We start from the raw sequence: 72,089 nt of genomic DNA, 5'->3' as shown, positions 1-72,089 counted from the left end.
TCGAATCCTGCCTCGGGCATGGATGTGTGTGATGTCTTTAGGTTAATTAGGTTTAAGTAGTTCTAGGGGACTTATGACCATAGCAGTTGAGTCCCATAGCGCTCAGAGCCATTTTACCTCCTTCCTGGTGGAATGACTGGAACTAATCTGCAGTCGCCCCCCCCCCCTCCCCCCGTCTAATAGGCGCTTGTCATGCATCATTGTTTACAGCTAGGGCGGGTTTAGTGACATCTTTGAACAGTCAAAGGGACTGTGTCTGTGATACAATATCCACAGTCAATTTCTGTCTTCAGGAGTTCCGGGAACCAGGGTGATCAAAACTATTTTTGATGTGTGTATATCTTCCCCAATTCGACGTTTTAGTCGACTGAATCATGAAGCCAACAACTGCAGGTCTGGAAGACGGGGGACGGTCACCGACCTCAACACGCCAGAAATGTAACGCCTGCTGTTCAAACGACAGGCTATGCAAATCAGAGGTGATCGTGCTGTGTAGCCAACCGCGCTATGTGGTAGCCCTTATCAGGTTGCCAGGCGCAATCTGGCAACGATCTGTCTGCTCGGAGCCTTCACAGATGATGCGTCTATAGCAGTGGTGTACGCAGATCCGGGACTCTTCTGCGAAGGTGACCCGGTGCACTCCTGTGTGCAGTGTTGTTGCTGGACGCAGCGCTGTCGACTCGCCCCTCTCTGCTGCCGCGTCAAGTGAAGCCACAACGGTCGCCGTGCTGATACTCCGCGATGCTGCAGGAGTCCGCGCACTGCCAGTGTGCGCTACCGGTCTTGCTGTAAAAAACTCATTGCTTCACGCAAAATACCTGATGTGACTCTACCATTGTGCACGGCCGAGGAAATCATATGTACGAGAGACGTTCAGTAAGTAATTCTACACTTTTGTTTCTGCACCCAGGTTGGTTTTATTCAGTATTCCAATACGCCATATTAATCCCCACTCTTTTGGCTACAAAACCCTATTATTCAACATAATCACCATCCAATGTGACTTCATTACTCCGCCTTACTGGGAGGGCCTCTATGCCCGCTTAGTACCACTCTAATGCACGACGTCAGAGCCAACGTCTTTCTGCACCAGTAAGCTCCAGATCACCCACGTACTGCTTCCCGCGGAGTGCATCCTTCGTTGGGCCAAACAGATGGAATTCCGAAGATGCGGGATTTTCGCTATAGGGTGGACGAGGAAAAGCAGTACAATGAAATTTTGTGAGCTCCCCTCGGGTGCGCAGACTTGCGTGAGGCAAGCCTTGTCGTGCGTAAAGAGAAGTACGTTTGTATTTTTGTGGCGACGAACACGTTCAAGTCGTTTCTTCAATTTACTGATGGTAGCACAACACACTTCAGAGTTGATCTTTGCACCGTGAGGGAGGATATGGAACAGAATTACCCCTTCAGAGTCCCAGAAGACCTTCGCCATGACTTTAACCGGCTGAGAGTGCAGGTTTGAACTTCGTTGTGATAAGAGAGGTGGTGTGGCGCCGCTCCACGGACTGCCGATCCGTTTCCGGCTGGGAGTTATGAACCCCTAACACATTGTTCTGATGGAACGTTCCCACTTGCTTAGTGTAGTCTCATATGTCCTTCCAGTATGTGGCGGTACGCCACGTAACGTGAAAAAATAATATTGAAGAACTTAGCAAATATAACAAAAAGACATCGTAATGAAATATATATTATCGCAGAAAAGGTTATGTAATCAACTATTATGATCTGTGATTGTTATTGTAATCTCTGTTCCTTTTGATAAAGGATCGCACACACTTTCCTTTTGTTTCTTGGCAGTGTAAGAAGCCATTTTGTGACGAGGCACGAAAACGTGTAAGTTTCATGTAGTATTTAGACTAAATATAATCAAATATTATTTAAAAGTGTCGCTAATGTTTTACTGTAACAACTCCTATATTTATGAAGTGATATATATTAACGATTTATGCAAATTTTGTAAGGGAACACTGGCGAGAAGGTCAAGGCCAATGTTCTAAGATGATAACGGCCTTCAGTCGTAATTAATACACTCCTGGAAATTGAAATAAGAACACCGTGAATTCATTGTCCCAGGAAGGGGAAACTTTATTGACACATTCCTGGGGTCAGATACATCACATGATCACACTGACAGAACCACAGGCACATAGACACAGGCAACAGAGCATGCACAATGTCGGCACTAGTACAGTGTATATCCACCTTTCGCAGCAATGCAGGCTGCTATTCTCCCATGGAGACGATCGTAGAGATGCTGGATGTAGTCCTGTGGAACGGCTTGCCATGCCATTTCCACCTGGCGCCTCAGTTGGACCAGCGTTCGTGCTGGACGTGCAGACCGCGTGAGACGACGCTTCATCCAGTCCCAAACATGCTCAATGGGGGACAGATCCGGAGATCTTGCTGGCCAGGGTAGTTGACTTACACCTTCTAGAGCACGTTGGGTGGCACGGGATACATGCGGACGTGCATTGTCCTGTTGGAACAGCAAGTTCCCTTGCCGGTCTGGGAATGGTAGAACGATGGGTTCGATGACGGTTTGGATGTACCGTGCACTATTCAGTGTCCCCTCGACGATCACCAGTGGTGTACGGCCAGTGTAGGAGATCGCTCCCCACACCATGATGCCGGGTGTTGGCCCTGTGTGCCTCGGTCGTATGCAGTCCTGATTGTGGCGCTCACCTGCACGGCGCCAAACACGCATACGACCATCATTGGCACCAAGGCAGAAGCGACTCTCATCGCTGAAGACGACACGTCTCCATTCGTCCCTTCATTCACGCCTGTCGCGACACCACTGGAGGCGGGCTGCACGATGTTGGGGCGTGAGCGGAAGACGGCCTAACGGTGTGCGGGACCGTAGCCCAGCTTCATGGAGACGGTTGCGAATGGTCCTCGCCGATACCCCAGGAGCAACAGTGTCCCTAATTTGCTGGGAAGTGGCGGTGCGGTCCCCTACGGCACTGCGTAGGATCCTACGGTCTTGGCGTGCATCCGTGCGTCGCTGCGGTCCGGTCCCAGGTCGACGGGCACGTGCACCTTCCGCCGACCACTGGCGACAACATCGATGTACTGTGGAGACCTCACGCCCCACGTGTTGAGCAATTCGGCGGTAAGTCCACCCGGCCTCCCGCATGCCCACTATACGCCCTCGCTCAAAGTCCGTCAGCTGCACATACTGTTCACGTCCACGCTGTCGCGGCATCCTACCAGTGTTAAAGACTGCGATGGAGCTCCGTATGCCACGGCAAACTGGCTGACACTGAAGGCGGCGGTGCACAAATGCTGCGCAGCTAGCGCCATTCGACGGCCAACACCGCGGTTCCTGGTGTGTCCGCTGTGCCGTGCGTGTGATCATTGCTTGTACAGCCCTCTCGCAGTGTCCGGAGCAAGTATGGTGGGTCTGACACACCGGTGTCAATGTGTTCTTTTTTCATTTCCAGGAGTGTATTTTAATATTTGATAGTTGTGACAAAACGTGATTTCAGCAAATTTATTTGATCCCCGCTTAACGGAAACTGCGAGAAACTCCTCTTGTTGGGAAAACTAACTGCGAGAAGTACCATAACAGAGTCAATAACGTAAATAATTTCTCAGTTGTGAAGCAGGCAGAATAATACTAACTCTAACTTTACATAACAAACAGATACCAACAAAACCAATACACATACGTAAAAAGAACCACCACAAGTATTTGAAACCTACACTTTCTACGATGTCTTATCTCCACCTTCAAGTGGATGTACCTCCCTTGGTACGCATTTCTGGCAATATGTCCATGTATCCTTTTTTTGTGCTCCTTATCCTGCCATGCGTCGTTTTCTATAGTTTGTCCTTATTTAGGAATATGGTTCAAATGGTTCAAATGGCTCTGAGCACTATGGGACTTAACATCTGTGGTCATCAGTCACCTAGAGCTTAGAACTACTTAAACTTAACTAACCTATAACCAACATCACACACATACATGCCCGAGGCAGGATTCGAACCTGCGACCGTAGCGGTCACGCGGTTCCAGACTGAAGCGCCTAGAACCGCACGGCCACACCGGCCGGCCTTAGGAATATGGCCCTGAATAAATTGCGGAACGTTTAAGGAAAAAGAATATATTGCACGAGTTGGCTGCAGTGTTAAAATTTCAGTTGACAAAAGTGTCATATCGGCGAGGATATTAATACAGGGTGGGTGAGAAGTCGCTCCCTAGTTTTAAATATCAATAATTTTTTATTAATGAGTATTGGCACATGCAACAAGTTGTAGTCGGTTCTCAAGACCATAAAGATATGTGTACTACACTAAAATTCCGAATATGCTCCTTTGTTGTCGATCAAACGACAAAATGTAAAGGAATAACATCAATTAATTTCTGCAAGAAAGTCACTGGTAAATTTCTGAAGACAAATTTGATCCTCTCCTCTGATTCGTCCAAAGTGCATGGATTTCTTCAGTAAGTCTCTTCTTTGGCCCAACCACTCAAGACGAAGTCAAATCGGGAATTCTGGGAGGCCATTCATGGGATCCTCGTCGTCCCATCCAACGCCCTGGAAAGTGTTCGTGCAGCCAGTCATGAACGATGCAGACTAAATGAGGTGGTTCTCCGTCTTAATGAAAAGGAATATCCGCCACATTGTCCCATTGCGATATCAGTGGCCACACAAGTTCATTCAGATGTGGCAATACCAGTCATTCGTCATGGTGTTTTACCACTTGGCCAATGAGACCAGCCGGCCACGGTGGCCGACCGGTTCTAGGCGCTTCAGTCCGGAACCGCACGACCGCTACGGTCGCAGGTTCAAATCCTGCCTCGGGCATGGATGTGCGTGATGTCCTTAGGTTGGTTAGGTTTAAGTAGTTCTAAGTTCTAGGGGACTGATGACCTCAGTTGTTAAGTCCCATAGTGCTCAGAGCCAATGAGACCATCTGTGGTTATACCACACCAGACTGCCAATTTTGTTCGACTCTGTGATGTTTCAGTTGTCATTCTCGGATCTGTTTCTATCCAATAATGGCTGCTGTTGAACAAATCCGGCCTGTCGTTATGCCATGACAGCGTAATTTCCACCGTGTTGTACCCGCCTGTCACAATCCTCCAACGATAACTCCTGCATATGATGGGACTTCCAGGGCTTCCAAATCAGGTCCTTCTTTAACCAAACATGCGGCGTCTGCCTCCTGTTTTCACTCTCTCGAACTGCCTGGCGTGTCGACGTAGCAGGAATGCAGTGAAGATGTCCCTCACTGCCGCTCCATATTCTGGAGACCTTGCCACCGACCGCCGTCCTCCTCGTGCTTTATTCACAACTGACCCACTTCTCATTAGCTTGGTGGCTTTGGCATCAAGTGTGGCGTGAGGGCGATAAACACCCCGCCACCATCGCTGAACATGGGCTGCAGGTCGCTCCTCTTCAAACATCGAAGCGATCTGGGCGCGTTTTTGTCCCTTTCCCTGCCATTTGGTCGTTCATCGCAAGAAGATACTACTTACGGTCAAGGTAGTCTCAGGGATCATCGTCATCTCCTTCCAACGATTAGCTGTAGTAATCATCTGTTCCTGTCTCTGTCATCTGTCCATCCATCTCTTGCGAGGTCTCCCTAGTTCTCTCTTTCCAGTAGGCTGGTGATTCATTATCTTTTTGGCAATATATATTCTGTCTTTCTATTAGCATGAGCCTTCCATTATATTCTCTTCTTTCTTACCATTAACTGAAAAGATTTTAAAACCTGATCTTATTGTTTCATTCCTTATTTTGTCCATTTTAGTACAGCCTCTTGCATATCTCACTAACTTCGTCTCTGCTGCTTGTATAATTGACTTATCTTTTTTTGCTACTGTCCATGAATCGGTACCATGTACAAGAGTATTTACAGCCATAACTTTATAGAATTTCATTTGTGTATCTTCCCTTATTTTTCTTCCGAAGGCCCTTCCAGTTGTTCCGATGATATTTATTAACCTTCTTCTCGATATCTTTACATAGCTGAAACTAATATCTTACGTTAGATAATTGAAGTGAGATACTTGTTCTAAAATTTCTCGATTATTATCATTATTTTCGATCTGACTGGATTTTTCCTTTGAAAGTTATTCCTTTCTTTTTTTGCAGATATAGTTAAGTTGTAATATATTGCATGTTGGCTCAATCTGTATAGTGCTCTTTGTAAACTGTCTTCTGTTTCCTGCATAGTTATCTGGTCATCAGCATATAACAGAGTATTTAATAGTACGCTACATTCTGTTCTAATTCCCAAGTGTCTTTCGGCTACCCACTTCAAAACTAGATCATGAATATGCAAATTAAATAAAGAGGATGATAGACTGAACCCTTTTCGAACATCTTGATTTATTCAAAAATTAAGCTGACGTTTTCGAACCCGAACGTACTCCTATTCTTGTATTTACGTATAGACTCTTTATGTGATTAATAAGATTGGAAAGCCTTCCATCTCCAATATTCTCAACGTAAGGCTTCCATTTACCTGTCAAAGGCTTTCTCAGAAGCAATAAACGCTAAATGCGCTATTAAGACAAATTCGCGACGTTTGTCAATGCCTTATTATAAATACATTGTCGTTGCACGAAAGTTCTTTCTCAGATATCCTATAACAAAACACAATCTCGTTCATTAATAAACATCACAACAGTTACGGACAATTAAAACTAGGAGGTGACTTCTTACTCACCCTGTATATTACTCCAACTGAAAGCTATATAAAAAGTGGGTGGCTGGTGTATTTGTTCAAGTAAGTAACAGTCGTCTGTGACGTCCGGCCAAGAGCGGTGGAATAATATAAATCGGTTTCTGCGTCTTTTACAGCACATTAAAGTGAACTGTCCGTGATACGAGAGGTTTTTTGTCGCCGTCGTCAAATTTATTCGGGGGGCCTATTTCTCATTGAAGCCTTTTGAATATGGTAAAAACACATCAGTTTGTCCGCCACACGAGACGGAGATTAATGGCGGCGCCTTTTTGCCCGGCGCGGCGCGCCTCGCCTCGCTGCCTCCAGCTCGGTCGCCCTGGAGGCTGAGAGGGCTTCCAGCCGTCTGAGGGCCTCCAGCCGGCCGGGGCTGCCGTGCGGAGCGCCCGCTTTGTCCGCAGTCCGGCGGCCGCGCTGAATGTCGCAGAGACACTCCCATTAGCATTTTAAAGCCATTAATCTGGCGCGCCGCACTTCATTAGGCAGCATTGCGGCGGCCACCCAGTGTGGAGAGCTGCTCGCCTCCTCGGCGGCCGGGCGCCTCATCCATCTGCGACGGCGACGCCCGACACCCGACGCGCGGAGACGCCATGCCGCGCCGCGCCGCTCTGTGCAGAGCCGCGAGGTCCAGCGGTGCTGGGGCCAAACTCAGAGCCACCTACGAGGCAGAGGACTCCACGCTAAGGGCACGCCTGGAGACATCTGTGTGTAAAGACTATACTGTTCAGGCTCTCAGAATCGCGTCAGAAAGCCTACTTGAAAGGAGGGCTGTAACCACAGGGGTTAAGCTCTCACAAGGGTAACCTCAGCGTGCAGATAGGAGCACTTGTCAGCATAAGTTTGGGAAGTTACACTCAGGTGACAAAAGTCAAGGTTCAAATGGCTCTGAGCACTATGGGACTCAACTGCTGTGGTCATAAGTCCCCTAGAACTTAGAACTACTTAAACCTAACTAACCTAAGGACAGCACACAACACCCAGCCATCACGAGGCAGAGAAAATCCCTGACCCCGCCGGGAATCGAACCCGGGAACCCGGGCGTGGGAAGCGAGAACGCTACCGCACGACCACGAGATGCGGGCAAAAGTCAAGGATACCGTCTAACGTCGTGTAGGATCTCCAGGCGTAGTGCAACGGCTAGACATGGCATGGACTCAACTAGTCACTGAAAATCCCCTGCAGAAGTATTGACTGATCCATGCTGTCTCTATAGTCGTTCGTAATTGCGGAAGCGTCCTCAGTTCACGATTTTGCGCACGAACTGACCTCTCGATTGTTGTTGTTGTGGTCTTCAGTCCTGAGACTGGTTTGATGCAGCTCTCCATGCTACTCTATCCTGTGCTAGGTTCTTCATCTCCCAGTACCTACTGCAGACAACATCCTTCTGAATCTCCTTAGTGTATTCATCTCTTGGTCTCCCTCTACGACTTTTACCCTCCACGCTGCCCTCCAATACTAAATTGGTGATCCCTTTATGCCTCAGAATATGCCCTACCAACCGATCCCTTCTTCTAGTCAAGTTGTGCCACAAACTCCTCTTCTCTCCATTTCTATTCAATACCTCCTCATTAGTTATGTGATCTACCCATCTAATCTTCAGCATTATTCTGTAGCACCACATTTCGAAAGCTTCTATTCTCTTCTTGTCCAAACTATTTATCGTCCATGTTTCACTTCCATACATGGCCACACTCCATACAAATACTTTCAGAAACGACATCCTGACACTTAAATCAATACTCGATGTTAACAAATTTCTCTTCTTCAGAAACGATTTCCTTGCCATTGTCAGTCTGCCTCTCGATTATGTCCCATAAATGTCCGATGGGATTCACGTCGAGCTACATTGGTGGCCGCATCATTCGCTCGAATTGGACAGAATGTTCTACCAACCAGTCGGGAACATTTGCGGGCGCATTGTCATCCATAGACAGTCCATCATTCGAGAATGAAATTTTCAGTCTGCAGAGGAGTGTGCGCTGGCAGATTAAAACTGTGTGCCGGACCGAGACTCGAACTAGGGACATTTGCCTTTCGCGAGCAAGTGTTCCACCAGAAGTAGAAGAGCTTCTGTGAAGTTTGGAAGGTAGGAGACGAGGTACTGGCAGAATTGAAGCTGTGAGGGCGGGTCATGAGGCGTGCTTGGGTAACTCAGATGGTAGAGCACTTGCCAGCAAAAGGCAAAGGTCCTGAGTTCAAGTCACAGTCCGGCACACAGTTTTAATCTGCCAGGAAGTTTCAGTACATCGTTGTTTGGCAACATGCCGTCCACGAACGGCTACAAACGGTCTCCAAGTAGCCAAGCATAACAACTGCCAGACATTGACCGGTTCAGTTGGACCAGAGGATGCACTCTGTTCGATTTATTATGGAGCCACCACCAGCTTGCACAGTGCCTTGTTGACAACTTGGATCCATCGCTTCGTGGGGTCTGTGCCACACTGGAATCTGGAATTGCATCTCATCTGACCAGGCCTCGGTTTTCCAGTGGTCTAGGGTCCAACCGAAATGGTCACGAGTGCTGCAGGCACTCTGTTCGATTCATTATGGAGCCACCACCAGCTTGCACAGTGCCTTCTTGACAACATGGATCCATGGCTTCATGGGGTCCGTGCCACACTGGAATCTGGAATTGCACCTCAACTATCCAGGCCGCTGTTTTCCAGTGGTCTAGGGTCCAACCGATATGGTCACGAGCGCCGCAGGCGATGTCGTGCTGTTGTCAAAGTCACCCGCGTCGGTCGTCTGCTGCCATAGCCCATTAACGCCAGATATCGCCGTACTGTCCTAACGGATATGTTCGTGGTACGTCCTACATTGATTTTTGCGGTTGTTTCACACAGTGTTGCTTGTCTGTTATCACAGACAACAATACGCAAACGCCGCTGCTCTCGGTCGTTACGTGACAGCCGTCGACCACTGCCTCATTCGTGGTGAGAGGTAATGAATGATGTTCGGTATCCTTGGCCCGCTCTTGACACTGTGGAACTTGGTGTTTTGAATTGCCTAACGATTTCTGAAATGGAATGTCCCTTGCGTCTAGCTCCAACTACCATTCAAAGTCTATTACATCCCGTCGTGCGGACATAATCACGTCGGAAACCTTTTCACATGACTCCCTTGAGAAAAATGCACAGCCGTTTTATATCTCGTGTCAGCGATACTACTGCCAGGTGCAATTCCTGTCCAATGACTTTTGTCTGCTCAGGGTATTTGCGCATAGTACTAAGGCACTTACAAAATATTCAGCCATTCTGGACACACAGTTGTAGTTGTTGACTGACAGTCACTTTAGTTAGTCGATGCGCGTATTTTTGTGACAAAATAGATCATCTAACTGTCACTAGATATTTGTTTTTGAAAGGCAATACACCCACGCAATATAAACAGAAGTTGGACGGCGTTTAAGTTTACTCTTCACCATCATTTACCACCGTGAAATTTTGGTCAGTTGAATTTAAGTATGGCCGTACCAGTTTGGGTGTCGATGAGCTTTCGTCACAGCCAAAGACGGCAGTCACTACCCATAACATTGCACAGGTTCGCCAAATGGTGCTATAGAACCGTCGAATTAAGGAGAGAGAGAGATAGAAGAGGCCATGAGCGTATCCAAAGAACGTGTTTGTCACATATTTATTGAAAATTTAAGGATGAGAAAGCTGACAGCATGCTTTAACGATTGCCTGCTCTGTCCTGTCTCAGCGATTAGTATGGCGAATATCCATGAATAGACGTGTCAGTTGCTTGACCACTATCCTTACTCACCAGATCTAGCCCCTTGAGATTTCCTTTTAATCCCTCCGCTAAAAGTTGCTCTCGGAGGCCAGAAATTTTCGTCGAATGAAGAGGCCTTCACCTTCGTAAACAATTATTTTGTACAGAAAGATAGTAATATTTGAACGAATTGAAGAAATGAGAGCGTCACTGGGAGAAATTTGTAGACTTACAAGGAAATTATTTTGTAAAATAAACGTAAATCTTAAGAAAAAATGTTTTATTTCTTTGATAGATCGGGAAATTTTCAGACTGCCCTAGTATAGAGACTTGGAGTGATACGACCTTGGTTCACTGCCAGGCCATCTGGAGCGCAGCAGGTTTAACAATTCATCATCTCCTTTTCATATTGAATGATTTGAAGTCCTCCATATTTGTTTTGGTTCGTTCAAAACGATGCTAGGTTCATAGCGTTGTGTTTGTGAATACGACTTTGTGTGCGTACTACTCTTTTGAATACCGTTGTGGATATGTTGCTAGTATTCTGCGTTATGTTTGCTCGTATCCGAAGTACTGGGTGGAGTAATTAAGACCATACTTGTTTTTGTGTCATATAAAACAGAAGATGGTTTCGTCGCATGGTGTTCTGGTGAGTTATGTATATTTGTTACTGCTTAAGAAACTGAGTGTGAAATGCTAGATTTAAATTCTTTGTAAGTATACTGCTTTTTTTAAAATCCGTTTTCTGTGCCATTTCGCATTGAATAGGGATCTCCATGTTAGCAGCTTTCGTCAGAGTCAGTGTTCAACTTTATTACACCTCTTCATAGGATGAGTATGTAATTTTTCTTTGAATGTTGATGCTTCTTGCCACCAAGTGCCATGATTTCACAGTGGTTTGCAAAGTGTGGATGAAGACGTAGATGAGCAGGCTTTGTAGCCATACTGACCAGGGCATTCTTCCTTGCAAAAGCTATGAATACAACAGTAGTTACGCATGTGTTCACACGTTGTTAACGGGTACTATATGCGAGATAAATTTAAAGAAACCAGTGTACTAGAATCATCTTCTCCAATGAAGATTTCACAGGCCTCCAACACATGCGAGAAGGTACGAACAACGGACAACGCAGAGTGTGAGCAATATATTTACAATGCATGTCAATTGCGTAGTTCTCACACTGATTTGTAATCGGTAACAGACATGAGTCCACAAAATAGCATGCGATGAAACCATCTTCTGTTTTACATGAAGCAAAAACAAATATCAAATCATTAACCCCACGCAACAGTATTGGTGCGAGCAAAAATGAGCAGACCACGAACAACACATTTATAACGCAGTTCAGAGAGAGGAATACAACGAGAAGGTCGTAATAAGGAACACACTGAGATGAAATCAGCTTCTGTTTAATGTGATGTCAAATAATTTTCCGGTTTTGACATCTGCTAATGATAATGGTCGAAAGTGAGTCTTACGAAAAAATGATTTTACCTTGGAAAAGTGACCACGATGTCGTTTGCAAAATTTTGAATGAGTGTGATCCCCAGATAACAGAAGTTTATCTTAGTTTTTTTTATCGAGTATGGTACTTTGAAAAGCAACAAAAACGTTTATCGGTACACACTTTACCACCAGACAACCAGGTTCAGCAATAAAGTATAAGTGAAAATTGTTATCAATTAATACTCGTTTATCGCAAAGCATGAATACCGACTTTCGCGCTATATTTTCCGCTATTCGAAGTTATCTGCCAGGTCACTAGTAGCACCACTGTCGTTTCCTATTTCAGTATCGCACCATGGAGTTTGCACTTCCTATAATTTTGTGGCTGCCAACCGCCAGAGAGACCACAGCCACATCTGCAGGCGGTACTATTCTGAGTCGAAAGTTCTTGTTGCGTGGAACTGGTCTTAGGCACATTGTGACTTTGTGGCCTGTTTCGTGAAGTGCGACATCTCAGTTCTTCATCAGTGAATAAAGTGCCAAGATAATTACTCTCTTCTGCACATCGTTCAAGTTTCGTTACCTTTGATCTTTTGGTGGTTTTCTCACTCAGCAGCAGTTAGTATACTATTTTGTCAGGGGTGATCTTGCTCACTCTTGAGGATGAAACTGCAGAATTACCTTTAATATCTTTAATCGTTTCCGGACTTGTCGCCAATTGCGTTTCATGTCCGAACCGTCGAATAAATTACTGCATTTCTCTATTCATGATGATGTTATGTTCGATAAATTGTTTTCTTATTTGTGTTGTCTGTTCTGAGAATGGATCGTTTTCGAAGAGTTGGTCATACCTCTTAAGAACAGCCTTTAAATCTTTGTCAATTCCAGGTAAGTACACTGTTCTATAGTCTCTTGGGATCTGTTTATGGAAGATACACTTTACTTCCTCCACAAAATCTTCATCATGTTTCTAGATCAGGCCTGATTTTTATAACTTCTTCGCCAATTCCGTGAGAAAAATGATTCCACAGAGCTGTTCCGATGTTGAACTGTCTTCCGAATACAACTTTTTCTGATTTAACAACTGCTTCTACTGAAATATACGATCTCGGGAACAGGTCTTCAGTATACTTCTTGGTGAATAATATGATCGGTGGCAAAAATGTTATAAGAGTTGTAGCTCCTCTTGCATCGGCCACAGTTAAATGATTAGTGTAACATTGGGTCGTGTAATAATTTTAAACCCTTGCATTCGGCCCAGTCTTCTAACTTTTTGTCACTTGTGTCTCTTTCCTTGAAGTGCCAGTAAGTACCATGAAAACCAGTCACCTTTAACCAGCTTTGTTGGCTGCGAAGCAAAATTGCAAATTTCTGTAAATTTGTGTTCGTTATTTGGTGGCTTGTAGACAGATGTAACAGTGCAAGACTCTTTCTCAACTGTTACGATTTCGATGTGATCTACACAGTTCGCATCTGTAGACATTATGTCAGTGCCCTGTTTTGTGAGCGTTGAACTCCCATACGGCTCATTAGCTCTCTCCATAGCAAGCTTAATTCCTTTCATCAGAAGTCGACGGGCCTTTGGTTCTCTGCGTGTTTCTCGGACCAGTAATACATTCATGTTCAGGAAAAACAGAACGCCCTGAACGGCTAAAGATAGGAGGTTCTTATTCACAGAATATATACATTATTATAGTCTGTAGAAACGATTAGCATTTCTGTCATATCGGTTCAGCATCTGTCCTGTTGCCTAGCAGACACAGGGTCCGCCATGGGCCATGATAACTTTTTCCATGCGTGGTGGCATGGGCGCGAATAAGGATCGAAGGGCGTGCTGTGGTATAGGCATTCATGCTGCATTCACATTGTTCCACAGTCCATCCGTCATGGTTGGCAATGGGTCACAGCGCTGCACCCGACATTTCACCATATCCCACACATTTTCAAATGCGGACAAGTGTGGTGGGATCACCAGATTTTTCGCGAGCCGGGGCAAAAGGCTGACATACTGTGACAGCAAGAAGGCAAGCGTTCGTGCAGCAACGCAACGTGTGATCGTGCATTGTTTTGTTGAAAAATGGCGTTTGGGGCGTTGTGCAGAAAGTATGTGGGTCGCAGGATGTCATTCACATAGGTCACGCTGGTCACCCTTGACACGAACCAACTGTGATTTGTGGTTGTAACCAGTAGCACCCCACACCATAAGGCCTCGGCGTTGTACGTCTTGTGCGAATGTAGTCACTGTTATGCCGCTCCCCTTGTGTGTGGCGAACCAAAATGCGGCCATAGTTTTCAAATAAACAGAACCTAAATTCGTCCGAGAACACTGTCTGATGCCATTCCTTTCCCCAGTGACGTCGTCCCGTACACCCCTGCCGTCTAGCATGTTTCTGCACATTCATCACGACGCGCGCGTAAGCCATGCTGTAATAAACGGCGACGGAGTGTTACCCCTGGTAGTGTACGATTTATTACCCTGTTTCACTGTTGCGCCAGAGGAGAGGAGGAGGTAGATCTGTCTCGCGGTGCCATTCGGATGAGATGTCATTCTTCTCGGGTGGTGGTCTGGGTGGTGGTCTGGGTGGTGAGACCTGACTCATCTCCTCATACTCCACGGTCTTTCGTGAACCATTCTGCACACACCCGTCGCGCTGCCTAAAGGCTTCGTCCCACAAGCGCAGGAATTTCCTGGATGGATGCATCGCATTCTCTCATGCCAATAATGCGCTCTTCTTCAAACTCACTGATTCGACGGCACGATCCGCGCATACGTCGGCGAGGCATCTAGCACCTCTGCTCAAGTCACACTGATGCATTACCTTCGGCTTATAGCGACAACGAGAACCGCAAGCACATTTTACCAGTAGGGTGTGTTGCGTCGCGATGTCGATGCTGACCTTGAACCAGCAGGTCGACACGATTCAAGTGCTAATGATTTCTTCAGGGCATACTAATGTACGTGTCCTGTGAATACGAACGTCCTATCTGTAGTCAATCAAGGCGTTCTGTTTTTTCTGCCAATGAGTATATATTACAATTATGTTTCATGCAAATGTCGGACATTAGTATTTCCTTCTCTGCAGAAATCCCTACAAAATTAATGAAAATTCTTACTACTGGCAAATTCCGTTTTAAGTGCACCGCTGTAGTGTCTTTGACAGTTGAAGATTCAGCCGTGGTTGCTATCTTGCAACCCAGTCAGTGCGGATTACAGAACTGGGAACATCTACATAATTTCCGACTGCTGATGTTCGCATGTCAGCAATTCCTTATTTTAGAATAAATGTTTGTGAAACATTTCGCGAAGTATAACATGTTTCTGAAGATATTTATTTCACATGTTTACAAGTACAAAATGGTTCAAATGGCTCTGAGCACTATGGGACTCAACTGCTGAGGTCATTAGTCCCCTAGAACTTAGAACTAGTTAAACCTAACCTAAGGACATCACAAACATCCATTCCCGAGGCAGGATTCGAACCTGCGACCGTAGCGGTCTTGCGGTTCCAGACTGCAGCGCCTTTAACCGCACGGCCACTTCGGCCGGCTTACAAGTACAGTTACAGGTTGACCAAGTATAGTCAACAGTCGTGTAGGCCAAGTGGCCAGGTTCAAAAATGGGTCAAATGGCTCTGAGCGCTATGGGACTTAACATCTGGGGTCATCAGTCCCCTAGACTTAGAACTACTTAATCCTAACTAACGTCAGAACATGACACACATCCATGCCCGAGGCAGGATTCGAACCTGCGATCGTAGCGGTCGCGCGGATCAGCGCCTAGAACCGCTCAGCCACCCAGGCTGACAAATGTGAGGTTCTAGGTTACTTGCAACCCCTGTAATACCAGCCGTTGTGCTGATTTGTACTGTCAATATAAGGAAATAAAATCAATTTACACTGAAGCGCCAAGTAAACTCCTACAGGCATGCGCATTCAAATACAGAGATATGTAAACAGCCAGAACACGTCGCTGTGATCGGCAACGCCTTTATAACACAAGTGTCTGGCGCAGTTGTTAGGTCGGTTACTGCTGCTACAATGGCAGGTTATCAAGATTTAAGTGAGTTTCAACGAGGTGTTATAGTCGGCGCATGAGCGATGGGACACAGCAACTCTGAGGCAGCGATGAAGTGCAGATTTTCCCGTACGACCACTTCACGAGTGTATCGTGAATATCAGAAATCCGGTAAAACATTGAATCTCCAACATCGCTGCCGCCGGAAAAAGATCCTGCAAGAACGGGACCAACGATGACTGATGAGAATCGTTGAATGTGACAGAAGTACAACCCTGCCGCAAATTGCTGTAGAGTTCAACGCTGGGCCATCAACAAGTGTCAGCGTGCGAACCACTCAATGAAACGTCATCAGTATGGGATTTCGGACTGCACGACATAAAGCTTTACGCCTCGCCTGGACCCGTCAATATCGACATAGGACTGTTGATGACTGGAAACATGGTGCCTTGCCGGAGGAGTTTCGTTTCAAATTACATCGAGCGGATGGACGTATACCTCATGGATCCATGGACCCTGCATGTCAGCGGGGGACTGTTAAAGCTACTGCAAGTTCGGGAATGGTGTGGGGCGTGTGCAGCTGGAGTGATATTGGACCCCTGATACGTCTCGATACGACTGTGACAGGTGACACGTACGTAAGCATCCTGTCTGATCACCTGCATCCATTCGTGTCCATTGTGCATTCCGATGGACTTGAACAATTCCAGCAGAAGAGTACGACACTCTAGAGGTCCAAAATTTCTGCAGAGTGGCTCCAAGAACACTCCTCTGACTTTAACCACTTCCGCTGGCCACCAAACTCCCCAGACATGAACATTATTGAGCATCTCTGGGATGCCTTGCAACGTGCTGTTCAGAAGAGATCTCGACCCCCTCGTACCCTTATGGATTTATGGACAGCCGTGCGGGAGTCATAGTGTCAATTCCCTCTTGCACTACTTCAGACATTAGTAGAGTCCACGCGCCACTTCTCCGTGTTCGCGGGGGCCCTACACGATATTAGGCAGGTGTACCAGTTTCTTTGGCCCTTCAGTGTATTATTACCATGGGAGAAATGGGGTACATAAAAATTTGAAAATTACTGGAACAAAGAGAGAGAAGAATTTCAAAATGTATCTAACGCACTAACTTGCTAACGTATTTCTACGTCCCACATCATAAACTGTAATAGTGCTAATTTTCTGTCAGAGGAACATGAAATTAAAGCAACTTAAGCTAAAATTGCTAATGAACAGCCTCCTGGTAGAATTTACAACAGCAGCCAAGAAAGATTGAAAGTATAACGCCAGCTTCGTCAAGCCCCATCTACACCCATTCTCTGAAAACCACTGAGACGTGCGTGGCAGGGGATACTTCCCACTGCACTACATATTAAATTTTCTTCCCGCTCCTCTCAAGCTGGGAGAGTGGGAAGTATTGTGTAATCAGTCTGAAACGTCCCCTTTGGAAAAATTTATGAATTACTGTGCTGGTAAACCTCTTACGTTATTTGATTTTCAAACAGCTGAACAAAACTGAACGTACTCAGACATTTCTCTCTTTACTTATTCTGATCATCACTAAACCGACACGCAATGTTTTGCGCAACGCAGTCTGACTTTCAATAATCTCTACAAAAGAATGTCCGTGACTAACAATAACTTATACATTTCATGAATCACTTACCTCACAAAAATCTTCGTTACTCGAACTACTGCAATACAGCGATCGCCAATACTGCCAACTAAATAAAAGATTCAAACTACTGAAGGCACTAACACTGATTGGCATAGTTAGCAAATGAAAGATTTTGATAGAGAACTAACAATGTATTTACCTTAATAGTGTTCAAAAGTCATATTATATATATCAGTTCATGACATCCAGTATTACAAATTTCCTTTTTCTGACGGACACATGTCCAGATCGTCCGCTCTCAAAAATATGCCATTTCTCTCCCCTCATCCACCACTGCTGGCGGCTCACTTCCAACTGCGCAACGCTACCCGCTGTTCGCATCCGACTGCCCAACACTACAACAGCAAATATTACAACAATGCAAACCAGCCACAGACTGCACACAGCACAGTCAGGGATTTTCATACAGAGCGCTACCTGGCGTTACCAACATAAAAACCTAAACAGCCTACTTACAAGTCTAATCACATCTTCACGGTCCCTGCGGAGTCAATAAGTAGGGTGCTGAACTATATTTCTTCATTGCTTACTTAACACTAGTTCTCTAAACTTCTGAGACAGTTGACGTCTGCTCTGGCTGTTCAAATTTTTCAGCGTTGCCGAGAACTCTCCCATTGGCCAAACAAAATTGTGACCATTAGTGCTGTTCTTTTTTGAGCGTTCCAAAAGATTTTGCAACTTTCGTGCTTTTATTTTCTGAACAAAACTAACTTATTGACAGTAGATATTACCTGTAGCACTATGTGTAACCCGTAACATATATGCATCAGCAGTTCTACTTAAAGCCTTGGAATCGTAGCCATGGAAATACTCAACAGTTAGTTACATAACTGAATCCCCCAGTGCATACGTACCGCTTCACGCAGATACGTTCAGCGACGAACTTACGTCTTATGATGAAAGAAACAACATTTATTTACCAGATCTCTGTAGCGGTAAATAACAGTAGTTCAGTCTTCCACAAAACGGCAAAATCATGATAATGGAAAGGAATAGTCCGAGGAATACGGAATTATCAACTGGACGTGTGTCAACAGTAATCTTAATTTTTGAATTAACGTATGCTGAAACGAACACAAACGCAGTGGAGATTCGAATCACAATGTAAAAGTGGCCGAAAATTTAAGGCAAACAAACCGTGACCAAGTGTTGCTGAAATGAAAGTCCTGCCGACTCTTACAACGATTATAAGAACTTAAAGACATTGGAATTCGTATTGTGAGCTGGTATTAGAAAATACAGGAACAAATAGTGGTAGCTAGGAAGTCCATGTGAACCAGAGACTATGTCTATGTACCGACTGTCATTAAAGGTATTTCGAGACTTCCCATGTACCAGGTCTCTGCAGCAGTACATAATAGTAGTTCAATCTTACACAGAACGGCAGAATTATGATAACTGGAGGAATAGCTAAAAATCGCGAAAACCAACTAATCGTAACTCTGCGTCAATATTACATTCACAGTGTGGCTTCTTTATTAACAGGGGTAATCGGAATGATCAAAAGCATTTTGCAAAAAATGTGTAAGGATAATGGAGATATTTTAATCCACAGTTTGCAGCGCTGCTTATGTAGAGTACGTCCTCTAGACCTCACATCACTCTGAAAACTGCCCGTTCCATAAAAATTGAAACCTGCGTTTCCGAGCAGCCCGAAATCAATACTATAAACTCTGCACACCGTAAACAACGCGAACGTGTTTTGGTGCCCAAAGAATTTCCTGCTTCAGGCATATGAGGTATATGAGTACTGCAACTGCATCCCTGTTCCAGCAGATACTTCTTAAAGTGAAAGCTTGCAAGGCACAAGAAGATCAATGAAAGTTACCACGTTTAATATTTGTTGCCCATACAGCAACTTTCAAACTGAATAATAGGCCTACTCTTGGACGGATGACACGAGTGTTACGTAAGCATTTTGCAGCCTCACTGCATTTTTCCAGTACCCTAACAATGAACGGAAGTGAGCCACCTCCTTCACCTACTGCTGAGCCTGTGTGATCTTCTATTACATTTCCAAACATATTGTTACAGACAAGTATTTCTTAAAGTTTCAGTTTTCACTGATAATGCAATTACAGGATACTGCCTATCTTGGGGTATTCTCGAAGTGCACTCTGATTTCAAAGTAAATTAAACACTCAAAAACGCTGTCTGACTGTAAATGGGCACCTGTGACTAACTGTAAAAGCAGTGGGGGAGCAGCTAATTCAATCCAACGTGAAACTCAGACATGAATCTGAAGAAAATACATCGAACAGACTGCAAGTGAAATGAAGACATTTAGCAAATGCAAGTGTGAATCTGAATTCTAAACTGGAACAAGTGAAGCTTACAGAGCATTGCAAATCATGTAAAATTGCCTACGAACTAAATGCTTCTGGTTCGGTCTCTCAATATTACACTACTGGCCGTTAAAATTGCTACACCAAGAAGAAGTGCAGATGATAAACGGGTATTCATTGGACAAATATATTGTACTAGAACTGACATGTGATTACGTTTTCACGCATTTTGGGTGCATAGATCCTAAGATATCAGTACCCAGAACAACCACCTCTGGCCGTAATAACGGCCCTGATACGCCTGGGCATTGGGTCAAACAGAGCTTGGATGGTGTGTACATGTACAGCTGCCCATGCAGCTTCAACACGATACCACAATTCATCAAGAGCAGTGACTGGCGTATTGTGACGAACCAGTAGCTCGGCCACCATGACCAGAAGTTTTCAATCGGTGAGAGATCTGGAGAATGTGCTGGCCAGGGCAGCAGTCGAACATTTTCTGTATCCAGAAAGGGCCGTACAGAACCAGCAACATGCGGTCGTGCATTACCCTGCTGAAATGTAGGGTTTCGAAGGGATCGAATGAAGGGAAGAGCCACGGGTCGTAAGAAATCTGAAATGTAACGTCCACTCTTCAAAGTGCCGTCAATGCGAACAAGAGGTGACCGAGACGTGTAACCAGTGGCACCCCATACTATCACGCCGGGCGATACGCCAGTATGGCGATTAAGAATACACGCTTCCTATGTGCGTTCACCGCGATGTCGCCAAACACGGATGCGACCATTATGATGCTGTAAACAGGACATAGTTTCATCCGAAAAAATTACGTTTTGCCATTCGTGCACCCAGGTTTGTCGTTTAGCACACCATCGCAGGCGTTGCTGTCTGTGATGCAGCGTCAAGGGTAACCCCAGCCATGGTCTCCGAGTTGATAGTCCACGCTGCTGCAAAGTCGTCGAACTGTTAGTGCAGATGGTTGTTGTCTTGCAAACGTCCCCATCTGGTGACTCAGGGATCGAGACGTGGCTGCACGATCCGTTACAGCTATGCGGATAACATGCCTGTCATCTCGACTGCTAGTGATACGAGGCCGTTGGGATCCAGCACGGCGTTCCGCATTACCCTCCTGAACCCCCGATTCCATATCCTGCTAACAGTGATTGGATCTCGACCAAAGCGAGCAGCAATATCGCGATACGATAAACCGCAATCGCGATAGGCTACAATCCGACCTTTATCAAAGTCGGAAACGCGATGGTACGCATTTCTGCTCCTTACACGAGGCATCACAACAACATTTCACCAGGCAACGCCGGTAAACTGGTCTTTGTGTATGAGAAATCGGTTGGAAACTTCCTTCATGTCAGGACGTTGTAGTTGTCGCTATCGGCGCCAACCTTGTGTAAATGCTCTGAAAAGCTAATCATTTACATATCACAGCATCGTCTTCCTGTCGGTTAAATTTCGCGTCTGTAGCATGTAATCTTCGTGGTGTAGCAATTTTAATGACCAGTAGTGTATCTGTTGAGATGCCGAAGTGTGAGATGGCTACAGGTTGTGAAGTATTACGCCGCCTGGTGCGAACTTATAATCTCGCGAGGGCTGTATTGGATCACGGCGGTAGACAGCTGAGGCACGCGCCGCGGAACAGCACGTCTCGGAAGAGGTCAGCAACAGCAGTCTTACTCGAAGGCAGCAGCGAGACTCATTTCTAAAGTTATGAGCTTCACCTTTTCGGTTCGGTTCAAGGTTGCGAACTGCCTCTGAAGTTGGGTGTGGTGGACTTTAATGAATCAGAATTGTTTGTAACACCATAGCTCTACTGCTCTACTGATTTATTTTGCCCTTTTGTTTTACTTTATTTTGCCCTTTTGTTTTATTTAATATTACATCACTGAGTTTCTGTAAATGTTGTTGGATTGAATCCATACCACTGGACTGTTTATTCTTTTCTTTGTTATAAACTTGATGTCTTTTGGGATGTGGGAAGTTTGACCTATGTAATAAATACGATATGAGCAAATGATATGTTTGTCTTTGTCACTTAATGTCTTTGGTTATCTTTGAGATTGAATAATTTTGTTTAAATAAATTTTTGTAGAAATACCAATATGTGTAAATGTTCTGTTTTAATTAATATGTTTGGCTGTTGTTATGTAATTGCTGATCCTCACTTAGGGTTGTTAGTTATGTCATATGTAAAAGGTGTTGTGGTTCCCCTAGGGAACGGAACTAAGTAGTGCGCGCAAATTGTAGTTGGCCTAGGAAGAAAAGGTGGAACCAATAGTCACTCGGGGACGAGCTACCAAACTGTGAACTGCCCACGCAAAAGTTGTATATTGTGCTGGTGCCGAGAGAGGCTTTCCGTGCCCCTTTCCAATGCCTCGGATGGATGGATAAGGAGCTGGAACTATTCTGGAATTTATGTCTATCATCGCCACCAAGAAATGACAGAGTCTGGCAATTCTACCTGCAAATCCACCTACCAACATGCAATCGCCACCACATTGCGCAATCACTGTAACGGAACGCTACAATAAAGTACAGCGAAGGATCAACTTGTTGGATGGGTTGGTGAGCTCAAATATAAGGTAATTTATAACTGAATTTATGTACCTACCTCGATTGTTTTCCTTATCATAACAACTCTCAGGTTCCTCTCCATTTGAACTATGATTACCGAGTTTCCGTACTGAAAGAACATTAAAGCCCAGTGCTTTGCTAATAAATACCTCTTGAACATAGTAAAAAGAAAGTTAAAGTTAATGTGACAAGAGAGTGAGTTAAAGTAAATGATGCTTGCTGAAAATAATTTGTCTATTAAAACTGCTTATTAATATGTTGATGCCAACTTCAAAATTAAAAGTTCTTAAAACTGAGGCTTATAAAGTTTTGCTTAGTAAATGATCACATTGCTGCCTGTTCTATATCTCAAAAGGTGAGTCAGTATCTTTCAAATACACTCCTGGAAATGGAAAAAAGAACACATTGACACCGGTGTGTCAGACCCACCATACTTGCTCCGGACACTGCGAGAGGGCTGTACAAGCAATGATCACACGCACGGCACAGCGGACACACCAGGAACCGCGGTGTTGGCCGTCGAATGGCGCTGGCTGCGCAGCATTTGTGCACCGCCGCCGTCAGTGTCAGCCAGTTTGCCGTGGCATACGGAGCTCCATCGCAGTCTTTAACACTGGTAGCATGCCGCGACAGCGTGGACGTGAACCGTATGTGCAGTTGACGGACTTTGAGCGAGGGCGTATAGTGGGCATGCGGGAGGCCGGGTGGACGTACCGCCGAATTGCTCAACACGTGGGGCGTGAGGTCTCCACAGTACATCGATGTTGTCGCCAGTGGTCGGCGGAAGGTGCACGTGCCCGTCGACCTGGGACCGGACCGCAGCGACGCACGGATGCACGCCAAGACCGTAGGATCCTACGCAGTGCCGTAGGGGACCGCACCGCCACTTCCCAGCAAATTAGGGACACTGTTGCTCCTGGGGTATCGGCGAGGACCATTCGCAACGGTCTCCATGAAGCTGGGCTACGGTCCCGCACACCGTTAGGCCGTCTTCCGCTCACGCCCCAACATCGTGCAGTCCGCCTCCAGTGGTGTCGCGACAGGCGTGAATGGAGGGACGAATGGAGACGTGTCGTCTTCAGCGATGAGAGTCGCTTCTGCCTTGGTGCCAATGATGGTCGTATGCGTGTTTGGCGCCGTGCAGGTGAGCGCCACAATCAGGACTGCATACGACCGAGGCACACAGGGCCAACACCCGGCATCATGGTGTGGGGAGCGATCTCCTACACTGGCCGTACACCACTGGTGACCGTCGAGGGGACACTGAATAGTGCACGGTACATCCAAACCGTCATCGAACCCATCGTTCTACCATTCCTAGACCGGCAAGGGAACTTGCTGTTCCAACAGAACAATGCACGTCCGCATGTATCCCGTGCCACCCAACGTGCTCTAGAAGGTGTAAGTCAACTACCCTGGCCAGCAAGATCTCCGGATCTGTCCCCCATTGAGCATGTTTGGGACTGGATGAAGCGTCGTCTCACACGGTCTGCACGTCCAGCACGAACGCTGGTCCAACTGAGGCACCAGGTGGAAATGGCATGGCAAGCCGTTCCACAGGACTACATCCAGCATCTCTACGATCGTCTCCATGGGAGAATGGCAGCCTGCATTGCTGCGAAAGGTGGATATACACTGTACTAGTGCCGACATTGTGCATGCTCTGTTGCCTGTGTCTATGTGCCTGTGGTTCTGTCAGTGTGATCATGTGATGTATCTGACCCCAGGAAAGTGTCAATAAAGTTTCCCCTTCCTGGGACAATGAATTCACAGTGTTCTTATTTCAATTTCCAGGAGTGTATGTTAATTTTGTGTCTCACTGTAGTAAAAGTGGAAAACTGCAATAGTGGAAAGTTATATACTCATGCTTGCTAAGCACTTGTTTCTTTTGGGTATTGAAAGTGCCTATTAACAGTGTAATAGGATCCACAGGTTATTCTTTATGCTTATGATAAATAACAATTAATAGAAAGACCACTATTTATGAAAACAATAATTTCTTTATTCAAAAGACAGTGAGAAATAACCTGTTAGTGAATTCCAATTAACTTTCATTCTAAATAGAATAGTATTTAGTTGAGAGAGACTTAACTTGTGATCAGTTCATAATTTTGCAGTGAAGTACATTTACAATTTTATGTCAGCTAGGAAAATGTGTGAAAAGTAATACTGAACATATGTCCAGTTTATGATTCTACAGTGAATATTAATAGTAATGTTATAAAGACTATTCGGTTTGAATAAGCCCTGAAGGTAGTATGTGTATTGTGTATTGTTATCTGTTATATTTATGCAAATAGTTTGTTCTGATCTGTCAGCTCCAATCTTACCGTAGACATATGCAGGTGTCAGAGTTCATTGCACTCGCGTGTGGCAAAGCATAGGTTTTGTTCGTCCATTAAAGTTACTTACACTTATATTCCTGAACAAGAATGTCAATCATTCTCTTGTCTAATTAGGCTGGCGAGCGTTTTCCTTATTCTTTGAACCGTGTAGATTGGTAAAATATTGTTTGTTACTGTTTAAATATTTACGTAATTCTGACTTTCACTTCCGATAAGCCACCTCCGTTAGGTACAACACGGTCTACATAGCAAAACTACTCTCAGAGGGTAACACTGCTCTGCTTCTTCATACTATAATTACTTGAATAAAAATAATTTCACTATACGAACTGCCTTCAGCTTTAAGGTTATGGTATAGTAGTGGCGGACGGAATTGTTATATGTTGTTACTTTTATAAACTTATCTTTCTTATAGTTTGGAAACATGAAAACTGATGCAAAATTGAAAGCTGGAGTCTTCTTTGGACCGGAAAAACGAAAGTTGATTTGAGAATCACAGTTGAGATTGGAGCTCACGGAACGATAACTAGCAGCTTGGGACGCATTTTTGCTGGTCACGCAAAACTTCCTAGGGAACCGCAGAGCAGACAACTGTAAAGAAACTGTGTACAACCCGCTGACAGCCTGCCAGTATCTCGGTTGTCGAATGTCACTGAAGCTGCATTTGTTGCATTCGCATCTCGCCTTCTTTCCGTTAAATATGGGGGCCGTGAGTGACGAGCACGGTGAAAAATTCCACCAGGAGATGCTCACCAGGAAAACAAGATATCAAGGCCGCTTCAGTCCGAAAATTATGGGAGATAACTATTGGTTTTTGCAGAGAGCAACAGAAGATGTTCACAGGCGAAAAGCAAGAAGCTCTACACACTTTTACACAAAGCCATCGTCAGTCTTATTGTAACTAAGGGTCCTTGACTCATTTCAGAGGTAAATAAACATTTATAATTAACTTCTCAATTATAATATTTAGTGTTTTCATCCCAAAGTACGTTAATTTCCCTAATATTTGTCATATTCGCAGTTCAATGTAGTTAATAGCATTATCCTTGATAGCCTTTACATGTACATCAGATTTTTTCCTGGCGTGCCAGAGCAAATGCAACTGCAGTTCTGTATTACGTTTATGAATCACTATAAGGGACGTATTTTCAACCCAGGTGCAGGGAAGAAATTTTATTTTGTTGCGTAATGTTTTAGACCTTCCGGTTGTAAAGCTTAACCTTGTCTCGCGGGCTAAAGCGAGGCTGGCGGTCCTTATTTAATCAGTGTGGATAGTGTGGCACGTGTTGTTGTCTTCAGTCCTGAGACTGGTTTGATGCAGCTCTCCATGCTACTCTATCCTATGCAATATTCTTCATCTCCCAGTACTTACTGCAACCTACATCCTTCTGAATCTGCTTAGTGAATTCATCTCTTGGTCTCCCTATACGATTTTTACCCTCCACGCTGCCCTCCATTGCTAAATTTGGGATCCCTTGATGCCTCAGAACATGTCCTACAACCGGTGCCTTCTTCTTGTCAAGTTGTGCCACAAACTCCTCTTCTCCCCAATTCCATTCAATACCTCCTCATTAGTTATGTGATCTACCCATCTAATCTTCAGCATTCTTCTGTAGCACCACATTTCGAAAGCTTCTATTCTCTTCTTGTCTAAACTATTTATCGTCGATGTTTCACTTCCATACATGGCTACACTCCATACAAATACTTTCAGAAACGACTTCCTGACACTTACATCTATACTCGATGTTAACAATTTCTCTTCTTCAGAAATGCTTTCCTTTCCATTGCCAGTCTACATTTTATATCCTCTCTACTTCGACCATCATCAGTTATGTTGCTCCGCAAATAGCAAAACTCCTTTACTACTTTAAGTGTCTCATTTCCTAATCTAATTCCCTCAGCATTACCCGACTTAAACTAGACCGTTATTCCGGGTTAACCAAAAACGTTTCCGATTTAGCCCGCGTAGCAGTATTTCGCGTCATTGGTCTCGCACGCCGGTCATCGCCAAGAGCGTGTAGATTCTTCCCGCCCTCACCAATGGGACTTCGCATGCCGCCACGGAAACTTTGCGACATCTACATCTACATCTACATACATACTTCGCAATCCACCATACGGTGCGTGGCGGAGGGTACCACGTACCACAACTAACATCTTCTCTCCCTGTTCCACTCCCAAACAGAACGAGGGAAAAATGACTGCCTATATGCCTCTGTACGAGCCCTTATCTCTCTTATCTTAGTGGTCTTTCCGCGAAATATAAGTTGGCGGCAGTAAAATTGTACTGCAGTCAGCCTCAAATGCTGGTTCTCTAAATTTCCTCAGTAGCGATTCACGAAAAGAACGCCTCCTTTCCTGCAGCCCGCCTCTGAATTGCTTGTATGTCCTCCCTCAATCCGACCTGATACGGATCCCAAACGCTCGAGCATTACTCAAGAATAGGTCGTATTAGTGTTTTATAAGCGGTCTCCTTTACAGATGAACCACATCTTCCCAAAATTCTACCAATGAACTGAAGACAACTATCCGCCTTCCCCACAACTGCCATTACACGCTTGTCACACTTCATATCGCGACCAGATGAAGGGAATGTTTCACCGTTCCTTGTACCATATATCAGCGGTCGCAGAAGTGAACCGCGTCGCGCCGAACCAGAGCGAGCGACAAGTGGACCGCAGCGTCGTCCCTTGACGAAGGCAGGGCCACGCACGTGGAATGCGGGTGGCGCCCGGTGCGAGATGACCATTTAATGCGTCGGCCGGCGGTCATCGAACCCCGCGCCTGGAAAGGCTCCGTCCGCCCTTTGTCGGCCGGCGGCGGCAGCCGTCATTATTTATGTGTTGTCAGCGCACAAAGCGGCCACCGGCGCGTAGGCAGCCGCCGGGGCGCGCCGACTGTCGCCGGCCGCGAAACACTGGCCGCCGAAACTCGACTTTGATTGCGGTGAATGATGGCCGCCGCTATCCGTCTCGCGCGGCCTACTTAGGCGGCGGGCGCGTGGTGTGGGGCTTACAGTGTCGGAATTCCTTTGTAAGTGCGAGCGCGACACCAACAACACGAGCTCAGCTACTGAACGGCACTCCAAGGCAGGAAAATGAAAAAAGTACCGGTGGTTAATGACGGAAGCTTTTGAGATTCATTTAAAGCAGCGAGTTACTGAATAAGCGTATGAGATCCCTTACTGCATACCGATCGTGCACCTTAATACTTGCTGATTATTTATTTCTTTATTTAACGTACTGTAATAAATACAAAAAGATAACAAAACAACTATATGTAAACATTTAAACACCTCTCTTCAGCATACAGTAAAGCAAATGGCAACAGCTATATATCGGTATCAAGATCTTGTATGTATTTTATCACGATACTCGTTGCCGACAGGAAATCTTCGAAAGCACGTTAGGAGGTACGTGCGGGACATGTTGATACACTCTTGGCCATTAAAATTGCTACACCAAGAAGAAATGCAGATGATAAACGGGTACTCATTGGACAAATATATTACACTAGAACTGACAAGTGATTACATATTCACGCAATTTGAGTGCATCGATCCTCAGAAATCAATACCCAGAACAATCACCTCTGGCCTTAATAACGGCCTTGATACGCCTGCACATTGAGCCAAACAGAGCTTGGACGGCGTGTACAGATACAGCTGCCCATGCAGCTTCAACACGATAACACAGTTCATCAAGAGTAGTGACTGGCGTACTGTGACGAGCCTGTCGCTCGGCCACCATTGACCAGACGTTTTCAGTTGGTGAGAGATCTGGAGAATGTGCTGGCAAGGGCAGCAGTCGAACATTTTCTGTATCTAGAATGGCCCGTACAGGACCTGCAACATGCGGCGGTGCATTATCCTGCTGAAATGTAGGGTTTCGCAGGGATCGAATTAAGGGTAGAGCCACGGGTCGTAACACATCTGAAATGTAGCGTCCACTGTTGAAAGTGCCGTCAATGCGAACAAGAGGTGACCGAGACGTGTAACCAATGGCACCCCATACCACCACGTCGGGTATTACGTCAGTATGGCGATGACGAATACACGCTTCCAATGTGCATTCACCGCGATGTCGCCAAACACGGATGCGACCATCATGGTGCTGTAAACATAACCTGGATTCATCCGAAAAAGTGAAGTTTTGCCATTCGTGCACCCAGGTTCGTCGTTGAGTACACCATCGTAGGCGCTCCTGTCTGTGATGCAGTGTCAAGGGTAACCGCAGCCATGGTCTCCGAGCTGATAGTCCATGCTTCTGCGAACGTCTTCGAACTGTTCGTGCAGATGGTTGTTGTATTGAAAACGTCCCCATCTGTTGACTCAGGGATCGAGACGTGGCTGCACGATCCGTTCCAGTCATGCGGATAAGATGCCTGTCATCTCGACTGCTAGTGATACGAGGCCGTTGGGATCCAGCACGGCGTTCCGTATTACCCTCCTGAACCCACCGATTGTATCAAATGACTCTGAGCACTATGGGACTTAACTTCTAAGGTCATCAGTCCCCTAGAACTTAGAACTACTTAAACCTAACTAACCTAAGGACATCACACACTTCCATGCCCGAGGCAGGATTCGAACCTGCGACCGTAGCGGTCACGCGGTTCCAGACTGTAGCGCTTAGAACCGCTCGGCCACATCGGCCGGCGAACCCACCGATTCCATATTCTGATAACAGTCATTGGATCTCGAGCAACGTTAGCAGCAATGTTGATATACGATGAACCGCAATCGGGATAGGCTACAATCCGACCTTTATCAAAGTCGGAAACGTGATGATACCCATTTCTCCTCCTTACACGAGGCATCACAACAATGTTTCACCAGGCAACGCCGGTCAACTGCTGTTTGTGTATGAGAAATCGGTTGGAAACTTTCCTCATGTCAGCAAGTTGTAGATGGCGCCACTGGCGCCAACTTTGCGTGAATGCTCTGAAAAGCTGATCGTTTGCATATCACAGCATCTTCCTCCTGTCGGTTAAATTTCGCGTCTGTAGCACGTCATCTTCGTGGTGTAGCAATTTTAATGGCCAGTAGTGTACAAAATGTGCAACTGTTTGTCTTTCCGCACCAAAACCACATGATGGTGATGAAGAATTGACCCACTTGTGCAGAGTGTCTGCTCATCCTCCATGGCCCTTTCGGATTCGGTTCAAGGTAGCCCAAACTCCCAGGGGATGGTTGAATCCTGGGGGTTTCTTCTGGATGCAACGCAGGTTCAGGCATTGCAGAGGACAGTTTTGATACCAGCAGCGTTTCCATTCAGTTTCGGCGACAGTCCCGGCTGTGATGAGAATCGGATGTCTTAATCTTATCTTTTTTGACTCCTCATGGAATATACTGGAAGATCGGTTTTATCGGCTACCTTCTGGTAATCACGCAGTAGTGCGCTGTTCCGTCTGATATCAGGAGGTGGAACGTGGTTCAACATGGGTAACCAGTATGTGGAAGTACATCGTATTGACCCACTAACAAAGCACATGGCTCAAAGGGTGTCTGCTAACGATCCCCACGGCCTGTTACAGATTTTATGTACCGTTTCTCCTTTTTACTTAGCAGATGTTCGTGTCAAGTTCTCTACAAAGAAAGTTTTCTAATTAAGACGATTACAAGGTATTTTGGATGCATGTTGTGATGAAGTTCGTCTCCTTCCAAATACACATCGATGGCTCTGTGTGCCAATCTGTTGGATAGATGGAATCATGGAAGTTCTGTTTTATTTGAGTTACTTCGTGACTTCCATTTACGGAAACGATGGCTTAAGATGTCTACATCAGTTGATTAGATAATGAAATGGTATAGGACATGGGGATTCGGGTAGATTAGAAAACTCATCAAAAATTATTTGAAGATCACCAATAATGCAAAACAGACTAGAGGCCCCAATAAGAAGCAATATCAAGAACTATTAAAACGTACCCAAATGGAACTTAGCTAACAGATCAGAAATTATTATAAAATCGCCAGTACTGTAAAATAATTAAGATTATCGACGAAGAACGCCAAGGACTCAGCCCGAAAATTTTGTTCACAAGCTGGTGTTTACACAGTCCAGTCACCACCTGCCAAAAGTCTGAATAGCCGCCTTTTACAGCGCGCCACTGCGACACGTGAGAGGAGACAGTCAATGAGGTTCTTGAAGCCATTCCGACTCCACTGCCGTGGCCAGCTGCGCTAGGTTTCTCTTTTGAGGATCCCGTAGCCAAAAGCCCGTGCAAGGTTGTTCCACAGACTCTCAGCTGGGTCTTAATCCGGGGTATTTGGTGGCCAGGGGAGTGCGGCAAACTCTTCCTGGTGCTCTTGGGACCCTCCACGTACACTGCGAGCTGTGTGACACGTTGCGTCCATGTAGAGTTCAGAAGAGTTCAGTGAGACTAGCGATGATATAACCAAATACTTAATGATTTCAGCGTCAGCTCCACTGCACTCCCTGTAAAAGAATCTTAATACTAACTAAATTTAGTGGAAGGGGTTCAAGGCTTTCCTATTTTTAGTTAGCTAGAAACTTAATACTAACTAAATTTAGTGGAAGGGGTTCAAGACTTTCCTGTTTTTAGTTAGCTGGAAAAATAACGTAGAAAAAGCAGTTAAGTTTACCATTGGAAATTTTGTTCTACTCACAAAACATTGTTTATAAATTGCACTATTGATAAAAGGAAATATTTTAATACAGGATGATAAAAACCAACTGCATTCAACAAAAATGTGAACGAATATTCCCTGAGTGGGTTTCCAAGTTCTACAATGGATCGAAGGCTGACCTATGCCATATCACATCTATAATCTAGGCTTAAATTAAGTTTCACAAAAGAGAAAACTATCAAAATGGTCTACAGTGACCCTCAATTATCTTTAATTACGTATCTAAATTACTTGTCGTAAATTACAGTGGCTGATGTGGCTTCTCAATAATTATATAACAGAAAAATCATCGCATTTCAGATTTTAAATTACGTGGCAAATGTGAATACCATGAGCTTTAATTGACGATCGACACTAGTATTACGCAAAAAGGGGGTGTAACAGATGAGACTTCTGCAGTTCTGAGTGAAGCTTTATGCGCTGTTATGCAGCATCACGTGTGTTCATTACCATGTCGTTGGTTAGGCAGTATCAGGGGGCGGCGGGCGGCGCAGCTCCATACAGCTCGCCGTCTCGGAAGCAACTCCCTCCTAACTTCTCCTTACTACAATTTACCGAAGTTGGTTTAAAAAAAAAACTATCTGGCTGTGTTTTCCCCTGACCAATCAGGTTCTCAATGTTAACCTTAAGCTCCGCCTACAAATATTCTGTCTATCCGATGAGAAAGTTATAATTTTCGTGGTGGGGCAATGTTTTTAACGTTTGCAACGTAACACAGACGCGAAAAAGTCTCACGCTAAAACTTGCAGCTGGTGTGGCCCTTTTAGTGTTATCGTAAGATCTATACTGTTCTTCTGGAAGGCTCTATCTTTTAACATGGGCTGGGGGGTGGTCCTGGCGGTTGGCTGGCGACGTGGGTGTCCGTCCCTTATCGTAGGGCCTTCTAGCTTAACACGGTTCTGCTCTCGGCTTCTGTTCTCGTTTCACCCCTCGGAACTGCGTCTGTCTCACGGTGGGAAGGTATGACATGCATTTAGGCATTCTTGTGTTAGTCTGTGGTATTCCATTTGCTCACTCGTTACTCGTATTACTTTGGTTAATTTAATGTCACGATTTATTCGAAGCTATGTGACATACTGCAGTATTTGCTTATCATGTCAGGGTTTTCATGGAAGGTGTTGGATTTGCCTGACATCTTACACTCTGACGACATCGTGCGGAGGAAAAACAGACTGCACTTAGGGGTGGATATGGTTCCTAAGGGTACATACTCGTGTTGATCCATTTGGCCTTCCAGAATGACGAAACCATCCAAGAAATGCCACGAAATCATCCCTCCGACTATAAAGTTCCTACTTGTTTGTTTTCAGACGTTTCACGCCGTACACGGCGTAGGCCATTTGTCCGATGGAGCATAAAAGTGGTTCATCTGAAAAGGCCATTTGTCACCATTCAGTGGACGTCCAGCTGCGGTACTGGCGTGCAAATTTCAGCCTTCGTCGCCGATGACCAGGAATCATCACGGGTGCGTGAACCAGGCGCCTGGTGCTCAGGCCAATACGCAGCAATGTTCGCCGAACCGTGGTTGAGTGGAAACTGTTAGCGGCTCCCTCGGCTCATATGGAGGGGGGAGGGGGGGTATTGTATGTTAACCAGGGACCTAGAAACGACGGAGAGGCTCCCTCCCAGCCGCAGCCGCAGTGGTCCACAACCCCACGGCGACTACCGCAGTCCACTTCATCCCTCCGCCGCCCCACGCCGAACCCAGGGTTATTGTGCGGTTCGGCCCACGGTGGACCCCCCAGGGAGCGTCACACACCAGACGAGTGTAACCCCTATGTTTGCGTGGTAAAGTAATGGTGGTGTACGCGTACGTGGAGAACCTGTTTGCGCAGCAATCGCCGACATAGTGTAACTGAGGCGGAATAAGGGGAACCAGCCCGCATTCACCGAGACAGATGTAAAACCGCCTAAAAACCATCCACAGACTGGCCTGTTCACCCGACCTTGACACAAAATCCGCCGGGCGGATTCGTGCCGAGGACCAGGCGCTCCTTCCCGCCCGGAAAGCCGCGCGTTGGACCTCGTGGCCAACCGGGTGGGTGTTGGGTGGTGGGTGGAGTATATTGCGCGTTTGTTCTCCCGTATACATGTCAGCAGCCGTCCGTTCACCCCTGTCAGCTACTGCCCGTGGTGCATAACAGTTTCCTACAGCGCCGGTTTTGGATAGCGCCATTTTGTCAAGCACCGTATACTTTAGCCACGGTGACACACGAACAGTTTACAAACTTAGCTGTTTCGGAAATGCTTGCACCATTGGTCCGAAAACCAATGATCATGCCCTCTTGGACGTCAGATAAATCGCATGTTTCCGCATTATAACAACGACTCCACTGTTTCGCGAGTACTCCCGACAAGCATTATATACCCTCCGTTCCTGCTGCTGCGACATGGCGTCTGTGAGCGGTTATTGCACGTTGACATCGAACATAGGTGATGATCGCATTAATGTGACTGGACCTGTACATTCGAAACCGGTAGTAAAAGGCCATCTCACTAATTTTGCATGGGAAGATTAAAAGAGAAATACAGTAACGCTAACATACGTATAATGGCATCTTAAAATAAATGCGTACAATTTAAGACAACGTTCCAGTTCTTCCACCCAGACAGTGCGTAGTTACAGGTACTAGAAACACACAAGCTGTACACGAGGTGGCCGGCCGGAGTGGCCGAGCGGTTCTAGGCGCTACAGTCTGGAACCGCGCGACCGCTGCGGTTGCAGGTTCAATTCCTGCCTCGAGCATGGGTGTTTGTGATGTCCTTAGGTTAGTTAGGTTTAAGTAGTTCTAAGTTCTAGGGGACTGATGACGACAGCAGTTCGGTTTTTTTTTTTTGTGTAGACGAGGTACCAGTGGCACTTTCTCTGGAAATTTGAAACAAAGGGAACACGTAAATGCTGAGACAGTCGAACCCTCCCACGCACTGTCACCTTTGAATTACACCAAAATGAAGCTGATTCATTTGGAGCACCTCTAAGATGTAATACAACCAATGGGAACTGACCGTTGATTTCCATTGTATGATAATAACCGCTGCAATGGTTTCGCAGCAGGGGAACCTCAGTGACGTGCTTTCGCGGTGGAATTAGAAGCAGACTTCTGATGGAAACGCTGCAAACGAGCAAGCAAGTGGCACCGAGGAACCGACTAATTTCTTTGTGGCTACGCTTCACATAGGCACCTCCAAACAGAAAAACTAGCCGTCCTTGCAAGGCAACACTTTCCTGTGTCGTGTGCAATCTTACTCAAGCTCCCGCCTTATCTTGTGGCTCGTGGGGAAAATCGGAACTCTTACGGCACGACAAAGAAACTCAAAGCACTGCCCTTAGCCTATCAAAGTATATCGATACGTACATATCAGTTAACATGCATATCGGTCTCTCTGCCTTTGTTTAAATCGGCTGTGACGGCGTATACTAATAATCCCAAATAACCTTTGGTACAGAAGAAAATTTAAAAAGTGTATCAAGGAAGTATTGTTTAGCCACCAAGGAGGCATCAATCGGCGTGATTTTCTTGCAATATTGTTTGTTACTGTGATATGAACAGTAGTATCGCCTTTTTAAATAGCACCGTAAATTTTTTATTCGGTAATTCACTCACTCTTCCCGAGAACTGTTCAGAAAATTATTACAAGGTACAGTCGTGGACAAAACGAGCGAGACCCCTCGCCTTTTCGTTATGCTGATCCGCACGGCTTTAAAGTCTGCTACACAGCATAACAGGCAAGGCGACGAAGTGCTACCAACATACTATGCGCAGGCGTGAAATTGACAAACTATCTGAACTTTTTTAGACTGTATTCCATAATTTCTAAGACTATATTAATGCTGATTAGTGTGTTAAATACAACACGTAAACATAAGACAGAACTGAAAGAAGAAACGCTAATTTGTATGAAACGGACGAATAAAAATGAATTTCAGCTTATCCAGATAACAGACAAAGAACCCCAGACCGTTACGAATTAGCAAAATATTATCCGCATTCGCCCGCGAAACGGTCTGTGTCAACGTTCAGACCAGTCATACTGGATTACCATTGCTGACCTACCATGAAAGTGTGCAAATTTAGCAATGCGTGAAGATTCATAACGAAATTCACTTAAACATCATTCAGTGCCACACTTAAGTCAATTCCATTATTGACAGAAGCGGAAAAAGGAGGCAGTATCATGTATGAAATTCTACAAGAGTGTCATATTGACATCCACAGAGCGCCAGTACAGAATAAAGGTAGCGATAAATCGTATTGGGTGCGCGAGAATTTCTTAAAATTGCTTTACTGATATTCTACCTGCCTCCATAGAGATTAGAACCGAAAACAAACCAGACCTTCCTTTCACTATGCTAGCAGACAACCTAGGCAAACAGCCCTCTATTATTACCCCAGACATGAACAAGCCGGCAATTTCGCAATAAAAATCTGCAGTTTCTGTTGCATAGAGCTTTCTGGACTCAAAAACATGAATTTTCTTCCTTTATGTCACCACTTATGCGACAATCATTCGGGATGATTATCGAAATAACAAATTACTGTTATTAGAGAGTAAATTTTGTAGGATAATTCTGCACCACCCCAGGAAATAAACGGCTACATAGCTGCCAAACGTATTCTGCATTGTTTCGAATTCTCCACTAGACTCGCCACAGCCAGAAAACGTTCATTAGCAGAAGTGTTTCTTAAGCTAGCTAGCAATGAGAATGTTCGTACTTCTAAAACGCGGTGGCATTAATACTGGGATGTGAATTACCACGTGTATAGGCAAATACATTCTATTTGCATTCCTGTAAACGTGATTTGGATCGAAAACGTAGCTACGACTAATATGCTTATGTATCGACAGCAACTAGAACATTTCGAATAAAGAGTAGCGGGTGTTATTCATGCGGCCCTCATCTTCAGTGTTTTCGTTGTTAGGATTTCGTCACCTAAACCGGTAAAAACGGAACCCTACTAGTCTCACTTTCTTGACCGTCTATCGGTCTACCCAACCCTTAAAACCCGTTTACCTCCAGAACGGGTGGACATAATAAGCGGAAATGTATCGCACTTCTTGCTGTAACCGGTCCCTTGCTGGTGTAAAAAAGTGAGCTTCTATGTCAACGCAATCAAAAGATACGACGGTTTATGTAAAGAAAATTTACGCGAAATGTCAAAAAATGGCTTCAAGAACTATGCGACCTAACTGCTTAGGTCATCAGCCCCTAGACCTAGAACTACTTAAACCTAGCTAGCCTAAGGGCATCACAGACATCTATGCCCGAGGTAGAATTCCAACCTGCGACTGAAGCAGCCGTGCGGTTCGTCACTGAAGCGCCTGGAACCGCTCGGCCACCGCAACGCGGCGAAACCCTACTCACCTCATGTATAATGATAATATATACTGTCTAGTGAGGATAAACTGTATTCTCCAGCAACTCAGATCGTTTGATCACGGAACTTTTACGAAGCTACATTCAAACTTTGTCGAAGTCGTCTGCAATATCCATTACAAACACCCTAGGAACTTCGTATGCGATATCCACTTCTGAATACGCTGGCAGATAATGCAGTACTATAACAAGTAGGTGGGAACTTATTGTTATTGGTCCATGCATGACACTTTATTTCAATATCACTTTAACGCGCCTAGGTGTTCGTATATGGCTGAAATTAATGAACAAAAAGTAAATAAACAGTAAACAACTTCGATGTTCAGATCAAGTGAAAGTCACATGTCGTAATTACAACATAATTTCGTTGTTACATCTACATGACTACATCAACAGGATTTCTTTGCAATCCGGACTTACGTGCCTGGCAGAAGGTTCGGATTATTTCTCTACCGTCCCACTCATTAACAGTGTGCGGGAAAAGGGACTACTTAAATCTTTTCTTGCGAGCCTTGAATTACATTATTACTATGGTTTCTTCTTGTGTAAGTACCCTAGGAAATAATGTTTTGGCATTCAGAACATATGGTGGTGATTGAAATTTCGTGAAAAGATCTCGTGGTAACGAAAAACGCATATGTTTTCATGAATGTTACCCCAACTCGATTATCAAATCTGGGATCCTCTCTCCCCTATTTCGTGACATTACAAAGCGTGCTACCGTTCCTTGGACGTTTTTGCGTGCACAGTCAATCACGTCTGTCAAGGATATTATAGCAGTGGACGGACAAACGTAGTGTAGGCAGTGTTTTCAGTTGGCCTGTTGCGTATTCTTAGTGTGCGGCCAATAAAACGCAGTCATTCGTTTGCCTTCCCCACAAAAGTATGTTTTCGATCTTTCCAGTTTAAGTTTTACTGGGTACTGAGATGAACTGACAGTGCTTCGACTTGTGTTTTGTCATGTAACCGAAAGTTAATTATTGTTATTGGACGCAGCTTTCGTGTTTAATGTATTCCTCAGTCAACAACAGTAGACTCCTCGTACACCACACATAACTGTTTCAAAGTATTAAATTGTTACTGATCTTACCATGTTGCAGTGGTCATCTTAACTTGCCGTTTTGAAAAAAAGGAAAATATTTTAGCGAAATGTAGCAACTAAGAAGCGAAGTATCCAAACAAACAAACGTTTCCGGTTTAAGTAGTTGCAGTAGGTCTACTACACAGTAACGTAAATTAGGAGCAAAGTCCATAAGTAGATCCTCATCAGGAAAACCAGCCCTCATAATGCAAAGTGCAACTACAACAAAGAAAGTTTCCAAACATGTCAATGAGTAGTCGAGGAAAGTGGACGCATTCTGTCTACTGAATCCCAACGCACGCAATTTACGAGGGGGCACGCCAAGTGTCAGACCCCGATCTTGCTTTTAACTACGCTCATTGAAAGAGGGGACAAAATAAGCTTAAACTCTACCGCTTCTGAGAAAACGACGGTCAAAGTGTTCAATGCGTTGTTGCTATAGTGTAGATACCGCTTAGCGGTTAAGGATTCAACTGAAGCGGTGGCTCTGCGGCTACCATAGCGACTTCGGAACTTTGCGCTGCGAGTTCGAAACCCGGTTTTTCCTTTTTTCCCCCCTCACTCTCTGAATTATCTACGAATGTTTATTCCAATTTATGATGAAACACTGTTGTCGTTATTCGTCAGTTAATTTACTGTGTAAAGAAATAAGTTAAAAAGGGAACACACAGTGCGTAGTGGGGCGATCACTCTGTTGTAGAAATAATTCAGAAGCCAAGATCGCTTAAATACTGTCTACTGGATAACCGGTTTCAACACACTAAAGGTGCCATTATCGGATCTAAATGTAGATTAACATTGATAAACCATTTGGATATAACGATACATGAGGCAGACGAGATGATTTTATATCAGCTTGTCTCATTCGTTTATTATTTTTTTAATTCATTAATTACACATAAAGTTAATTGTCGAGTAATGACAACATTATTTCAACATAAATTAGAAAAAAAACATTCGAAGATAATTCTGATACAGAGGCAGGAAAATAAAATAATTAAAAAACCCAATATGGTCTCGAACACGGGAATCAATGCTAAGAAGGAACAACGGTAGCCACTGAGCCACCGCTTCAATTGCGTTCTCGGCTGCAGAATGTATCTACACTAGAACAACAGCGCGTTGATAACTTTGGCCGTCGTTTTCTCGGAAACGGTCGAGTGTCTGCAGATAAGCCGAAACACAAGTTCGCTTATTTTGTCCTCTCCTTCACTGACAAGGGGAGGCCGCCAATTGTGAAATTCAGATTCGATTCATACTGCGCATAATAAAAGCTCATGGCCAGAGGTGTAATGTGGCAAAGCACCAAGATGCACTTCTCAGCCGTTGTCGAGAAAATCGACAGTTAGAAGAAACCGCTGCGGTGAAATACTCTCTACGATTCATAATTTTCTACAGCGTCGTGGCGCAGCGGTAAGCACTCGAGTTCGTAATCCGAAGGTCGGCGGATCGAATCTCGCTCCATGCAACTTTTTTTTTTAGTATTTGTTTTTTGTAATTCAAATGTGTGTATAAACACACACACACACACACATATATATATATATATATATATATATATATATATATATATATATATATATATATATATATAATTCCCGGCAACAGGTTGCAACAATTATGCATATAATAAGTTGTTGAAAGTCGTTTGTCGTGGAAAAACTGGCGACTTCGAACATCATTATGTTTTCCGCAAACAAATTTGTATTTCACAAATGTTATTAATTGTCTTCATAATGTTAACCACGTATAGTTAGCGGAAGACGTAGAAACGATATTCCGAAACGAATACGTATAGCGTAAGTCAAACGTTCGAATTAGAATAGAAACCCCACGAACACAAATTTGCTGTGGCAGGTATGAAATATAAACTCCGTTAATCGCTCGTTACACTTGAAGGACAGATGTTGAATGGGCCGAAACGAGCCGCCGCATAACAGCGTAGTTGCCTGCTAACTTCGAAAGAAGGTAGATGCGGTCCCTAGCACAACTTATAACACCGTCGAAAATCAGTGCGGACGTGAGAGCTTTGGTACACCCTGTTAAACAAACGGTAAAATGGAGGCGGTACAATTGGAGAGCGATCCGCCTTCACCAACATGCATAAGCAATTCAATAATAATAAAAAAAATGTTGCATGGCGTGAGATTCGATCCGGCGACCTTCGGATTACGAACTCGAGCGCTTACCGCTGCGCCACGACGCTGTAGAAAATTATTAATCGTAGAGAGTATTTCACCGCAACGGTTTCTTCTAACTGTCGATTTTCTCGACAACAGCTGAGAAGTGCATCTTGGTGCTTTGCCACATTACACCTCTGGCCATGAGCTTTTATTATGCGCAGTATGAATCGAATCTGAATTTCACATTTGGCGGCCTCCCCTTGTGAGCAAAGTTTCGGGACAATCAGCCTATGACACTTGGCGAGTTCCCCTCGCTCGTCGAGTCGCTTCTTACGCCCGGCGAGAATTATGTATGCCTCCGAGTAAACTGCGCCACCTGGAAACACGGCGAGCGGGGATAAACACGTTTTCCTTCTTATAAGGCAACCCTCTACAGATAAAATTCATGAAGTGTTCTTCAGGTTGCCTCAGATATTTCAGAAATGTTTCTTGCGTCAGGCCTGCCGCATATGCAAAACGTAAACATTTCATTTCATGTAATATTTATCAGGATAAGACATGACAAGAGTGGACCAGTCCCTTCTGAGAAAAATTAGAGATTTTAAGTTGCTCCACTATGTAATGACACGGGTATGGGCTTGCGATCTCTCTTTTATGCCATCGATTTCCGTGTTACACATACTTGGCCACTGCGTTGTGGCTGCCATCGTGGAGGAGGCAGTCTGTTTCCTGCCAGCGCTGTTTCCGCAGCCAATATTAACCGCGACGAATCATTCAGTCAACGCTAAATGGCCCATCTGGCTGAGGCAGACAAGGGCGCTATAATAGAACTCCATGCAGAGGGATCTTCAAATGCCGACATAGCAAGAACTATGGGTCTTCACAAGTCGACGGTAGCCAGGTGGATCAGACGAAAGGAAGAGAGTGGTAACTTGAATGGGAGGCCTCATGGCCGTCGCCGCAAAACAACAGCAGCTCAGGATCAGCAGATACGCCGTTTCAGTGAGAACCACCCATTTGTCAACGCACGACAAATTCAGCAAACTTTGGGTCTCAATGTTAGCAGTAAGACCGTCACTCCTCGTGTAAGGGAAGGTGGACTGAGAGCAAGAAGCGCTGCTGTGAAAGAGACATTGACTGTTTCCCAAAGAGAAGCTTGCCTTGCTTTTGCTACTGAAAATGGCGACAAACCTCTCCAGTTTTGGAGGCGAGTGATTTTCACGCACCAAAAAGTTTTCTCTACGGCATCATCCGGAAAAGTACTAGTTTACCGGCCTAAATGTGCTAGGTATAATCGAAAATATATTTACAGTTGCCGAAGGAGTGGCAGGTTGTCGGTGCCGGCCGGTGTGGCCGTGCGGTTCGAGGCGCTTCAGTCTGGAACCGCGTGACCGCTACGGTCGCAGGTTCGAATCCTGCCTCGCGCATGGATGTGTGTGATGTCCTTAGGTTAGTTAGGTTTAAGTAGTTCTACGTTCTAGGGGACTGATGACCACAGATGTTAAGTCCCACAGTGCTCAGAGCCATTTGTAGTCGGTAACGGTATGGGCGTGGATATCGGCCGAAGGGTGTGGGCTCCTGTGGGAAGTGGAAGGAAGATTCGATGCGCGCAATTACATATCAATTCTGGAGAACGTGATGTTGCCTGCTGTGGCAGCAAGATTTGGCGATGATCAGATCATGTTCCAACAAGATCGCTCGTCTATTCATATGGCACGTGTGGTTAAGAGGCGGGTCGACGACCATAGTAATATTACTGTAACGGAATGGCCACCTAAAGGAGCTGACACGAATCCCATTGAGAATATCTGGGCAGAAATGGTCAGAGTAATACGAGAAAAGGGCAGTCACCGTCGACTCGCCGACAGCTTTCTGATGTGATTCATGACGCTTGGAATGAGTTACTTGAATCTCCTAGTTATGTGGCTCGAGTTGTGGGCTCAATGCCCAACAGACTTCGAGCTGTTGTGGAAGCCAAAGGAGGCTTCACCAATCAGCTGTTTCAAGCTTTGTTTCTTTCTTCTTCGTCTTTTTTTTTTTTTACTTACAGACGTATATTTTATATAATTTCAAGGAAACGCAGTAAATGGAATGTGGACTGATTTTTGAGGCTTCATTTTGTGACGGCTAAACAGTGCTGCATCATGGGACCCGCTATTTGTCCACATGTGGCTGAACATCAGAGGTGTAAAAAATTTTGAGGTGCCGAAGTTCTCTGGAAGAATAACGTCTTTTAGACAAGGAGATGATTTTTAGTTCATTTCATTTTAACCATTCACACTATGATTTGACATTCTAATCTTTGATTTCATTTTATTATTATGTATCTTTTCTCCAGTGAAAGTCAACGGTAGTAAGTTTCAAGATATGAAGAATAACTGGAAGTTTCTAATTTGTGGAAAGCGTATTTAACAGTTAATATTTTCGACAAATCTGTAGTTATAGGACATATTAAGAAGCGAGTCAAAAATGGCATTGTGGAATGATCAGGTTGGTCTCTAAAGGGTAACGACGATAAAATAGCAAATATGAAACTATGGGTAACAACTATTGTTGATGGTGAGGAGCCATAATCGATATGTCACTTTTCCGTAATTGTATTTCTGAAGTTTATCGTCAATCCTAGGACTGACACCGATACTCTGTTTTACGTAAAGAATACAACCTTCAAAATTTATTTAGCAGCGCAGAATATTAAATCACAGTTTATAGATCAGGAACCTAATCCAACTGCCTTTAATTTTATTTTCACGGATGACATTGAGACAGTAAATAACAAGAGAAATAAGAAAACTCTCAGAATCAATATAGAGAATTCAAGTATCATGTGAATTCAAAAGTTTGCTATAATAGCGATTAATTGCTTTTTACAGACCCCTTCATGCCTACGTTTTCCGTCAGACAGACAATGTTTGAAACTAGGACTAACGAGGTAAACAATTTTTCCACAAATTGTCAAATTGGAAGTCGGAGAGCCAGTTACATAAATTACGATGACAACAAACGTTTTTCAAGTAAACTGATCACAGGAGGCATCCAACGCATTTATTGTGAGTTACATGCACAGTATGTAAACTGGCAACGCCACCAACACACAATACCACTAACAAGGGAACATCCCCATCGCACCGCCCTCAGATTTAGTTATAAGTTGATACAGGGGATAGGCCTTGAAAAACTGAACACAGATCAATCGAGAAAACAGGAAGAAGTTGTGTGGAAGTATGAAAAAAATAAGCAAAATATACAAACTGAGTAGTCCATGCGCAAGATAGGCAACATCAAGGATAGGGTGAGCTCAGGAGCGCCGTGATCCCGTGGTTAGCGCACGCAGCTGCGGAACGAGAGGTCCTTCCGTCAAATTTTCCCAGGAGTGAAAAGTTTAATTTTTATTTTCAGACAATTATTATCTGTCCGTCCGTCCGTCCGATGCGAGGTAACCGCGCCGTAGTATGATGACGCTACACCTAAAAAACATCGAAAGACATGACGTCAGTCGACTATAGCGCACGGAAGAGAGAGTATTCCTGCTAATGAGGCTCCCTGGCTGGCAGTTAACTGTTCGCTACTTTGGACGAGAGGGCATTAAATACGTGCGATGCATTGCGTGGGCAATATGAATCCAGCAAATATAGCTCGTGACTCCAATAACAATGTCAATGAATATTTTCCGAACTGTAAGGCATCGGAAAGTTCCTTAAGGGATCGAACGATTGTCGAACATTTGTATGATTATTTCCTACATTTGTTGAATAACAGTACGTGTGGTGATGATTGTCTGAAAATAAAAAAAATCAAACAACTAACCCGAGGGAAGCCTTAAACCAACGACCTCTCGTTCTGCAGCTCCTCACGCTAACCACGCGACCACTGCGCTCCCGTGCTCAAGCTATCCTTGATGTTGCTTATCATGCACACGGACTACTCAGTTTGTTTGGTTTGAATATTTTTTTCATAGGTCCACACAACTTCTTCCTGTTTTTCGAATGATCTGTGTTCAGTTTTCAAGGCCTATCCACTGTGTCAACTTATAACTAAATCTGAGGAGGGTGCGATGGGGAGGTTCCCTTGTTAGCTATGAAACAACTGTAGCAAAACGGAGCATCCTCGTTACCCATGTGATGGATAAGACGACTAATTCGCAACATAAATGTCAATGTAAGCATCAGTTTCTGTTGGAACGTGCTTCCCGGACCAAATAACATACATTTCCTACGTCTTCAATGCGAATCATGTAGCAAATGTAATTTAAAGGACATAAAAATATCGAGTGAATTTACTAAAATAATTATGAACCACTTGAATTTGCATTCAACAGGCAATGTTCAGAAGTCTGGTGTAGGAGTACTGCATGCTCTAATTCGAAACAACAAAAACCAACAGAGTAACTATTATTGAACGTCATCAGGTCACTCATCGAGCATTCCTATGCAGTACTGTTACTGGTGACGTGTTATGATGCCTTTATCGTTAACTTCCTAAGAAGAAATGAAAGGCTGAGCCCCACCAAAAGACGTAAACTCGAGGAAAGAGTTGCGTGAACATATTATTTTACATCTGATAAATCCAAAAGTGTGTTTTGGGCTACGAATTCTGCCCCCAGGGTGTGTGCAACACAGCTGGAATTTGTTGCCAACAACTGAGACACCTTTCGGTCACAGTGTAAGAAAATCGAGCAACAAAACTACATCACCTGTGCTACTGCATGATAACGCACTATGTTGATTTGAGAAACAAAACTATCCAGGAGATTGATAGGAAAGTCGTCTCTCAGGCACATTTGTATTGATAGGGAAGTCCTCTCTCAAGCACTTGTCCCTCTCGTCATATATTTGTAAAATTTTACCTTTCCCACTCTAGATCGATCAACCGTCAAGGCAATTCATTTCTAGACGAAAATACTTTTAAAACTACTCTTGTTTATTGACATCGTTAGAACAAGTAGGTTTCTACAGGCGTAGAATTTGTAAACAACTTTAGCATTGTCATATCGTTTTAGATATCGTGAAAGAAAATTCTGCTGCTAATTAATTTCTCTTTGATAATTACTGTTGCGTTTAGTAAACTAATGGAAAATGCAATTAAAATATTCACTGTACTAATACAAACTAAAGTCAGCTTAATACAGAAACATCACGACGGCAGTCTATCTTAATAAAGCATTAAGTTTCTGTGAGACAATTGGGCTTATTTTAACACGAATTAGTAGGATATTACAGACTTTACACTTAGAAAAGATCTGTATTTATTTCATTTCCTGTACCATTCGTAAGTGTTATGAAAATGGGGCTTTTCATAGATAAAATTATGTATTCACAACAACAAAAAAATGTCGGCAGAAAACAAAAGTGGCATTATGAATCTGGCAGTACCGTAAGGTTTTCACTCTGACACTAAGAGTTACTGAAAGTAGCAAGAAGAATTTTGCTCGAGCGTTGTCTTACGATTCCCTTATTAAGTTTTTATCTGCCTGCTTGTAGCTGTGCTACAAAAGAATTAAAAATCTGGCTTTCAGCAAGTCTCGAAAGGCGAACAAAAGCAGCTTGCACCTGGTTACTAAGCATGTTACCTGGGGACTGGTTTTTTCTTAAAGCGGGAAGACATCCTTTTGTGGTTCAATTGGCAAATGTCAGTCAGACGTGTGACGTTAGTCTAAGCGTTTCGGTGTGTTGAATTTGTACCAATGATTTTTCTACACGTTTTTTCTGTCCCAAATAGAGTTGAAGTCTCCCATTAGTATTTTCACGTCATCTTGGTGAATTTTGCTCATGGTATTTTCGAGTGTGTTCCAGAATGTTTCAACATTGTCGATGTTTTTCTTATTTTCGATGTTGGTGGGTTCAAATGGTTCAAATGGCTCTGAGCACTATGGGACTTAACTGCTGTGGTCATCAGTCCCCTAGAACTTAGAACTAGTTAAACCTAACTAACCTAAGGACATCGCACACATCCATGCCCGAGGCAGGATGCCAACCTGCGACCGTAGCGGTCGCGCGGTGCCAGACTGTAGCGCCTAGAACCTCTCGAACACTCCGGCCGTCGATGTTGGTGGGGACACGTGCATTGATGAGTGTATATGTTTTACTGGGGCTCTGAATGACCATAGTCATAAGTCGCTTGTTGACGGGCCAGCCGCGGTGGCCGAGCGGTTCTTGGCTCTTCAGTCCGGAACCGCGCGACTGCTACGGTCGCAGGTTCGAATCCAGCCTTGGGCATGAATTTGTGTGATGTCCTTAGATTAGCTAGGTATAAGTAGTTCTACGTTCTAGGAGACTGATGACCTCCACTGTTAAGTTCCATAGTGCTCAGAGCCATTGGAACCTTTTGATTGTCGATCGGTGTGATTTCTTTGACAGAGTTGATAGATCGGTGTTCGAGAAATGCAATGCCGAAGATTGGTACGCCTTTCGTTACCTTTTGTTGTATTCTGCTCTTGAAGATGCAATGGTTTCCCTAATGCACGGTTTCATTGTCAGTTAGTCGTGGTTCTTGAAGTGCAAGGATGAGAATTTTTTGTCGGTCCATTTCTTTTGTGAGATTATTTAGTTTTCGTGTTTGGATCAAGGTATCGATGTTTACTTTTAAATGCATGTTTTTTGCTTGTAGGGAAATTTACCAGAGATCTTCGATATTCTCTGTCGTGCTAACCTGGACTCCCCAGAATCCGAAAATCCAACTGCCGCCTGTCGACAGCCGGGTTGTGTACCACCTGGGATAAAGTTGACTTTGCTTGCATAGTTTACGTTTGCTTGTGTTTCATTGGTTGTGCTTGGGTGATACCAGGACCGGACAGGACCAGAGGGTGTTGAAGCCTTTGAAAGCAAATATTTTCAGCCAAGCTCATTGAGCTAACACGGTGACCAGAGTAACGGTGATTTTCACTCAGACGTGTCTGGATTTTGCGTTCAACGGATTGAGTAACCGTTCAGGATTGTGTTAGTATTTGGTTCACCCCTAGTATTTGATTTCCTCGGTACCACCCATATGGGGGAGGGTTTCCACTATCCGCAACACGCGATTGTTATTATTATTATTATTATTATTATTGTCATTATGTCTCAGCAAATCCCATATGGTGTATCTTCCCACCACTGAAATAGATGTGTATTGTTCGATTCAGTATTTCCATCACATAAATGTGGTTTATAATTACGTTACATTGCTACTAGTAGACATATTTCTCACTTTTTCTTAGACAGTTGCTACCTGTTACTCCATCATAGGAATTTATGTGCGAAGCATTGTTGAAATACAGACGTTCAAATTATCCGATTTCTGTAATTTCATTTCGATACCAGATCGTTCTAATCGGATTCAGCCAGGTAGTCTTAATGTGGATATCCGACCACGACTGTCATCATATGATAGACTGTGTAAACCACATTCTTTATCGGACTGTTGAATATAGATCACTTATCTATGACAGGACCTGAATTCTTAAACACTGTGGAAAATAATAATCCGATGTGCTTATTACAAATACGTTATTCCAATATAAATATGTGAACTAACGAGATAACAGTTTATTTACAGGAGCAGAACTAATGTTCAAATGTTCAAATGTGTGTGAAATCGTATGGGACTTAACTGCTAAGGTCATCAGTACCTAAGCTTACATACTACTTAACCTAAATCATCCTAAGGACAAACACACACACCCATGCCCGAGGGAGGACTCGAACCTCCGCCGGGATCAGCCACGCAGCTCATGACTGCAGCGCCCCTGACCGCTCGGCTAATCCCGCGCGGCTACTAAAAGTATACTCGTCCACAAAACCCATGTGGACAATTATCTGATAATCGGTCAAGCTTTGCTTTGTCGCAGCTCTTTAGGACAAAAGAATGGACAGCTCCCTGCTTTTTGCGTTTCCGATAGCGCCTACGATAAGAATCTGGTGTCATATTATGTTTCAGAGCCGTAAACTGTTTATTTTTTCTTCTCATACTAAAACAAAAACTATGATATGAGACGAGGAAATGACTTATATGCTTCTCAGGAACTTAAGTTTTTCGCGTTAATTTTCTCACTTCATTCTAAAACAAGGACGTTAATATGAGAAGAGGAAATGAAATATACGCTTCCAAGACATATTATTTCCTTGTGTGCTACTACTGCATACATGAAAGCCCTGCAGTTAATTTTTGTATGTTGGATAAATTTTGATATCACCTCACATTCCTTTGTGAGAAGGTTCCTATTTTCTTAGGATTCAAATAGAGTGGACATTTCATCACTGGTTAATATTCTCATGACTAATGACATGATACCCGTTGCAATTGCTCCATGGCACCTGTGAGTAGAGTCTCACGTTGGTTACTATAAGAACACGCAGGCAGTGATATCCGCTCACTGCAGTCAGAGCCAAGGTGATTTCTTTCTGTTTATGGCGAAGCGTCTGCTGCAGTGTCCACGCTCAGCCAACATAAACAAATCGCGGCGGCATTGGGCAGTGCTGATCGCTGCGCTTGTCGCAGGCCTCGACAACAAGAGCGCACTCTCTGCTAACGATACTATGGAGTTAATACATCTTACTTAACGTAATATGCAGGACGTGGGTTAGGTGAAAATTCAGTTTGTAACTTCCCATCGCATTAACATACTTTACAGTCATATTTGATGCCCGGTTGTCTGTCTGATGTTAATAGTATTGATTCAGATTGTGCATTAACACGAAAACTCACTCACTCACACACACACACACACACACACACACACACACACACACACACACACACACACACACACACACACACGCACACACTCATTGATTCCAGTGAGGGTGACAACTACTGAGTGTTGAACAACACATGCACCAGTCAGTTCCTCAGTTGGCGTCGAGTGGATGAGTTTTTTCAATTACCTTGCATTGCAAGAATTGTATGTAAGAGCCTGAAAGTAAATGGACTTGTATCCTAAAGAGCTGCGACAAAGCAAAGCTTGACCGATTATCAGATAATTGTCCACATGGGTTTTGTGGACGAGTATACTTTTAGTAGCCGCGCGGGATTAGCCGAGCGGTCAGGGGCGCTGCAGTCATGAGCTGCGTGGCTGATCCCGGCGGAGGTTCGAGTCCTCCCTCGGGCATGGGTGTGTGTGTTTGTCCTTAGGATGATTTAGGTTAAGTAGTGTGTAAGCTTAGGTACTGATGACCTTAGCAGTTAAGTCCCATACGATTTCACACACATTTGAACATTTGAACATTAGTTCTGCTCCTGTAAATAAACTGTTATCTCGTTAGTTCACATATTTATATTGGAATAACGTATTTGTAATAAGCACATCGGATTATTATTTTCCACAGTGTTTAAGAATTCAGGTCCTGTCATAGATAAGTGATCTATATTCAACAGTCCGATAAAGAATGTGGTTTACACAGTCTATCATATGATGACAGTCGTGGTCGGATATCCACATTAAGACTACCTGGCTGAATCCGATTAGAACGATCTGGTATCGAAATGAAATTACAGAAATCGGATAATTTGAACGTCTGTATTTCAACAATGCTTCGCACATAAATTCCTATGATGGAGTAACAGGTAGCAACTGTCTAAGAAAAAGTGAGAAATATGTCTACTAGTAGCAATGTAACGTAATTATAAACCACATTTATGTGATGGAAATACTGAATCGAACAATACACATCTATTTCAGTGGTGGGAAGATACACCATATGGGATTTGCTGAGACATAATGACAATAATAATAATAATAATAATAATAATAATCGCGTGTGGCGGATAGTGGAAACCCTCCCCCATATGGGTGGTACCGAGGAAATCAAATACTAGGGGTGAACCAAATACTAACACAATCCTGAACGGCTACTCAATCCGTTGAACGCAAAATCCAGACACGTCTGAGTGAAAATCACCGTTACTCTGGTCACCGTGTTAGCTCAATGAGCTTGGCTGAAAATATTTGCTTTCAAAGGCTTCAACACCCTCTGGTCCTGTCCGGTCCTGGTATCACCCAAGCACAACCAATGAAACACAAGCAAACGTAAACTATGCAAGCAAAGTCAACTTTATCCCAGGTGGTACACAACCCGGCTGTCGACAGGCGGCAGTTGGATTTTCGGATTCTGGGGAGTCCAGGTTAGCACGACAGAGAATATCGAAGATCTCTGGTAAATTTCCCTACAAGCAAAAAACATGCATTTAAAAGTAAACATCGATACCTTGATCCAAACACGAAAACTAAATAATCTCACAAAAGAAATGGACCGACAAAAAATTCTCATCCTTGCACTTCAAGAACCACGACTAACTGACAATGAAACCGTGCATTAGGGAAACCATTGCATCTTCAAGAGCAGAATACAACAAAAGGTAACGAAAGGCGTACCAATCTTCGGCATTGCATTTCTCGAACACCGATCTATCAACTCTGTCAAAGAAATCACACCGATCGACAATCAAAAGGTTCCAATGGCTCTGAGCACTATGGAACTTAACAGTGGAGGTCATCAGTCTCCTAGAACTTAGAACTACTTATACCTAGCTAATCTAAGGACATCACACAAATTCATGCCCAAGGCTGGATTCGAACCTGCGACCGTAGCAGTCGCGCGGTTCCGGACTGAAGAGCCAAGAACCGCTCGGCCACCGCGGCTGGCCCGTCAACAAGCGACTTATGACTATGGTCATTCAGAGCCCCAGTAAAACATATACACTCATCAATGCACGTGTCCCCACCAACATCGACGGCCGGAGTGTTCGAGAGGTTCTAGGCGCTACAGTCTGGAACCGCGCGACCGCTACGGTCGCAGGTTGGCATCCTGCCTCGGGCATGGATGTGTGCGATGTCCTTAGGTTAGTTAGGTTTAACTAGTTCTAAGTTCTAGGGGACTGATGACCACAGCAGTTAAGTCCCATAGTGCTCAGAGCCATTTGAACCATTTGAACCCACCAACATCGAAAATAAGAAAAACATCGACAATGTTGAAACATTCTGGAACACACTCGAAAATACCATGAGCAAAATTCACCAAGATGACGTGAAAATACTAATGGGAGACTTCAACTCTATTTGGGACAGAAAAAACGTGTAGAAAAATCATTGGTACAAATTCAACACACCGAAACGCTTAGACTAACGTCACACGTCTGACTGACATTTGCCAATTGAACCACAAAAGGATGTCTTCCCGCTTTAAGAAAAAACCAGTCCCCAGGTAACATGCTTAGTAACCAGGTGCAAGCTGCTTTTGTTCGCCTTTCGAGACTTGCTGAAAGCCAGATTTTTAATTCTTTTGTAGCACAGCTACAAGCAGGCAGATAAAAACTTAATAAGGGAATCGTAAGACAACGCTCGAGCAAAATTCTTCTTGCTACTTTCAGTAACTCTTAGTGTCAGAGTGAAAACCTTACGGTACTGCCAGATTCATAATGCCACTTTTGTTTTCTGCCGACATTTTTTTGTTGTTGTGAATACATAATTTTATCTATGAAAAGCCCCATTTTCATAACACTTACGAATGGTACAGGAAATGAAATAAATACAGATCTTTTCTAAGTGTAAAGTCTGTAATATCCTACTAATTCGTGTTAAAATAAGCCCAATTGTCTCACAGAAACTTAATGCTTTATTAAGATAGACTGCCGTCGTGATGTTTCTGTATTAAGCTGACTTTAGTTTGTATTAGTACAGTGAATATTTTAATTGCATTTTCCATTAGTTTACTAAACGCAACAGTAATTATCAAAGAGAAATTAATTAGCAGCAGAATTTTCTTTCACGATATCTAAAACGATATGACAATGCTAAAGTTGTTTACAAATTCTACGCCTGTAGAAACCTACTTGTTCTAACGATGTCAATAAACAAGAGTAGTTTTAAAAGTATTTTCGTCTAGAAATGAATTGCCTTGACGGTTGATCGATCTAGAGTGGGAAAGGTAAAATTTTACAAATATATGACGAGAGGGACAAGTGCTTGAGAGAGGACTTCCCTATCAATACAAATGTGCCTGAGAGACGACTTTCCTATCAATCTCCTGGATAGTTTTGTTTCTCAAATCAACATAGTGCGTTATCATGCAGTAGCACAGGTGATGTAGTTTTGTTGCTCGATTTTCTTACACTGTGACCGAAAGGTGTCTCAGTTGTTGGCAACAAATTCCAGCTGTGTTGCACACACCCTGGGGGCAGAATTCGTAGCCCAAAACACACTTTTGGATTTATCAGATGTAAAATAATATGTTCACGCAACTCTTTCCTCGAGTTTACGTCTTTTGGTGGGGCTCAGCCTTTCATTTCTTCTTAGGAAGTTAACGATAAAGGCATCATAACACGTCACCAGTAACAGTACTGCATAGGAATGCTCGATGAGTGACCTGATGACGTTCAATAATAGTTACTCTGTTGGTTTTTGTTGTTTCGAATTAGAGCATGCAGTACTCCTACACCAGACTTCTGAACATTGCCTGTTGAATGCAAATTCAAGTGGTTCATAATTATTTTAGTAAATTCACTCGATATTTTTATGTCAAAAAATGGTTCAAATGGCTCTGAGCACTATGGGACTCAACTGCTGTGGTCATAAGTCCCCTAGAACTTAGAACTACTTAAACCTAACTAACCTAAGGACAGCACACAACACCCAGCCGTCACGAGGCAGAGAAAATCCCTGACCCCGCCGGGAATCGAACCCGGGAACCCGGGCGTGGGAAGCGAGAACGCTACCGCACGACCACGAGATGCGGGCAATATTTTTATGTCCTTTAAATTACATTTGCTACATGATTCGCATTGAAGACGTAGGAAATGTATGTTATTTGGTCCGGGAAGCACGTTCCAACAGAAACTGATGCTTACATTGACATTTATGTTGCGAATTAGTCGTCTTATCCATCACATGGGTAACGAGGATGCTCCGTTTTGCTACAGTTGTTTCATAGCTAACAAGGGAACCTCCCCATCGCACCCTCCTCAGATTTAGTTATAAGTTGACACAGTGGATAGGCCTTGAAAACTGAACACAGATCATTCGAAAAACAGGAAGAAGTTGTGTGGACCTATGAAAAAAATATTCAAACCAAACAAACTGAGTAGTCCGTGTGCATGATAAGCAACATCAAGGATAGCTTGAGCACGGGAGCGCAGTGGTCGCGTGGTTAGCGTGAGGAGCTGCAGAACGAGAGGTCGTTGGTTTAAGGCTTCCCTCGGGTTAGTTGTTTGATTTTTTTTATTTTCAGACAATCATCACCACACGTACTGTTATTCAACAAATGTAGGAAATAATCATACAAATGTTCGACAATCGTTCGATCCCTTAAGGAACTTTCCGATGCCTTACAGTTCGGAAAATATTCATTGACATTGTTATTGGAGTCACGAGCTATATTTGCTGGATTCATATTGCCCACGCAATGCATCGCACGTATTTAATGCCCTCTCGTCCAAAGTAGCGAACAGTTAACTGCCAGCCAGGGAGCCTCATTAGCAGGAATACTCTCTCTTCCGTGCGCTATAGTCGACTGACGTCATGTCTTTCGATGTTTTTTAGGTGTAGCGTCATCATACTACGGCGCGGTTACCTCGCATCGGACGGACGGACGGACAGATAATAATTGTCTGAAAATAAAAATTAAACTTTTCACTCCTGGGAAAATTTGACGGAAGGACCTCTCGTTCCGCAGCTGCGTGCGCTAACCACGGGATCACGGCGCTCCTGAGCTCACCCTATCCTTGATGTTGCCTATCTTGCGCATGGACTACTCAGTTTGTATATTTTGCTTATTTTTTTCATACTTCCACACAACTTCTTCCTGTTTTCTCGATTGATCTGTGTTCAGTTTTTCAAGGCCTATCCCCTGTATCAACTTATAACTAAATCTGAGGGCGGTGCGATGGGGATGTTCCCTTGTTAGTGGTATTGTGTGTTGGTGGCGTTGCCAGTTTACATACTGTGCATGTAACTCACAATAAATGCGTTGGATGCCTCCTGTGATCAGTTTACTTGAAAAACGTTTGTTGTCATCGTAATTTATGTAACTGGCTCTCCGACTTCCAATTTGACAATTTGTGGAAAAATTGTTTACCTCGTTAGTCCTAGTTTCAAACATTGTCTGTCTGACGGAAAACGTAGGCATGAAGGGGTCTGTAAAAAGCAATTAATCGCTATTATAGCAAACTTTTGAATTCACATGATACTTGAATTCTCTATATTGATTCTGAGAGTTTTCTTATTTCTCTTGTTATTTACTGTCTCAATGTCATCCGTGAAAATAAAATTAAAGGCAGTTGGATTAGGTTCCTGATCTATAAACTGTGATTTAATATTCTGCGCTGCTAAATAAATTTTGAAGGTTGTATTCTTTACGTAAAACAGAGTATCGGTGTCAGTCCTAGGATTGACGATAAACTTCAGAAATACAATTACGGAAAAGTGACATATCGATTATGGCTCCTCACCATCAACAATAGTTGTTACCCATAGTTTCATATTTGCTATTTTATCGTCGTTACCCTTTAGAGACCAACCTGATCATTCCACAATGCCATTTTTGACTCGCTTCTTAATATGTCCTATAACTACAGATTTGTCGAAAATATTAACTGTTAAATACGCTTTCCACAAATTAGAAACTTCCAGTTATTCTTCATATCTTGAAACTTACTACCGTTGACTTTCACTGGAGAAAAGATACATAATAATAAAATGAAATCAAAGATTAGAATGTCAAATCATAGTGTGAATGGTTAAAATGAAATGAACTAAAAATCATCTCCTTGTCTAAAAGACGTTATTCTTCCAGAGAACTTCGGCACCTCAAAATTTTTTACACCTCTGATGTTCAGCCACATGTGGACAAATAGCGGGTCCCATGATGCAGCACTGTTTAGCCGTCACAAAATGAAGCCTCAAAAATCAGTCCACATTCCATTTACTGCGTTTCCTTGAAATTATATAAAATATACGTCTGTAAGTAAAAAAAAAAAAAAGACGAAGAAGAAAGAAACAAAGCTTGAAACAGCTGATTGGTGAAGCCTCCTTTGGCTTCCACAACAGCTCGAAGTCTGTTGGGCATTGAGCCCACAACTCGAGCCACATAACTAGGAGATTCAAGTAACTCATTCCAAGCGTCATGAATCACATCAGAAAGCTGTCGGCGAGTCGACGGTGACTGCCCTTTTCTCGTATTACTCTGACCATTTCTGCCCAGATATTCTCAATGGGATTCGTGTCAGCTCCTTTAGGTGGCCATTCCGTTACAGTAATATAACTATGGTCGTCGACCCGCCTCTTAACCACACGTGCCATATGAATAGACGAGCGATCTTGTTGGAACATGATCTGATCATCGCCAAATCTTGCTGCCACAGCAGGCAACATCACGTTCTCCAGAATTGATATGTAATTGCGCGCATCGAATCTTCCTTCCACTTCCCACAGGAGCCCACACCCTTCGGCCGATATCCACGCCCATACCGTTACCGACTACAAATGGCTCTGAGCACTGTGGGACTTAACATCTGTGGTCATCAGTCCCCTAGAACGTAGAACTACTTAAACCTAACTAACCTAAGGACATCACACACATCCATGCGCGAGGCAGGATTCGAACCTGCGACCGTAGCGGTCACGCGGTTCCAGACTGAAGCGCCTCGAACCGCACGGCCACACCGGCCGGCACCGACAACCTGCCACTCCTTCGGCAACTGTAAATATATTTTCGATTATACCTAGCACATTTAGGCCGGTAAACTTTTCCGGATGATGCCGTAGAGAAAACTTTTTGGTGCGTGAAAATCACTCGCCTCCAAAACTGAGAGGTTTGTCGCCATTTTCAGTAGCAAAAGCAAGGCAAGCTTCTCTTTGGGAAACAGTCAATGTCTCTTTCACAGCAGCGCTTCTTGCTCTCAGTCCACCTTCCCTTACACGAGGAGTGACGGTCTTACTGCTAACATTGAGACCCAAAGTTTGCTGAATTTGTCGTGCGTTGACAAATGGGTGGTTCTCACTGAAACGGCGTATCTGCTGATCCTGAGCTGCTGTTGTTTTGCGGCGACGGCCATGAGGCCTCCCATTCAAGTTACCACTCTCTTCCTTTCGTCTGATCCACCTGGCTACCGTCGACTTGTGAAGACCCATAGTTCTTGCTATGTCGGCATTTGAAGATCCCTCTGCATGGAGTTCTATTATAGCGCCCTTGTCTGCCTCAGCCAGATGGGCCATTTAGCGTTGACTGAATGATTCGTCGCGGTTAATATTGGCTGCGGAAACAGCGCTGGCAGGAAACAGACTGCCTCCTCCACGATGGCAGCCACAACGCAGTGGCCAAGTATGTGTAACACGGAAATCGATGGCATAAAAGAGAGATCGCAAGCCCATACCCGTGTCATTACATAGTGGAGCAACTTAAAATCTCTAATTTTTCTCAGAAGGGACTGGTCCACTCTTGTCATGTCTTATCCTGATAAATATTACATGAAATGAAATGTTTACGTTTTGCATATGCGGCAGGCCTGACGCAAGAAACATTTCTGAAATATCTGAGGCAACCTGAAGAACACTTCATGAATTTTATCTGTAGAGGGTTGCCTTATAAGAAGGAAAACGTGTTTATCCCCGCTCGCCGTGTTTCCAGGTGGCGCAGTTTACTCGGAGGCATACATAATTCTCGCCGGGCGTAAGAAGCGACTCGACGAGCGAGGGGAACTCGCCAAGTGTCATAGGCTGATTGTCCCGAAACTTTGCTCACAAGGGGAGGCCGCCAAATGTGAAATTCAGATTCGATTCATACTGCGCATAATAAAAGCTCATGGCCAGAGGTGTAATGTGGCAAAGCACCAAGATGCACTTCTCAGCTGTTGTCGAGAAAATCGACAGTTAGAAGAAACCGTTGCGGTGAAATACTCTCTACGATTAATAATTTTCTACAGCGTCGTGGCGCAGCGGTAAGCGCTCGAGTTCGTAATCCGAAGGTCGCCGGATCGAATCTCACGCCATGCAACATTTTTTTTATTATTATTATTTTTTTGTAATTCAAATATATATATATATATATATATATATATATATATATATATATATATATATAAACTATTAATGAATTGCTTATGCATGTTGGTGAAGGCGGATCGCTCTCCAATTGTACCGCCTCCATTTTACCGTTTGTTTAACAGGGTGTACCAAAGCTCTCACGTCCGCACTGATTTTCGACGGTGTTATAAGTTGTGCTAGGGACCGCATCTACCTTCTTTCGAAGTTAGCAGGCAACTACGCTGTTATGCGGCGGCTCGTTTCGGCCCATTCAACATCTGTCCTTCAAGTGTAACGAGCGATTAACGGAGTTTATATTTCATACCTGCCACAGCAAATTTGTGTTCGTGGGGTTTCTATTCTAATTCGAACGTTTGACTTACGCTATACGTATTCGTTTCGGAATATCGTTTCTACGTCTTCCGCTAACTATACGTGGTTAACATTATGAAGACAATTAATAACATTTGTGAAATACAAATTTGTTTGCGGAAAACATAATGATGTTCGAAGTCGCCAGTTTTTCCACGACAAACGACTTTCAACAACTTATTATATGCATAATTGTTGCAACCTGTTGCCGGGAATTATATATATATATATATATATATATATATATATATATATATATATGTGTGTGTGTGTGTGTGTGTTTATACACACATTTGAATTACAAAAAACAAATACTAAAAAAAAAAAGTTGCATGGAGCGAGATTCGATCCGCCGACCTTCGGATTACGAACTCGAGTGCTTACCGCTGCGCCACGACGCTGTAGAAAATTATGAATCGTAGAGAGTATTTCACCGCAGCGGTTTCTTCTAACTGTCGATTTTCTCGACAACGGCTGAGAAGTGCATCTTGGTGCTTTGCCACATTACACCTCTGGCCATGAGCTTTTATTATGCGCAGTATGAATCGAATCTGAATTTCACAATTGGCGGCCTCCCCTTGTCAGTGAAGGAGAGGACAAAATAAGCGAACTTGTGTTTCGGCTTATCTGCAGACACTCGACCGTTTCCGAGAAAACGACGGCCAAAGTTATCAACGCGCTGTTGCTCTAGTGTAGATACATTCTGCAGCCGAGAACGCAATTGAAGCGGTGGCTCAGTGGCTACCGTTGTTCCTTCTTAGCATTGATTCCCGTGTTCGAGACCATATTGGGTTTTTTAATTATTTTATTTTCCTGCCTCTGTATCAGAATTATCTTCGAATGTTTTTTTTCTAATTTATGTTGAAATAATGTTGTCATTACTCGACAATTAACTTTATGTGTAATTAATGAATTAAAAAAATAATAAACGAATGAGACAAGCTGATATAAAATCATCTCGTCTGCCTCATGTATCGTTATATCCAAATGGTTTATCAATGTTAATCTACATTTAGATCCGATAATGGCACCTTTAGTGTGTTGAAACCGGTTATCCAGTAGACAGTATTTAAGCGATCTTGGCTTCTGAATTATTTCTACAACAGAGTGATCGCCCCACTACGCACTGTGTGTTCCCTTTTTAACTTATTTCTTTACACAGTAAATTAACTGACGAATAACGACAACAGTGTTTCATCATAAATTGGAATAAACATTCGTAGATAATTCAGAGAGTGAGGGGGGAAAAAAGGAAAAACCGGGTTTCGAACTCGCAGCGCAAAGTTCCGAAGTCGCTATGGTAGCCGCAGAGCCACCGCTTCAGTTGAATCCTTAACCGCTAAGCGGTATCTACACTATAGCAACAACGCATTGAACACTTTGACCGTCGTTTTCTCAGAAGCGGTAGAGTTTAAGCTTATTTTGTCCCCTCTTTCAATGAGCGTAGTTAAAAGCAAGATCGGGGTCTGACACTTGGCGTGCCCCCTCGTAAATTGCGTGCGTTGGGATTCAGTAGACAGAATGCGTCCACTTTCCTCGACTACTCATTGACATGTTTGGAAACTTTCTTTGTTGTAGTTGCACTTTGCATTATGAGGGCTGGTTTTCCTGATGAGGATCTACTTATGGACTTTGCTCCTAATTTACGTTACTGTGTAGTAGACCTACTGCAACTACTTAAACCGGAAACGTTTGTTTGTTTGGATACTTCGCTTCTTAGTTGCTACATTTCGCTAAAATATTTTCCTTTTTTTCAAAACGGCAAGTTAAGATGACCACTGCAACATGGTAAGATCAGTAACAATTTAATACTTTGAAACAGTTATGTGTGGTGTACGAGGAGTCTACTGTTGTTGACTGAGGAATACATTAAACACGAAAGCTGCGTCCAATAACAATAATTAACTTTCGGTTACATGACAAAACACAAGTCGAAGCACTGTCAGTTCATCTCAGTACCCAGTAAAACTTAAACTGGAAAGATCGAAAACATACTTTTGTGGGGAAGGCAAACGAATGACTGCGTTTTATTGGCCGCACACTAAGAATACGCAACAGGCCAACTGAAAACACTGCCTACACTACGTTTGTCCGTCCACTGCTATAATATCCTTGACAGACGTGATTGACTGTGCACGCAAAAACGTCCAAGGAACGGTAGCACGCTTTGTAATGTCACGAAATAGGGGAGAGAGGATCCCAGATTTGATAATCGAGTTGGGGTAACATTCATGAAAACATATGCGTTTTTCGTTACCACGAGATCTTTTCACGAAATTTCAATCACCACCATATGTTCTGAATGCCAAAACATTATTTCCTAGGGTACTTACACAAGAAGAAACCATAGTAATAATGTAATTCAAGGCTCGCAAGAAAAGATTTAAGTAGTCCCTTTTCCCGCACACTGTTAATGAGTGGGACGGTAGAGAAATAATCCGAACCTTCTGCCAGGCACGTAAGTCCGGATTGCAAAGAAATCCTGTTGATGTAGTCATGTAGATGTAACAACGAAATTATGTTGTAATTACGACATGTGACTTTCACTTGATCTGAACATCGAAGTTGTTTACTGTTTATTTACTTTTTGTTCATTAATTTCAGCCATATACGAACACCTAGGCGCGTTAAAGTGATATTGAAATAAAGTGTCATGCATGGACCAATAACAATAAGTTCCCACCTACTTGTTATAGTACTGCATTATCTGCCAGCGTATTCAGAAGTGGATATCGCATACGAAGTTCCTAGGGTGTTTGTAATGGATATTGCAGACGACTTCGACAAAGTTTGAATGTAGCTTCGTAAAAGTTCCGTGATCAAACGATCTGAGTTGCTGGAGAATACAGTTTATCCTCACTAGACAGTATATATTATCATTATACATGAGGTGAGTAGGGTTTCGCCGCGTTGCGGTGGCCGAGCGGTTCCAGGCGCTTCAGTGACGAACCGCACGGCTGCTTCAGTCGCAGGTTGGAATTCTACCTCGGGCATAGATGTCTGTGATGCCCTTAGGCTAGCTAGGTTTAAGTAGTTCTAGGTCTAGGGGCTGATGACCTAAGCAGTTAGGTCGCATAGTTCTTGAAGCCATTTTTTGACATTTCGCGTAAATTTTCTTTACATAAACCGTCGTATCTTTTGATTGCGTTGACATAGAAGCTCACTTTTTTACACCAGCAAGGGACCGGTTACAGCAAGAAGTGCGATACATTTCCGCTTATTATGTCCACCCGTTCTGGAGGTAAACGGGTTTTAAGGGTTGGGTAGACCGATAGACGGTCAAGAAAGTGAGACTAGTAGGGTTCCGTTTTTACCGGTTTAGGTGACGAAATCCTAACAACGAAAACACTGAAGATGAGGGCCGCATGAATAACACCCGCTACTCTTTATTCGAAATGTTCTAGTTGCTGTCGATACATAAGCATATTAGTCGTAGCTACGTTTTCGATCCAAATCACGTTTACAGGAATGCAAATAGAATGTATTTGCCTATACACGTGGTAATTCACATCCCAGTATTAATGCCACCGCGTTTTAGAAGTACGAACATTCTCATTGCTAGCTAGCTTAAGAAACACTTCTGCTAATGAACGTTTTCTGGCTGTGGCGAGTCTAGTGGAGAATTCGAAACAATGCAGAATACGTTTGGCAGCTATGTAGCCGTTTATTTCCTGGGGTGGTGCAGAATTATCCTACAAAATTTACTCTCTAATAACAGTAATTTGTTATTTCGATAATCATCCCGAATGATTGTCGCATAAGTGGTGACATAAAGGAAGAAAATTCATGTTTTTGAGTCCAGAAAGCTCTATGCAACAGAAACTGCAGATTTTTATTGCGAAATTGCCGGCTTGTTCATGTCTGGGGTAATAATAGAGGGCTGTTTGCCTAGGTTGTCTGCTAGCATAGTGAAAGGAAGGTCTGGTTTGTTTTCGGTTCTAATCTCTATGGAGGCAGGTAGAATATCAGTAAAGCAATTTTAAGAAATTCTCGCGCACCCAATACGATTTATCGCTACCTTTATTCTGTACTGGCGCTCTGTGGATGTCAATATGACACTCTTGTAGAATTTCATACATGATACTGCCTCCTTTTTCCGCTTCTGTCAATAATGGAATTGACTTAAGTGTGGCACTGAATGATGTTTAAGTGAATTTCGTTATGAATCTTCACGCATTGCTAAATTTGCACACTTTCATGGTAGGTCAGCAATGGTAATCCAGTATGACTGGTCTGAACGTTGACACAGACCGTTTCGCGGGCGAATGCGGATAATATTTTGCTAATTCGTAACGGTCTGGGGTTCTTTGTCTGTTATCTGGATAAGCTGAAATTCATTTTTATTCGTCCGTTTCATACAAATTAGCGTTTCTTCTTTCAGTTCTGTCTTATGTTTACGTGTTGTATTTAACACACTAATCAGCATTAATATAGTCTTAGAAATTATGGAATACAGTCTAAAAAAGTTCAGATAGTTTGTCAATTTCACGCCTGCGCATAGTATGTTGGTAGCACTTCGTCGCCTTGCCTGTTATGCTGTGTAGCAGACTTTAAAGCCGTGCGGATCAGCATAACGAAAAGGCGAGGGGTCTCGCTCGTTTTGTCCACGACTGTACCATTCACGTCAACGTGACGTTATTAAAAACGTAACACAAAACCGACTTTCATTCTGCCGTGCTAATACGTGGTGCAGGTACTAAGACTAACCTAAGTCGTACACTTGTGGGAACAGCAGACGTTCAAACAAACGGAAACCCAAGGAAAATGCAGATCGGTCGTTCGGTTAATGGTCTTCAATTCAAAGTTGGCGTGAGTAAAATGCACATCAACGATGAGAAGTTAGAAATGCTAATCATGCATGCGGAATCACAAAACGAGGAAAATTATGTGTTGGAATACGATGTACACTGGTTTTAGAAATGCCGATCTTCTGTTATTCCAGTTATCTGCTCTGTGTGCCAGCACAGGAGTCAACCACAGGTTTTTTTTTTTTTTGTTACGATTGGATTCATTGCAACAGAAGCGAGAATAGTTGCTTCAGTGGCTTCGTCTGTGCGTGTTCTACGATGATTACTTTTTCTTGGGTTGAAACTACTCTTTTCCTGAAAGATCACAGCAAGATGAGAATCCTTCTGTCGGGAAGGTGGTCTTGTTAGGATAACGCTCTCTGCTGATTTCTTCTGCCTGGCTACCATCACCCCTATTCTGAACCACAGTAAAAGAAAAACGTGGCCTCCTACGCTGAGCCTCCCTATGCCCTTAGCGCCCTCACCTGCTGTTTGTTCCAGCCCTCCACAGGATTGTCCGGGGCTGGTGGCAGGAGACGTCCTTCGGCGGATGGAGCCACGGTGTGGATCGCTGGAACTGCCGGCGATTCCGCCTCCGGGGAGCCGCATGTTCCGATGACTTCCTCTCCAGCATCGGAGCATCCAGCGGCTGTCGCAGCACGTCACGGCGTCCGCCCACGGCGGAGACATCATCATCATCAGGGCCACTTCCGGGCCTCATCTCCGTTTGCCGCCAGCAGAGAGCTTCTGTCTGCGGTGGACTACGATCCCTGGAAAGCTATGGACATCGCCTGCCTGCGTAGCTCGCCGCTTCACACGCTGTGGGATAAGGGACGTCTGGTTCTCATGAAGTGAGGAGAGGACAGTTGTAAGCCGCACCGTCTTACCACTCGTCACGTACGGCGCCTCTGTCTCTGCTAGCACAATGTTCTGCGAGTCGCCGATGCACGTCCTCACTGTTCGACCTGCCCGCATCGCCACCATCAAACACCAGACGACAGTGCCGCATCGCGGCCTGCTCGAGCTGCCGATCATCAGCCAAACTAACAGCATACACTATTAGACAAAAGAAAGAGGAAAAAACGACACACCAGCACTAAGGAATTATCCGAATGGAATGGAAATGGGTACAAGTTACGTTAATGTACAGACAAACAAATGATTATAATTTCAGAAAAACTGATGATTTAATCAAGAGAAAGAGCTTCACAAGTTGAGCTAGTTAATAGTCCTCAAGTCCACCTCTGGCGCTTATGCAAACAGGTATTGAGATTGGCATTGATCGAAAGACTTATGGGATGTTCTTCTGATGGCATATCATCCTAAAATCCGTTCAATTGGTGCGTTAGATCGTCAAAATCGTTGAGAGGACCTGCACATAATGCACCAAACGTTCTCAGTTGGGGAGATATCGGCCAACCTTGTTGGGCGAGGTAGGGTCTGCCAAGCACGAAGACAAGCAGTAGAAACACTCATTGTTTGCGGACGGGTGTTATCGTGCTAAAATGTAAGTCCTGGGTGGCTTGCCATGAAGAACAACCAAGCGGGATGTAGAATATTGTCGAGGTACCGTCGTGCGGTAAGGGTGCTGCGGATGAAAATCAAAGTGGTTTTGCAATGAAAAGAAATAGCGCCCCAGACGGTCACTCCTAGTTGTCGGGGCTTTCGGTGGGCGGCAGTCTGGCTGGAAGCCCACCACTGTCGGAGTGTCACCACGCTCCTCATCGCTGGTCATCAGGGCTCAGTTCGAAGTTGGACTCATCACTGAAGGCATGTCTACTGCAGTCAATGACATTGCAGGGCGAAGACGTATGTAGAGGTGGTCTGATGTGCCATTTCTTTTCAGTGCAAGAACTGTTTGGTTGTCTTCCCGGGCCCCCTCACAGCACAGCGTCACGGCGACGATATTCTATGCCCAGTTTTGTTGCGCTTCAAGGCAAGCCATCCTGCATTTACATTTCAGCACGATAATGCCAGCACTCAAACGGCGAGAGTTTCTACTGCTTGTTTTCTTGCTTGCCAAACACTACCCTGCTCAACAAGGTCTCCCAATAGAGAACGTTTGGAGCATTATGGGCAGGGCTCTCCAACCCGCTTGGGAGTTTGACGATCTGACACGCCAGTTCGACACAAAACGGCAGGATGTCTCTCGATAGGATATCCAACATTTCTGTCAATCAGTGCGAAACAGAATAACTGCATGTATGAAGACCAGAGGTGAACCAACGCATTACTAACTCGTTCAGTTTGTGAAGCTCTGTCTCATGAATAAAACATCGAATCTTTCTGAAATTGTGTGTTTGTACATGGGCATCGCATCCTCCAGTTTCCGTCCCATTCGTACTATTCCCTTAGGGCGCACAACAGCAGAGCCTAGACCTCTCTCTCATCCCCAACTGTAGATTGGTCGTAGTTAGGTGAACTGCGTTTTCGGGAGATAATAGTGAATAGTAGTGCTCACATTGCCTTGAGTGAACTCTGAAACTCGGCGTAATTTCAGATTTGTGTTATCACTAAACCTGTTAGAAATTTGTGCGCGTTCTAAGTTGTGGGCCGGCCGAAGTGGCCGCGCGGTTCTGGCGCTGCAGTCTGGAACCGCGAGACCGCTACGGTCGCAGGTTCGAATCCTGCCTCGGGCATGGATGTGTGTGATGTCCTTAGGTTAGTTAGGTTTAACTAGTTCTAAGTTCTAGGGGACTAATGACCTCAGCAGTTGAGTCCCATAGTGCTCAGAGCCATTTGAACCATTTTCTAAGTTGTGCATGGAACAGCATCAGTCAACGGACTAAAGGCTACAACAAGAACGCTATGGATTCTTCTCGCTTTAGTACATATGTTTCATTCTTTCTGAATAAAAGGTTTTACGTTTTTCGGTGTAGAACAGAGACAAGTAATAACGACTCGAGCACAACCGGACTCAGCCACGATATCGATTGATAGGACACAGCCAGAAGCATCAAGGAACAGTCAAGTTTTATAATGAGTGGAAGTGAGGGGGTTGTCATGCCCCCTTTAATTGCAGACAGGACTTGAGCGCGAGTGAAAGGGTTGTGGGAGGTCTTGTTGCAGTATCAACAAAGCGAGAGGGAGAAAACACCTCGACCTTTTAAGGGCGCCGGCCGTTTTGACCGAGCGGTTCTAGGCGCTTCACTCCGGAACCGCGCTGCTGCTATGGTCGCAGGTTCGAATCCTGCCTCGGTCATGGCTGTGTGTGACGTCCTTAGGTTAGCTAGGTTTAAGTAGTTCTAAGTCTAGGGGACTGATGACCTCAGATGTTAGGTCCCATAGTGCTCAGAGCCATTTGAACCTTTTTTTTTTTTTAAGGGCACAATAATGGAATGGCGTGGTGTCGCAGGCACAACGGACATGTTATAATAGTGGGAAGTTCCTCGGCTTTAATAATCTTTTGTGACTGTCCCAATGAGATTTATTTCTTGAACCGTCTTTCCTTTTGAGAAGTTGTGTTCTACAACTGGCTCTGTTACCAAATAATGCATGAGAGACATCGGCAGTTCACCTTTGTTCTACGTCTATCAAATCCCTGCTACATGTCTTAGAGAACAGAATCACTGATTCACCTCATTGTATGGTCACTCCATGACTTCATTTAGATCACCCAATACAAATTTGATGAATATTGATCCATTCACATCGCAGGCCCCGTCATGATATGTTATTATCTTCTTGTAGGCTGCTTCTCAATGAAGTCATTCTTCCGTGACTTCACAACTGTGCCCCAAAGACTCTCACATTGTCCCTCTCCGACAATCATTCTCCAAGGTGCTGACATCCAGAATGACTACTCAGTATTAATGGTGGCTCTCAGACACTTCCAGTTTATACCACCCCTGAGCTGTTACAAGGTTTCTGTATCCTTTCCTACTTCCCGTCTGGTTGCTCTGCGTTGTGTTTTGTGGCTGGGAAACTATACCTTGTGTCTCACGAAACTGGGAGATTTTTTCAAAATATATATCTCTCTACCACAGGGTGCGGTAACTATTTGTCCTCATAACGAGCGTCAAATGAATACTAACTGGGGCCTTATTTTGTTTGAGTAGATAGTGTATCCGCTTTTATCTGCTCAGTAGATCACCTTATTTACGTCGTCTACCCACATTACGCCTGTCTTGTAAAGGAATGGTCCTACCCGATATGTCGACACCAAGCCTGAAATCTTTTATGCGGGAAGTATACAAAGGAAGAAATACACAGTCAAGACGCAATGCAAAAATTGTTGAAGTTACTCGTTTTTCGTAGCACGAAGAACCGCTTATGACAGCGGTTCGTACAGCCCTTCCTGCCTAGTGGACGATCGAGCATGATTAAGATACCGTAGAGCCACGTAGTGCTATTGTCCGGATTGACACAAGCGAATTTGAAGCACCAAAACCACACAAAAATTGTAACGTGTCATTAGTGTTCCGAAGTACGTATCGACAAGTAGTCTATTGCGTGTGTAACTCTTTCAAAGGTGACTATCAGAGGAAAATGTCCGCTCCATCAGCTGAATGGTCAGCGCGTTGTAGTGCCACGCACGGGGGCCCGGGTTCGATTCCCGGCTGAGGAGGGAGATTTTCTCCCCTTAGGGACTGGGTGTTGTGCTGTCCTCGCCATCACTTCATCCCCACTGTCGACGCGCAGGTCGCTCAATGTGGCGTCGCGCTCAGTAAGACCTGACTGGGAACTCCCGGCCACTGACGCCGTACGCTGATTTCCATTTTTCAGAGGAAAATAAATCAAGGCAGTGTTTGATGTTACGCTTATAGACGACGTCCATCAACCGTGAGTTTAATGAACTGAATCGAAGTATTTCTTACACATACATAATTTTATAATAACTCCTGTAGATCGGTTTATGCGATAATTTTAGAATAATGTATGTTTTAGTTACAACGTAACAGTTCTTTGTTTACTTAACACAGTTGTCACAATAAAGGGAAGTGTCATTTCAATGACAAAAACACTTTCCTTACACCAGGTGCACCTGAGGAAAGAAAAATGAATGCTTTCAGACACGTCACAGTAATTACTACTTTTATTTAAACAGAATTGGGATGGTGTGAAACATGGCCCTGGCCACTGCTCTGCTTATTGTGCTGTGTACCGAATACATTTATAGCAATTCCTAAAATGGACCGATGTAAACTGATAATGCACAAAAGACTGAAATTTCAGAATCCTCTTCTACTCATGAACTTCACATGACACGGAGCTATCTAAAACTATATCGGCCGTCAATTTCCTTAAAAATACTTTCCATAGTCGATAAATTTCTTTATCGAGAGTCACATTGGATGTCCCGAGTGCGATATGAATTGTATCAACAGTCTTTTCGTCCACATCCTGAAAGACAAAGGTAACGTTTTTCTACCCCAAGAACCCCAAAAAAATCAATAAATTAATTTCTACAAATGGTTAGAAACCGTTTCAGAATGTTAAATATTATTCGTCACTGTATATCCAGATTTTGATAAACCGATTATAAAATTTCTGCCTCTAAACAGTCCTTTTATATTTTTGATCCTAATATGCCTTGAGGTCCCTGAAGACATACACAAAGCTGTGGAAACAGTAATCCACACATGCATAGCAGTGTCATTGTTGCACTCGTATAAGAATGTGTCGTAGCAGTAATTGACTGCACAACGGATCGTCTTTCTCGCTTAGAAGTGATAAAGTGCGATTTGCTCGTAGTTCTTTCACGAAACCTGGCTGATCGGCGATAGGCACAGATGTGGGGATAATAGCAGGCTTCGTCTTCACATCAGCTACGAATTAATCGCATCTCCTATACACTTTCACTTGGAGTAAACTTCATTGTGTTGCGATTTCCTGTACTGTATGAGTTTTTTCATCTGTTTAATCATCTTGAAGAAGACGTGAAATCAGCAATGTTCATCTCAGTTGTGATTCGAAAGATCCAGTCCCGTAGATCTCCATCTGTATCAGCCCACTGCCTCTCACAAGTAGCTACTGATGGTTCATATCTGAAGAAAACTCTTCTAAAGAACTGTTGTTCATGTTATTTATTCGAATTAGGGGTTTATGTTGGTTATTAATAAGGAGTAATGGGACTTTCTGGCCGCCCTGCACAGTGAATCTTTCGTGTAGTTTTTCTTTCACAGCTTTGCGAGTTTCATTTTAGCACATATGTATTATTTCGTGTAGTACAGTTCACGCTAAAATATTACAAAGCAAAACTGTATTTCCCCAGGGGTTAACATTGAGAGTTGCACATTGTTAACATTATGCTACTGCAATAGCAACTGGTAATAAATTACGCATATTAAAAGAGTTGCAAATCTGAGCGAACAGTAACTGAAGACAACTGCTTCAGAGAAACTACCAACGAAAATGGAAATTCGATTACAAACTACGATCGCGCCCAGTCGTCTTTACCAATTCAGCCTGAACCAAGGATACGCACCTACCATATTGTGCATGCGCATTCCACTACAGATCCGATGCGGGTACACAATACTCCAGCTGCCTGCCGAGCTAAGAATTTGCTAATTTTCAACATTTCTCGAAATCCTAGTAGTGCGTCTAAGCAGTTAAAGTTTTAACACCGTCTTTCTTTCCGTGTACTCGTATTCCTGCCGTACAAAAAATTTCAGGTCATGTTTCGTCATGTCGGATTGGACAATTCCGTTGTTAGTGTATGGAGCCACGACCGGACAAACGTTGTAGAGGGATACCGAGAGTTGACTACAGTCTACAGTCTGCAATTTCAAATGGATGTAGCTTGTAGCAGTTATACACTGAGGCGCCAAAGAAACTGGTATAGGCATGCGTATTCAAATACAGAGATGTGTAAACAGGCAGAATACGGCGCTGCTATCTGCAACGCCTGTATAAGACAATAAGTGTCTGCAGCAGTTGTTAGGTCGGTTACTGCAGCTACAATGGCAGGTTATCAAGATTTAAGTGATTTCGAAGGTGGTAACATGGTTGGCGCACGAGCGATGGGACACAGCATCTCCGAGGTAGCGGTGAAGTGGGATTTTCCCGTACGACCATTTCGCGAGTGTACCATGAATATCAGGAATCCGGAATAACATCAAATCTCCGACATCGCTGCGGCTGGAAAAATACGCTGCAAGAACGGAACCAAAGACAACTGAAGAGTAACGTTCGCAACGTTTTCTTAAATTGCTGCAGATTTCAGTGTTGGGCCGTCAGTAAGTGCGAGCGTGCTAACCATTTAACGATACATCATCGATTTGTTCTTTCGGAGCCGAAGGCTCACTGTTGTACCCTTGATGAATGCACGACACAAAACTTTACATCTTCCTTGGGTCCATCTACACAGACATTGGACTGTTTATGACCAATTAGGTTCCTTTCCGAGTATGCTGATGCATTAGCTCCATACTTAACAATCATATGCAACCGTTCCCTCGACGAAAGATCCGTACTCGGGACTGCAAAGTTGCACAGGTCACACCAATATTCAAGAAAGGTAGTAGGAGTAATCCACTAAATTACAGACCCATATCGTTAACGTCGATATGTAGCAGGATTTTAGAACATATATTTTGTTCGAACGTACAGAATTACCTCGAAGGACATGGTCTGCCATCCGGGGTGGCCGAGCAGTTCTAGGCGCTACGGTCTGGAACCGCACGACCGCTACGGTCGCAGGTTCGAATCCTGCCTCGGGCATGGCTGTGTGTGATGTCCTTAGGTTAGTTAGGTTTAAGTAGTTCTAAGTTCTAGGGCACTGGTGACTTCAGAAGTTAAGTCCCATAGTTCTCAGAGCCATTTTTGACACGGTATATTCACACACAGTCAACATGGGTTTAGAAAACATCGTTCCTGTGAAACACAACCAGCTCTTTATTCACAGGAAGTGTTGAGTGCTATTGACAAGGGATTTCAGATCGATTCCGTATTTCTGGATTTACGGAAGGCTTTTGGCATGGTACCACACAAGCGGCTCGTAGTGAAATCGCGTGCTTATGGAATATCGTCTCAGTTATGTGACTGGACCTGTGATTTCCTGTCAGAGAGGTCACAGTTCGTTGTAACTGACGGAAAGTCCTCGAGTAAAACAGAAGTGATTTCTGGCGTTCCCCAAGGTAGTGTTATAGGTCCTTTGCTGTTCCTTATCTATATAAACGATTTAGGAGACAATTTGAGCATCCGTCTTCGGTTGTTTGCAGATGACGCTGTCGTTTATCGACTAATAAAGTCATCAGAAGATCAAATAAACTGCAAAACGATTTAGAAGAAATATCGGAATGGTGCGAAAACTGGCAGTTGACCTTAAATAACGAAAAGTGTAGGGTCATCCACATGAATGCTAAAAGGAACGCAAACTTCGGTTACACGATAAATCAGTCTAATCTAAAAGCCGTAAATTCAACTAAATATCTAGGTATTACAACTACGAACAATTTAAATTGGAAGGAACACATAGCAAATGTTGTGGGAAGGCTAATCAAAGACTGCGTTTCATTGGCAGGACACTTAGAAAATGTAACAGACCTACTAAAGAGACTGCCTACACTACTCTTGTCCGTCCTCTTTTAGAATACTGTTGCGCGGTGTTAGCAGATAGGACTAACTAAGGACATCGAAAAAGTTCAAAGGAAGGCAGCGCGTTTTGTATTATCGCGAAATATTGGAGACAGTGTCACAGAAATTATACAGAATTTGGGATGGACATCATTGAGAGAAAGGTGTTTTTCGTTGCTACGGAATCTTCTAACGGGATTCCAATCATCGACTTTCTCCTCCGAATGCGAAAATACACTCCTGGAAATGGAAAAAGGAACACATTGACACCGGTGTGTCAGACCCACCATACTTGCTCCGGACACTGCGAGAGGGCTGTACAAGCAATGATCACACGCACGGCACAGCGGACACACCAGGAACCGCGGTGTTGGCCGTCGAATGGCGCTAGCTGCGCAGCATTTGTGCACCGCCGCCGTCAGTGTCAGCCAGTTTGCCGTGGCATACGGAGCTCCATCGCAGTCTTTAACACTGGTAGCACGCCGCGACAGCGTGGACGTGAACCGTATGTGCAGTTGACGGACTTTGAGCGAGGGCGTATAGTGGGCATGCGGGAGGCCGGGTGGACGTACCGCCGAATTGCTCAACACGTGGGGCGTGAGGTCTCCACAGTACATCTATGTTGTCGCCAGTGGTCAGCGGAAGGTGCACGTGCCCGTCGACCTGGGACCGGACCGCAGCGACGCACAGATGCACGCCAAGACTGTAGGATCCTACGCAGTGCCGTAGGGGACCGCACCGCCACTTCCCAGCAAATTAGGGACACTGTTGCTCCTGGGGTATCGGCGAGGACCATTCGCAACCGTCTCCATGAAGCTGGGCTACGGTCCCGCACACCGTTAGGCCGTCTTCCGCTCACGCCCCAACATCGTGCAGCCCGCCTCCAGTGGTGTCGCGACAGGCGTGAATGGAGGGACGAATGGAGACGTGTCGTCTTCAGCGATGAGAGTCGCTTCTGCCTTGGTGCCAATGATGGTCGTATGCGTGTTTGGCGCCGTGCAGGTGAGCGCCACAATCAGGGCTGCATACGACCGAGGCACACAGGGCCAACACCCGGCATCATGGTGTGGGGAGCGATCTCCTACACTGGCCGTACACCACTGGTGATCGTCGAGGGGACACTGAATAGTGCACGGTACATCCAAACCGTCATCGAACCCATCGTTCTACCATTCCTAGACCGGCAAGGGAACTTGCTGTTCCAACAGGACAATGCACGTCCGCATGTATCCCGTGCCACCCAACGTGCTCTAGAAGGTGTAAGTCAACTACCCTGGCCAGCAAGATCTCCGGATCTGTCCCCCATTGAGCATGTTTGGGACTGGATGAAGCGTCGTCTCACGCGGTCTGCACGTCCAGCACGAACGCTGGTCCAACTGAGGCGCCAGGTGGAAATGGCATGGCAAGCCGTTCCAC

The sequence above is a fragment of the Schistocerca nitens genome, chromosome 8 (assembly GCF_023898315.1).
Source record: "Schistocerca nitens isolate TAMUIC-IGC-003100 chromosome 8, iqSchNite1.1, whole genome shotgun sequence".
Classification (NCBI taxonomy): domain Eukaryota; kingdom Metazoa; phylum Arthropoda; class Insecta; order Orthoptera; family Acrididae; genus Schistocerca; species Schistocerca nitens.
The sequence above is the reverse complement of the archived record's forward strand: the minus strand, read 5'-3'. Positions refer to the sequence as shown.